At 34.0% G+C, this 72,089-nt stretch overlaps 5 protein-coding genes across 9 annotated transcripts; 2 read left to right on the top strand and 3 right to left on the bottom strand.

The window, feature by feature from the left end:
- Positions 1 to 17,553: 17,553 nt before the first annotated feature.
- On the bottom strand, positions 17,554 to 18,930 carry LOC133778895 (protein FAR-RED IMPAIRED RESPONSE 1-like). Its single transcript, XM_062218909.1, has one exon. The coding sequence runs from the start codon at positions 18,928 to 18,930 to the stop codon at positions 17,554 to 17,556; it is 1,377 nt and encodes a 458-aa protein (XP_062074893.1).
- A 17,594-nt stretch (positions 18,931 to 36,524) lies between these two features.
- On the bottom strand, positions 36,525 to 39,511 carry LOC133834543 (uncharacterized). 2 transcript variants are annotated; one of them, XM_062264191.1, is made up of 8 exons: positions 38,734 to 39,511; positions 38,303 to 38,638; positions 38,120 to 38,204; positions 37,810 to 37,902; positions 37,638 to 37,733; positions 37,416 to 37,556; positions 37,033 to 37,249; positions 36,525 to 36,930 (listed from the first exon to the last, which is right to left on the bottom strand). In XM_062264191.1, exons 2-7 carry the CDS (start codon positions 38,404 to 38,406, stop codon positions 37,127 to 37,129), a joined length of 642 nt encoding a protein of 213 aa, XP_062120175.1. In that variant the 5' UTR covers positions 38,407 to 38,638; positions 38,734 to 39,511; the 3' UTR covers positions 36,525 to 36,930; positions 37,033 to 37,126. The 2 variants fall into 2 exon arrangements, with proteins under 2 accessions (XP_062120175.1, XP_062120174.1); XM_062264190.1 differs by lacking the exons at positions 36,525 to 36,930; positions 37,033 to 37,249; positions 37,416 to 37,556; ... (1 more) ...; positions 37,810 to 37,902; positions 38,120 to 38,204 and having other exon boundaries at positions 38,417 to 38,638.
- Positions 39,512 to 41,876: 2,365 nt separating this feature from the next.
- Positions 41,877 to 47,412, bottom strand: LOC133834542 (probable plastid-lipid-associated protein 14, chloroplastic). The gene is made up of 14 exons (XM_062264189.1): positions 47,234 to 47,412; positions 46,445 to 46,764; positions 46,310 to 46,353; positions 46,153 to 46,231; positions 45,955 to 46,071; positions 45,618 to 45,800; positions 45,417 to 45,503; positions 44,639 to 44,745; positions 44,464 to 44,551; positions 44,228 to 44,308; positions 44,064 to 44,140; positions 43,575 to 43,710; positions 43,134 to 43,196; positions 41,877 to 42,703 (listed from the first exon to the last, which is right to left on the bottom strand). The coding sequence occupies exons 2-14, from the start codon at positions 46,751 to 46,753 to the stop codon at positions 42,053 to 42,055; spliced, it is 2,022 nt and encodes a 673-aa protein (XP_062120173.1). The 5' UTR covers positions 46,754 to 46,764; positions 47,234 to 47,412; the 3' UTR covers positions 41,877 to 42,052.
- A 530-nt stretch (positions 47,413 to 47,942) lies between these two features.
- On the top strand, positions 47,943 to 55,493 carry LOC133834541 (uncharacterized). 4 transcript variants are annotated; one of them, XM_062264185.1, is made up of 5 exons: positions 47,943 to 48,999; positions 51,110 to 52,034; positions 52,881 to 54,237; positions 54,341 to 54,424; positions 54,609 to 55,493. In XM_062264185.1, exons 1-5 carry the CDS (start codon positions 48,384 to 48,386, stop codon positions 55,359 to 55,361), a joined length of 3,735 nt encoding a protein of 1,244 aa, XP_062120169.1. In that variant the 5' UTR covers positions 47,943 to 48,383; the 3' UTR covers positions 55,362 to 55,493. The 4 variants fall into 4 exon arrangements, with proteins under 4 accessions (XP_062120169.1, XP_062120170.1, XP_062120172.1 ...); XM_062264186.1 differs by having other exon boundaries at positions 47,944 to 48,999; positions 54,636 to 55,493; XM_062264188.1 differs by having other exon boundaries at positions 48,828 to 49,004.
- A 7,024-nt stretch (positions 55,494 to 62,517) lies between these two features.
- Positions 62,518 to 66,180, top strand: LOC133834538 (rust resistance kinase Lr10-like). The gene is made up of 4 exons (XM_062264182.1): positions 62,518 to 63,392; positions 63,489 to 63,515; positions 63,618 to 63,659; positions 64,943 to 66,180. The coding sequence occupies exons 1-4, from the start codon at positions 62,621 to 62,623 to the stop codon at positions 66,064 to 66,066; spliced, it is 1,965 nt and encodes a 654-aa protein (XP_062120166.1). The 5' UTR covers positions 62,518 to 62,620; the 3' UTR covers positions 66,067 to 66,180.
- The last annotated feature ends 5,909 nt before the right edge of the window (positions 66,181 to 72,089 follow it).

The following is a 72,089-nucleotide window of genomic DNA, read 5'->3' as shown; positions in this document are numbered from 1 at the left end:
TTTTGACGATATTGATTGGGGTGTGACACGAAGACATGGGAGGTACTCTCTCCCCCAGACCTGCCAGGTTGAAATAAATAAGAATTGGCTATGTGTTGTAATTCAATATACAAAACACATGTCAAATCTAGTTTAAAAATTAACTCATAAATTAATATTGAACTTGTATTTACCTCCCAAGTTTTCTAGAGTCCTCCTATGTAGTGTGTATTATGTCTGCACAAGTCATCCATTTGTTGGTATGCGAAAGCCAACCCAGCACCACCCCAATTGAAATTAGGTATGTCTGCAATACATTGTAAAGAAGGAATGTAGTATAGGTCGACCATGTTGTTACGACGTGCAAACAGAGTTGATCCCAATAGTGCTAATATGAACACCCTAGCAAGTCTATCACAATCCGTTCCAGTATTCAAAGGCATGTTCTTATAAACAGAGTACAACCAACTAACTTCCACTCTACTTTTTTTGAGGAGTGCCAAAGGTTCTCCAACCAAGGTCCTCAACAAATTTGGGTTTCTATGCACCCTCTTGTTCATTTTCAGAACTTTCCCGTACACCGGTAGGCCAGAAATTGCACTAAAATCTGTAGGAGTTAACGTCATCTCCCCGAAATCTTCAAAAATGAATGTGTGTTGTATCCCACCATTTTGATGCCAGCTCTTGAATGAGTGGAATGTCATGTTGACCCAAACTCTTAAGTCTCCTTGTTTTGATGATTAACAAATATTTGATTATTATTTGTTACTAATGATTTGTTGATTTTGTAGCAAAAACCAAAGTGAATTATCACTTCAAAGTCAAACTTATGACCAAGGGCAAAATGGTCATTTTACCAAATTTTCCGGAAACGACCCGAAATGGACTTCAAGACTCAAAAAACTCAAGATAAAGGTTTAATTTCATTTCTTAGTCTTGTAAAGTGATTGCAAGTATACTTTAAGTCATAAGTATAAAATTTGGCTCACTCACGTACTAAAAAATGGTGATTTTTTAAAATGAGAAATAAATATCCTAAATTCACTTTTAAGAAAATACATCCCGATACAGTCGTAACGCAATTGGATTTTTTGAAATCGGATAAACGAGCTAAAAGTTATGAAGAATTGAAAAACGGGAAAATGGCACAATTCGGACTTTTGCTCTCTGTTTGCCATTCGGAATTCCGGATTGGCAACCGGAATTCCGGTTGCTTCCAGACCGGAATTCCGGTTCCCCATCCGGACTTCCGGTTCGCGGCAGACAGCTTCGAAAATTAACCCCTAACGGCTATAAACGGCTAGTTTTTTCCCAAACTCTATATAAACTCGTTTTTCACTCAAAGTGAGAGGTTGGCTGAGCATTTATTACATATTGTAGAGTCCAAGAACTTTACTTAGCTAATTGTTTAGTAGTATTATAGTATGTTTAGTGTTATCATTGTTACTTTGGATTTTTGGTTCAGACCGGGAGTTATTTGGACACTCATAGTAGTACTTATAGATTTTCTAAGTTTAACCTATAGTTTAAGAATATTAAGTATAACCTAAGGTTTGATTAATGTGTCTGATATTAAGGAATATATTATTATATTATAAGGTTTAGACATCAACCAATAGGATTTTAAGCACATGTTTTGAATGGTAATTAAGGATTTAGTATTTTTGAGGATTAAATTAAATAAGGGTAAAAGTTTGAATGTATAGGGTCAGTCAGCAGCTTTGAGCACGTTGAGGGCTTAGTCAAGGCTGTTTACTCCATTCAAACTCAGCTAAAAATGTGTAAATTCGTGTTTAAATATTCAGCGTATGCCGATATATCGCAGCTATAGGGGGCGATATGTCGCAGCACATAGATACGGAAAACACGAATCGATGCACGGTCGCCTCGGGAACAAAGGTCCAGGCGATATATCGCCTATAGGGGGCGATATATCGCCTCCACCAGCATGAATTCAAATACATTTGAATTCTTTTCCCTTCAGCCATTCAAACTCCTTCAACAGTCCAGCATCTTCTGAACGAGTCTTCAGCCTCTGCTGAACGATTATTCAAATGATTTTCACCTAAAAAGCCATTATTTTTATTCAAGTAAAATCAAGATATTTTCATTCCCAAACTCTATAAATAGGACCTAGTACCCAGCCATTATTCACCATTTGCTCTAAGTTCAGAGGCTGCTAGTGTTAAGTGAGTGAGAGAGTGTAAACACTTGGTTTGGGGAAAAACTATAAGCTTAAACATCATAAGCTTATCAAACACTTGGGAAGTAAGTGAGTGCTATAGTATTTCGGTGGATGTTAGATTGATCTTGCAATCTTTGAGGTAAACCCAAAACTCTAGTCCTTTCTGTATTCTATGTTATTTCTTTTCTCAAAACCTTCTACTCAGTCCCCTAACCTTATTCTTATTTTTGGTTAGGGAATCCAAGTTCTTAAGCACTTAAGTGGTGGTAAGCATATTTTCGTTTAATGGTTTAGTCTTCCTATTCTCTTTCATTTCATCTCCTTTCTTTAGACTCACCCTTGTTCATTGTGGTTTTAGGAGTGTTCCAAAAGTCCTAACTCAGTCCATTTTATCCCGGTAACTTTGGTAAGGAAAATAGGCTAGAATTAATATGTTATGTGCTTATGTTATCTATATGTTTATGTTATTAAAAGTGTTATGATATGTATATGTGTATGTAGGCTTGGGCATATGACCCATATGACTAACAAGACCCCAAATGGGTTATGGGCATATGACCTACTTAGCTAGTAGGACCCCATTAACCCCATGGGCATATGCTTGTTTAGTCTATGGGACCCCAAGTAATAATGGCCATTATAATAAGTGTATGTTATATGTATTATGTTAAGTCTTTATGTTTTCTTATGAAATTGTGTATATGACTATGTGTTAGGTTTTTCCTTGCTGGGCATTAGGCTCACTCCTTTCTGTTTATGTGCAGGAAAATAAGCTTAGAGGCGGTAAGATTCGTGACGCTTGGAGAATGTGTATCGATGATGAATGGAGTCAAGGGGCCGAGCGTTATCGATTCGAGGATGTAGTCTCATTTTATGTTTTTTATGGTTTTACATGTATTTTCCGCATTATTATGTAATGTCTTTTATTTTAAATCTTATTTTGTTTTAAAGACAATGGGATCCCAAAATCCTTCTTAGTATTCTGTTTCTTTATAAATAACTCTTATTTTCAAGTTACTCAATAAATTATGGTATTTTCGTAAAATGTAAGTTTTTTATGTATAGTTTCGATAATGGTCCAATTAGTCTAGATTAGTGGGTCATTACACATATACCAAACCAAATCCATTGATTTCAAAGAGCCTTCAAAGTTTAACTCATCCAAACACATATTCACACACTTGAGCCAAAATTTGTATTTATTTCTTCTAAGTGTGCTTGCTAATCACTCTAGGTTTCTCATTGTATTATCATACTTCTAGAGTGATTTTTGCTTGTAATATCAAACACATTCCCATATTGAGATTGAGGTGAGGTTGGCACCGGTTTTGTAAACAACCCAGTTAGAGTGAGATTGGCACTTCAACAATCCGAAAAAGAGGTTGATAGTCCTTGGTGGTGGAAAACTATTGTAAGAGGTTTGGAAATACCTTGGTGAAAAATTCCCGGTTGTAAGGGTTAGTCAAGCCCGCTAACTTGGCTCGATAGTTGAACTCAAAGCTAGGTCCATAGCTTTGAAGACCAAGGGCGTAGGTGGCTTAGTTCTACCGAACCTTGTAAAATTCGAGAGTTTGCGATTTCTTAACCTTCAACTCTTTACATTACAATTTTGATTATTTGCTACTTCTATTTGTTTGCCATATTATTTGCTTTTACTTGATAAATTTGATTTATTGCATAATTTGGCATATTAAGTTTTAAATCTACGAAATTAGTTTAAATTTCCAATTCACTGATAACTCTACAAAATAGAGTTATTTTACCACTTTTTATGTGCTAATTGTTGCTTAAATCTTGAGTTTTTAATTGATTTATTAAGTTTTTAATTAATTTTGAATTTATTAGTCTTATTTTTATTTTATATATTTTGATGTGTTTTTATAGTTATTTTGTTGTAAAATATTGTAGTTAATTAATTGAATTATTGTTGTTTAATTTGAGGTAAAAAAATGTTGTATTATTGAAATTAAATGTTAAATATAAGTTAAGTTATAATTAATATTTTCAATGAATTAAATTGATTTATTTTATAATGGAAAATATTTTATTATGATTTATTTTATATTTATTTTGTAGAGAAATTTATGGCACTTTGACTCTTGAAAAGAAAGCTAAAAAAGAAAGGAAAATTTGATATTTTTAAGGAAAAGAAAGAAGAGAAATGACATTTTTAAAAAATGCCATGATCAAGTCATGGGCCAAGCCCAATCCTTCCTTCCCAGCAAGGAGCTTCACTCAAGATCAATTCAGCATCTCCCCAACGTGCACAGCCACCTGTCCCAAGCTCCTTCACCATTCAGCATCACTTCCACTTCTCCACCAATGCAGCAGCTTCCCAACGCCTCCAGCCTTCACTCAGCCTCACGCCTGCACCAAACTGCCAGCAGCAAGGCCCATAAATCCCAGGCCCAACGCCTGGCACCATACCCACCAGCCGCCTGAACACAAGCCACAAAGCAGCCCCTTCATTTATCTTGAGCCCATAAATTGTCCAAAAGTACATTTGTCCCCTATGACAAAAATACCATTTTTTACCTCATTTTCTATACTTTTTACCCCAAAACATAATTATTACACCCTATAATTTATCCATATTGGCCATATTATAATTAATTCAATTAAATTAATCAATTTAATTAATTTGAATTGATTATTTTAATCATCATTTTTGGCTATAAATAAGGGATCTGTGGTGTCCATTCTTAGGGAGGTTACTCTACACAAAGTTTCTACACATTCAAAACCTCTCAACTCTCTTCATCTTCTTCTTCTTTTTTTTTTTTTTTTTTTTTCTATGTATTTTTAGAAGAAAAATTTGGGGGTTTTTCCTCCAAATTTTCCCATTTATGTTTGTAATTTTTAGTTTGTATTTGCTATTCTAGTTATGTGTTTCTAATCTTTTTAAGATTATTAAGGTGATGATGAAACATTATGTAACTAGATAGTATTTATTTTGTATGTTGATTTCCCATTTTGTGCAATAAAGTTTATGGAATTTTCTTCTTCAAATATCTTCTTTCATCTTAAATATCATGTATTTTGGATTGTTAGCACATATTTAAACTTTGTTCTTCATTAGTGCAAATACATAATATTCTTTGTGTAAGATGTGTCATTAAATTGTACACATCCATGCTTAGAACAAAAATATTATGTTTTGCCTTATAAATAATATTCATTGATTTATTTGTTATTTCATTAGATTGATTTACACTAAATGCTTTGAAATTATAATTTTGAAAAGTGAAGAAAAATCCTATCTTTTTATAAGAAATTTGTGTTTAAAATTATAAATCTTTTTGGAAAATGATAGTTTAAATTATTTTAACTATCACTAAAACTTGGGAATCAATATACTAATAAATATTATTAAACTTACATTTTGTGGATTCTAGTATCTTAATAATCTTTTCTTTTAACACTTATTGTCAAATCATTATTGGTTTATTTTCATTCTCTTAAATAGTTTTATTTTACAATCTTTTAGTTTATGTTCATAATATTAAAACTCATCAATCTTTGGAACTAGGTTAGAATTTATTACTTTTGATTTACAATAGTTTTCTTTTTGATTTTAGACAACTCCTTTGGGTTCGACCTCGTGCTTACACGAAAACTATTCTATAAATACGATTCGTGCGCTTGCGAGTATAAATATTTAAACATACCCGTTTTGGGTACATCATTCACCCCCCCTCTTGGAAACATATCTTGGGTTAACAATTGGTATCAGAGCAAGGGCTCATTTATTTGATTAGATTTCACAATCTAGAGCATGGCGTTTCCAAGTAATTCACAAAATAACATGTTAGAAGGTTTAAGCACAACTAGAGCACCATTCTTCAATGGAGTGGACTTTCCCTATTGGAAAATTAGGATGGAAACTTATCTTCAATCTATTGATTATGACTTGTGGCATATAGTGTCTAATGGTCCTTACATTCCTAAACATGTCATTAATGGTAAAGAAGTTATTAAGACATATGAGGCATATGACGAAGAAGATAAGAAAATGCTTTCTAAGAATGCTAAAGCTAAATATGCACTTATATGTGGTTTGGATAGAGATGTGTTCAAAAATATTGAACAAGCCTCTACCGCTCATGATATGTGGAAAATGCTTGAAGTCACTCATCAAGGAACAAATGCTATGAAGGAAACTAAAATTCAAATTTATTCTACTCAATATGAGAACTTTAAGATGAAAGCGGATGAAACTATTGCTAACATGTATACTCGTTTCACTACTATCACTAATGGTTTGAATTCTCTTGGCAAGGTACTTTCACAAAAGGAGATGGTGACCAAGATTTTGAGAAGTCTCACCAAAGCCTATCAAGGCAAAGTGATTGCCATTCAAGAAGCCAAGGATCTCTCAACACTTCCCTTGGAAGAACTAATTGGTTCACTCATGAACCATGAAATTTTCTTGAGTGCACAAGAAGAAGAGGAGGTTGAGAAGAAAAAGAAGACTATTGCATTCAAGTCTTCCTCATCCCGTGCCATTAGTGAGGATGATGAGGATAGCATGTGTAGTGACATGGAGGACTTGGCACTCTTCACAAAGAAGTACAAAAAGTTCATGAAATTCAAGAAGAACTTTGAGAAGAAGCCACATAGAGGAAATGACTCAAAGGAAAGGAAAAGCAAAGATGATCCACCGATTTGCTTTGAATGCAAGAAGCCCGGCCACATGAAGATGGATTGCCCAATGAGAAAGAAAAATAAATACAAAGGAAGGGCAATGTTGGCGGATTGGCTCAATAGTGATGAGGAGGACTCCGACAATGAGGAGAAGAATGAAGTAGCTAACATGTGCATGATGGCTCTTGATGATGGGGTAAGCATTTCTAGCCAAATTGATTATGATAGTGAAAATGATGATGATAACTTAGAAATACCATATGATGAGTGTCTAGTTCATTTAAGGATCTATTTAATGATTTTGGAAAATTGCTTGCTAAAAACCAAACTCTTAGAGAAAAGACCAACATGCTATTAAAAGAAATTGAGATTTTGAAATTAAATGAAAAAAGACTTTTAACTAAATCTCAATGTACTACTTGCTCCTCATATAAGAAAGAAAATGGAAAATTGCATGATAACATAAAAAGCCTTAAGAATGACATATATACTTTTACAAAAGGTAAAGAAGGCTATGAACTTATGCTAGGGAGTCAATCTTGTGGTTTTGGAAAAAGTGGTATTGGATATGATCCTAGTAGGAAACAAAAATTTTTGAGAAACTTCTTTGTAAAACCAACTAGCCTACCACACTTTACATGCACATATTGTAACCAAGATGGTCATACTATTTCATATTGTCATGTAAAGAGATATGCATATCTAGGCAAGACCAAATGGGTACCAAAGGGTTCCAAAACTAACAAGAAATGACCCAAAGTTGTTTGGGTACCAAAGGCCAACAAATGATTTTATTTTTGTAGGAATCAACAAGGAAGAGCAAAAGCTTGTGGTTCTTGGATAGTGGTTGTTCCAAGCATATGACCGGTGACCCATCAATATTTTCGAGTTTTAAGAGCAAGGAAAGTGGCTTTGTCACTTTTGGAGACAATTCAAAAGGAAAAATCTTGGGCATTGGTGATATCGGTAACATATACTCTCCATGTATTAAAAATGTGCTTCTTGTTGATAACCTTAAACATAATTTACTTAGTATTAGTCAACTATGTGATAAAGATTTTCGTGTTGTTTTTGAATCCTCAAAATGCTCCATTGAAAATGCTTCAACCAATGAAGTTATTTTTGTTGGAGAAAGGAAGGATAATGTTTATGTTATTGATGTTGATTCCTTTGATAGCAAAAATAAATGTTTAACCGTTATGAATGATAATTCTTGGTTGTGGCATAGAAGATTAGGACATGCTAGTATGGATTCTATTTCAAAGTTGGTTAGAAAAGATCTTGTTGTTGGTTTGCCATCTATTCCTTTTGTTAAAGATAAACTTTGTGATGCATGCCAATTTGGAAAACAAATTAAAACATCTTTTCATTCCAAGAAAGAGATTTCAACCTCTAGACCTTTGCAATTGCTTCATATTGATTTATTTGGTCCTTCAAGAATTGCTAGTCTAGGTGGTAAATACTATGCATTTGTGATTGCTGATGATTTTTCTAGATTTACATGGGTTATATTTTTAAAACTCAAAAATGATGTTTTGGAAAATCTAGTTAAATTTTGTAAGAGTGTGCAAAATGAAAAAGGGTATTCAATCACCTCCATTAGGAGTGATCATGGTGGAGAGTTTGACAATGATGCCTTAGAATTGTTTTGTGATGAACATGGTTTTAACCATAACTTTTCAGCTCCAAGAACTCCACAACAAAATGGAGTTGTCGAAAGGAAGAATAGAACAATTCAAGAAATGGCTAGGTCAATGCTCAATGAAATCTCATTACCTAAATATTTTTGGGCCGAGGCCGTTAATACTTCTTGATATATTTTGAACCGTGTTTTCATTAGGCCTAACATGAATAAAACCCCTTATGAGCTTTGGAAAGGGAGAAAACCCAACATTGGATATTTTAGAGTTTTTTGATGTAAATGCTATATTTTGAACACCAAGGACAACCTTGGAAAATTTGATGCAAAATCCGATGTTGGAATTTTTATAGGTTATTCAACACATAGTAAAGCTTATAGAATTTATAACAAAAGAACTAATGTTGTTGAAGAATCTATTCATGTTGCATTTGATGAGTCTAACCCTCCTACAAGCAAAAGTGTAGATGATGATGTTGTAGGTTTGGGAGAAGAGGTTCAAAAGCTTGACATTGGAGAATCATCTAACGCTCCATCACAAACTCCCAAAGAGGAACCACCCGAGGAAAAGGTAAATGAAAGCAAAGGTATGGATTCTAACCTCCCTCATGAGTGGAAGTTCAAAAGTGCTCATCCTATAGACCAAATTCTAGGTGATCCTTCACAAGGAGTCACAACTAGAAGCTCCCTTAGAAACTTATGTAATTTCATTGCTTTTATTTCTCAAATTGAACCAAAGAATTTTAAAGAGGTCGAGTTCGATGAATCTTGGCTTCTAGCTATGCAAGAAGAAATAAATCAATTTATTAGAAATGATGTTTGGGAGTTAGTTCCAAGACCGTCACACCAATCGGTGATTGGAACAAAATGGGTCTATAGAAATAAGGTAGATGAGCATGGGGTCATTGTGCGTAACAAGGCTAGATTAGTGGCCCAAGGTTACAATCAAGAAGAAGGAATTGATTATGAGGAGACCTTTGCCCCGGTAGCAAGACTTGAGTCCATAAGAAAGTTATTAGCTTTTGCATGCCACAAGAATTTTGTCTTGTATCAAATGGATGTTAAAAGTGCTTTCTTAAATGGATACATTATGGAAGAGGTTTATGTCTCTCAACCCCCCGGTTTTCAAGATCACAAACACCCTAACCATGTTTATAAATTAAAGAAAGCTTTATATGGTTTAAAGCAAGCTCCTAGAGCTTGGTATGATCGTTTAAGCACTTTTCTTATCTCAAATGATTTTTCAATGGGAAAAGCAGATAATACACTTTTTATTAAAAGAAAATCAAAAGACATTATTATAGTACAAATCTATGTTGATGATATTATTTTTGGTGCTACTAATGATGCTCTTTGTGAAGAATTTTCAAAGTGTATGCATAGTGAATTCGAGATGAGCATGATGGGAGAGCTCAACTTTTTCCTTGGACTTCAAATAAAGCAACAAAAGAATGGAATATTCATAAGTCAATCTAAGTACATCAAGGATCTACTTCAAAAGTTTGACTTGGCCAATGCAAAGTCCATGAAAACCCCTATGAGCACCTCCATAAAGATGGACAAGGATGAAAGTGGTAAGGATGTTGACATCACCAAGTATCGAGGTATGATTGGTTCATTATTATATTTAACCGCTAGTAGACCCGATATTTTGTTTAGTGTTGGTCTATGTGCTAGGTACCAATCATGTCCCAAGGAATCCCACTTAAGTGCCGTTAAGAGAATCTTTAGATACTTGATAGGTACAATGAATCTAGGGCTTTGGTATCCCAAGAACTCAAACTTTGAAATCATTAGTTACTCGGATGCGGACTTTGCCGGTTGTAAGTCAGATAGGAAAAGTACTAGTGGAACATGTCACTTTCTAGGAAACTCTTTAGTATCATGGTTTAGCAAGAAACAAAACTCGGTAGCCCTATCCACAACCGAAGCCGAATACATTGCCGCCGGTAGTTTTTGTGCTCAAATACTTTGGATGAAACAAACTCTTAAGGATTTTGATGTTGATTTTGAATGTACACCCATAAAGTGTGACAATACTAGTGCCATTAACCTCTCTAAGAATCCAATCTTGCATTCTAGAGCCAAGCATATTGATATAAGGCACCACTTCCTTAGAGACCATATCCAAAGAGGTGAAATTGTACTAGACTTTGTAAGCACTGAATTCCAATTAGCGGACATATTCACCAAGCCTCTTAGTGATGAGAGATTTAGTTTCATTAGAAGAGAGCTAGGAATGACCAACCTCAATGAAATATAAGGTTCACTAGCGACTTTAAATCATTGGTATCATATCTCTCTTTACTTATAAATTTATGCATATGTACTCTCAATATGATATTTACATGTTTCAAATGCATAAATAAATTAACTAAATGATATATGACCTTGTACTCCTTGAAAAATCAGATTATAGGTCATTTTGTGATTTTTAGGCATATTTTAGACATACTTTTTGAATTAGTACACACACAAATTTTTGCATTATTGATCATTATATAAATTTATATGTTTAAACATGTCTAAATGAGTGAAATTAGTATGCCTATAGGTTCTAAATGGTTGAAAAATAGTTTGAATGCATTTCATGCATTTTACATGTGCATTTTTAAAAGTTTTAAGCCTAAAAGAGGAATTTTGCCCAAAATGCTCAATTTTCATCATTTTTCGAAACCGTAACTTCCCACACCTCACATTTAACATTCTTGAGGTGTTGCAAAAAGAATTTTTCAATTTGGATAAATAAAACTCATTTTGGGTACGTTTCCAGTTTTCTTGACTGAAATCGAAAAATCTACCCAAAATCTTCAATTTTCAACATTTTTCTGATTTTCTTGTTTGAGCATCTTCATTTTATCATATTTAAGGTTCTGGAAAAATTTTCGGGTCATTCGGAGTAAAAACGAAGTTTTTAGACAACTTTTACGAAAAAGCTGCTGATATATGACCAACTGGAATTCCGGTTGGTTGGGCACATTCCATCCGGAATTCCGGATGAACCGGGAAGTTTAGTATTAAGGGTAAAAATAACTCTTTCAACCCATTTCTCTCATACAAAACACCCCACACATGATTTTACACTCATTATCTACCCAAATCTCTCAAAACTCACCCTTATTCTCTCTATTTTCATCATTTGGTAAAATAGATTTGGTCATCCACCATCATAGCATCTGCATCATATTCTTGTATATTTTTGGTTGACTTTGATGGTTATTTCAATCAATGGCTAGTTATGTTTTCTTTGATTTTTGCCATTTATTTTGTGAATTCCTTTGCCATCCTTTTTTATGAATCAAAAGGGGGAGAAGTGATAGGATTATTTTTTAATGTTTGGCAAAACCTCAATATCTAAGACTAACAATGTTATTTGAACTTAAGTGATATATTGAGGGGGAGTTTACAAAATCATGCAAGGTAAAACTAAAAGGTAAATTTCTTTTACCCTTGCACACATTAAGGGGGAGCTAATCTAATATTAATATTTAAAAATATTTCCTTTCCCTTTTAAAATAATCAAATATTTGATATCATCAAAAAGGGGGAGATTGTTGACCCAAACTCTTAAGTCTCCTTGTTTTGATGATTAACAAATATTTGATTATTATTTGTTACTAATGATTTGTTGATTTTGTAGCAAAAACCAAAGTGAATTAGCACTTCAAAGTCAAACTTATGACCAAGGGCAAAATGGTCATTTTACCAAATTTTCCGGAAACGACCCGAAATGGACTTCAAGACTCAAGAAACTCAAGATAAAGGTTTAATTTCATTTCTTAGTCTTGTAAAGTGATTGCAAGTATACTTTAAGTCATAAGTATAAAATTTGGCTCACTCACGTACTAAAAAATGGTGATTTTTTAAAATGAGAAATAAATATCCTAAATTCACTTTTAAGAAAATACATCCCGATACGGTCGTAACGCAATTAGAATTTTTGAAATCGGATAAACGAGCTAAAAGTTATGAAGAATTGAAAAACGGGAAAATGGCACAATTCGGACTTTTGCTCTCTGTTTGCCATTCGGAATTCCGGATTGGCAACCGGAATTCCGGTTTCTTCCAGACCGGAATTCCGGTTCCCCATCCGGACTTCCGGTTCGCGGCAGACAGCTTCGAAAATTAACCCCTAACGGCTATAAACGGCTAGTTTTTTCCCAAACTCTATATAAACTCGTTTTTCACTCAAAGTGAGAGGTTGGCTGAGCATTTATTACATATACCAAACCAAATCCATTGATTTCAAAGAGCCTTCAAAGTTTAACTCATCCAAACACATATTCACACACTTGAGCCAAAATTTGTATTTATTTCTTCTAAGTGTGCTTGCTAATCACTCTAGGTTTCTCATTGTATTATCATACTTCTAGAGTGATTTTTGCTTGTAATATCAAACACATTCCCATATTGAGATTGAGGTGAGGTTGGCACCGGTTTTGTAAACAACCCGGTTAGAGTGAGATTGGCACTTCAACAATCCGAAAAAGAGGTTGATAGTCCTTGGTGGTGGAAAACTATTGTAAGAGGTTTGGAAATACCTTGGTGAAAAATTCCCGGTTGTAAGGGTTAGTCAAGCCCGCTAACTTGGCTCGATAGTTGAACTCAAAGCTAGGTCCATAGCTTTGAAGACCAAGGGCGTAGGTGGCTTAGTTCTACCAAACCTTGTAAAATTCGAGAGTTTGCGATTTCTTAACCTTCAACTCTTTACATTACAATTTTGATTATTTGCTACTTCTATTTGTTTGCCATATTATTTGCTTTTACTTGATAAATTTGATTTATTGCATAATTTGGCATATTAAGTTTTAAATTTACGAAATTAGTTTAAATTTCCAATTCACCCCCCCTCTTGGAAACATATCTTGGGTTAACATGTCAATCTCAGACCGATTGATTCCATCAACTAGGGCATGCATTCCAGCAACTCTAATTCGGTCTCTAACTGGCGAGGGTAGGATATTATACCACTTCAACACAAGTAGAGAATTCCCTGCGCCTGTAATGTCCAGTAAATTTTTCTGGATTTATAACATATGTTAGTGGATTGATTGAATAACGTTAGTGGTTTTAAAACATTAAATATGCAACACTGTATCAATAAACGAAAATAAACATTAAATTGCCCCCTCAATCACAAAAACCCAGTTGAAATTATCAATATTTACCTTTTGTGATATGTGGGAATCCTCATTCAATCGCACTGTGGTCAAAGAATTCTTAGAGGGTGATTTTTTTTGCCACCGAATACCATGTTGCCCTTGTTGGACAGCTAATTCATGGCTGAGGACTTTTCTTGTCATGTAGGAATCTATTTTGCTTTGGTTGGTTGAGGAGTTACTTACGACTTCCTCATTTGTTCCATACCAGACTTTGTTCATGTCCTTTTCATCTTCCGTTTCGCATAAGCTGTGTCTGCGCTTCATTTGGTCTGGTATTTGCACAATGCGACATCAAAAATTAATAAAACAGGGGTACAATAATAAGTTTAACACCTATATTGTAAAATTCTTCAGTTGTGTAATAACTAATAAGAAAAAGCAGGGGTTTTGATTCAAAAAATTAAGTTTAAAACAATTACTGTTATCACTAAGAAAATCTAGAACCACGATCATAAATAAAAAAAAATTACGTTTTACTTAATGAAACATTATAACACAAATTATATAAAACCATAACGATGCTAAAAAATGCATTCAGTGCTTACATGGTTCGGTGGTCGGTTAGGAGGAGGCCGGTGTGAATAATAGGCTGAAGTGCACACCAATGGAGACTTGTGAACCTTAACAAGGGACGGTAAATCCGTGTCTCTTTTGAAATGGGAGTAAATTTTTTTCAAATATATTAAATTCACGTGACTACCTCACCAGTCGACCATGGCAAGCATTGATGAGGACTGTGAAGAGGGTCTCGATGTGTAGATGTTGATGATAGAGATGATAGGTCATTGACAACTTATTTGGCCCATTTATGATTGGGCTTCTGCAATAATTCCTGAAAGACTATAGTTTACAAACACACATTTTATTTAAAAATTTTATGGGCCTATTCTATTTTAAAATTTTGGTACCATGTTACGGGCCTGCTCCTATTTTCTGTTGATTAACATTTTTTTTAAACTTCAAACATGTAAACCAATGAACAAAACATAAATAAAAATGAATAAAGTTTTTTTCCCTTTCTTTGTTACCTGTTCATTTGCAGCACTTTCCCTCTTTTTTCTTCTGCGTCTTCTTCTTCTTTTTCTTCATTACCAGCCACCCACTTCAGCACATCTTGCTGGATAGAGCTGCAAGGCTGGGGGAGCAGCGGCGAGGACGGGCACGCAGCGACAAGGTCGGACCATTAAGTTGATGTTGTACAACGGTGAGGTTGGATGTGGCTGGGTTTAATTATTTTTCAACAAATCCCAGATCTAGCTTTATTGTTTGTTTCTGGTGAGCCTCTCTTCTTCTCATTCACTAATTCTCTTTCTCTAATATATGTTTTTTGTCAACTATTTCTGGCCTCCGACTTCGACTGCGACGGGGTTGGGTTTATGGGCTTCGATATCTCTGTTTTGCTGGTTTACTAATTTCTGCATATACTCCACTTGGTAGAGACTGATCTAGACAACATAAACCATGTATTGAAACAGAGATATGGCTACATAGGGTGATGGGTACGGGAATCAAAGTTAATTACTGTATGAATGAACAGTTGATATAATTTAGGTTTAACTCTGTTATCTACTTGAGTGAGAGAAAACTCTGTTATTGTCTTTCCCATCCTTTTTTAAAGAAAAATGCTAGATATCGAAGCCCGAAATTTAACCCGAGCCACATGGCATGATAGCTGGCATATTTTATTTATTTATTTAATAAAAAAATAAACACAAATCTACTGTATTATGATAGGACAACACATCACACTGTTCATTTTCTTTTTTAAATACTGAAACTTTTCTGTTTTACAAATAAGAAACCACTCACAGGTTTCTAGAAAAACCATTCCCCGTTTCTAATAAAAAGAGAAGAAAAAACTCACCTTAGTTATGAAAATAGGTTTCCATGACACAAGTTGAAGTGTATGAAGAGTATGGTGTGATATACTGTTATATTCTTGCATCATTTTTTTTCAGCCCAAGTTAGTAATCTTTCGCTCACTTTCTATATACTTTAATTAAATCTTTAAAAATCTAGTAACAGAGTGGCCTATAAGCCATTTCACCAAGAAAATGAGCAGACCCATTACTGAGTATTCAGATCAAACAACATCAATATTTAGATTTTATAAAGAAATCAAACAAAGATTCTAAAGAAAAAGAAATTTTCTTGACCGAAAATAGAAATACTATAGATCTATAGTATAAGTTTGAGATGAAGAGAATGAATCTAGATTTAATTTGAGTTTTGAGATGAAGAGATGCGTGAGCCAAGAATAAGTTTCTGAATCTTGAAGTGATATGCATTTATATACATACATATATATATATAAACAGGGTTCATATTTATAGCAGTGTTGAAAGCAGGTTTTTCTCATCAAAGAAGTCTTCTTCGAACAGCCCTGACGCCTCCACTAGCAATCCTTGATAGATCGACTCGAAATAATTCATCTCATAACCAATAAGAAGAAATCCAAACCCCCCTTAGCAACGCTCCCCACCTCGGCATTTGTTGCCAAACCTTGGTTAACAATGGTAGTGCGGAGAAGGACCTCAAGGATCTCAAGAGAAAAAAGACTATCTCAACCTTCCATGCCTTCCAAATCAAGCTTCACGACCTCCAATTCGTTGATTCTTGAATCATCTCTCAAATTGAATATCACAAAGACACGATCAAGGTTGTCTCCATTGGAAGCTTTTGGATTTATGGAGCAAGTAATTTGTCCAGACATACATGGTAATGGCTTGTAGTTTCAAACGAGGAACTTTGGTAAGATAGATGTAGTGAGCACTGAGCAAGATGGGTTTTGTTGGAAAAAAAACAAAAAAATATTTTGCTTATTTAATAATATTGTTTTAAAAAATATATCAATAAGAATAGAGAAAGTTATTTTTCATTTTTTTTTTAAAAAAGAAAAAGAAAAGCTGATTGTGTTTTAATAAGTGGAGCAGATCTAGGTGGCACTTGCCAAAAGATTACATATGGCCCGGGTTAATAATTCCACCGTGATGAATAGAAACTATATATTAAGTGTATAAAGGCTTGCTGCACTCTGGAGATGAATTAGTGCACTAACCATGGTTATATCTGACTTTATTATACTTAGGCCACTTTTAGAAGTTTGGACATAGTGAAAGGGGAAAAAAGGTAGTTCAAGTATGGCCTACTCTTATATTTGAACTACATTTATTTTTATTTTTGAGGACTTCTTTTGCAAACTACTTTAATTTTTTAGCAAAGTCAACTTTTGGAAGTAGACACATTGAAGCAATTTGTGTTTTATGAACAAGGCATGAATGGGCTAGCGGTGAAGGCTAGGTGGATGTGGTGTTGGCTTTAATTTGATTTTTATTTTTTCATTTCAAATATGATTGGTGTATTTTCTAGTTTTCAGTATACTACAGCATAATTATTGTAATTTTTTGATAAGATTCTGCCAATTTGATGTATTAAATTCAGTTAAAATTTAATCTTTTTTATTTGTAATTTTTGAATTTTTTTATGACATTTTGAATGGAGCAATGCCCGTTGCTATATGAACCTACAGAAACTGATATTTCCCGTCTTTGTATCATAGAGCTATGGACTGCCCGTTCATGTAGAGTTCAGAAAATAAATAATAAAAATATGTTTACCTATTATAAGGTTAAGGCTACTTAATATCAGCATAAGTACAGTTGCAAAATATAAATAACATGCAACCATTAAAGAGCCTGAGACTGTATTTTTATCATTAAAAGACCATGACAGACCTCCATATCGATAGAAATGCTGACCAAGTATTTCGCATATTAGTTTTGCTACAAATTTATAACATAGTGTTCAATATTAATTTCTAATATCACTCAACCAAACATTTTGTAATTACGGTGTGAATCTAACTTTGAGAAATCCTATTACTCCATCGATTTGAACCGTAGTCATATGGTTCTTCATCTACCACGCAATATGGTCACAAATCACTAAGCTTTGAAGTCAAACTCTCTTCCTTGACTGCCTCCCACTTCATCTTCTTCAAAATTGAATGTTTTGTTTTCTGTCCATTGATGACCGCCCTCTTCATGATTTGCATATTCGTCATCTTCTTCATTTTCGGAATCTTCGGAATAGACACACTGTTCCTTTCCCTTAAGTCTTTTGGGGCATGTTAACTTATTGTGACTAGCCTTCTTGCATAAACTACATTTCCTACCGACACTATTTCTTGTTCCTGCTATTCTCCCAGTCCCCTTAGATTTGGTGAATTCTGGGTCTTGCACAATGAACTGGGAATCCCTATGCATAGGGAGGTTGGACGTGCAACTATCTCCACCAATCACTAAAGCTTCTTTCAATGTTGTACAAATTCGATCAATTTCGAGTGTAGCAATACGATGTGCATAGTCGGTCCTACTCGCGAGGAAGGCAACCTCATTCATTCGATTACTTATTTGTCCAAACCTAGCCTTTTGGAGGGTGGTTTTATCAATATGAATACAACTATCATTCCAGATTGAACTCTCTCCCGACCGAGCTTCAATTGTCCACTGCGTCACAATAAGTGACTTTGGCATGTGTCCCATGTCTAGGTGCTTCATTACGACAAACATATGTTTACATGGTATCCCAAACGTAAGAAAATATTGGCATTCATAGACCAAAAAGTCATGAGCGAAAGTTGCATAGATTGCTCGGCTTGGTCCCCGACGAAACTTGTGTAGTTTCATCATTATAGCACCCTCCATGATGGTTTTTGTGAGTATAGTGTAGTGGCCTTCCTTTGACATTTGTCGTCTAACCTTAAAAAACATATTCCTTGTATATATCCTTGAAAGTTCTTCCTCCATAACTGGTAAGTTCGTCACTCCTAATTGTGGTGATGTGTGCAGTGACTCATAATCATCGGTTGCTTCACGATGCCTAACCCATGAAAGGGCCATGTCAAGGGCCCTAACAAATTCATATAGCTTCAACTTCTGGTTCAATTTTTTCTTCAGAACGACATTAATACCTTTGTTACATTGGGTGGTTGACATGCCACAGAAAAAGTTCCCTCTCAAGTACGTCTCTACCCATTTATGTCTTGTATTGTACAATTTAGCACCATACTTCTTTCCTTGCAACCCATACTGTATCATAACTTCACTGAATTTCTCCTCAAACTCGTCAACATAATAATACTTGAACACCAGCTTTGTTAGGCTTTCGCTGAAACTTGGGTCTTTCACCTTCTTAACAGCTTTGTTGTGCATATGCCAATAACAAAGGCAGTGGGTTGCATTTGGGATCAAAGTCTCTATTGCTGTTGCAATCGCCTCATCGCCATCGGTCACAACTGTTTTGGGTTGAGCCTCATCCATACATTCTAAAAAGGCTCATGTCGCCCACATGTAGCTGCTTGCAGACTCGTTTGTGAGAATTGCAAGGCCTAGTATGGTAGTCCTGAAATGGTTGTTGACTCCCACCCATACAAGTAACAGTTTGCCATAACTATTGGTCTTATATGTTGAGTCAAATGCGATTGCATGTCCATACATCTCATAGTCCAATCTTGACTTCCCATCTGCCCAAAACAAGTTCAAAAGTCATCTTTTGTTGTCGTACGAGAATATTCCATAAAATCTTGGGTCGTGATCAGCTTTATGCTCTAGATACCCGACAGCACGACCCGCGTCCGATCCTACAAACTGCACATTTGTTGCAGCAGACATACGATTGTACAGGTCTTTCACCGTGAACGATAATTTATGATAACCCCCCACCTTGTCGGCCATGTACGACATTATGTGGCATGTTCTAACACTTGCATCCTTCATTGACTTTGCTTGCTGAAGATCACCAGGTGACACAAACCTATTGGACCGTAGAAACTGCTTGTGGTCATCGATGGTGACCGGATGTGAGTGTTCTGTTAAGAACTCCTTGCAACTCCATTTACCACTACACTTAATCAGATTAACCCGGAATGCAACCTTATAATGGACTCTGGTAATTTTCTTCGGTTCCATTTTTTTATCCTGCCTATTTAAATTTGCCTCTAACCTAGACCCTTCCCTAGAGCACACCCACTCTCGCTCGCGAATCTGGCCAGCGCTATTCTTCCTCATGTGACCTTTTCGAATGCAAAATCCAATCACTCTTCCATATGCATATATAAATTCCTCTGCAAGGTCCAGTGTCTCAAAAACATGGCCTATTAGGGTGTTCTTACTCAATTCTAGTGGGTTTTCAAAGATTCTGTACTTTGAAAAAATTCCCTCTCCTTCCTCATCCAACACAGTTGGGTCCTCAGAATCTGCCAAATCCGGTCCTGCAAACGTTCGTGGTTCAAAATTATTTTCTCCATATAGTTGTTCTATTTCTTCCATTTCACTGATCTGCAATTCCCCATCCACATTCTCTTCTCCATTATAAAAAACTATTTCACTCCCTGCCCTGTTAAATATAACCAAAATAAAGGATTTCAGTGTTAAAGAGTGTATAAATAAATCAACTCCTACCATGAGTTTATCTCAGGAGGTATACTTTCACATAGGTATCAATATAAAAAAATCGTATCACATTTATAATTAGCAAGATTTATCATTTCTTTTCAACTAACTTCAGTCATATGCTAACATATTGTAACTCAGTATAAACTTTACCAATTTTTAAATTTTATGTTTACCTTTGGTTAATGTGAAACGTTCAACAACTCTAGAGGATTCCATTTTTTAAAGATAAATCATGCATTGAATTGTTTAATCAATTCCACATAAAAATTGGTAATGAGGTTAAAAATTATAATGAATATCAACGTTTTACACAATCTTGAAGAGTATATGGTGTGTGTAAAGGTTAACTACATTGTAATTTTATAGATAAGGTGGGAGGCATATAACCTGGGATGGAGTCCCTGAGAGCGATTTTCAAGGGCCCTCTTTTCGTCGATTAACTCCACATTGATTCACAGAAGACTTGGCCTGAATCCATGCAACATTGTTTGAATTATTAAAGTTGTTTTGGTTTTTTCTGGTATGAGGAAGACAAACACGAATCACTTGTGCCTTTGTTAATGTTTGGGTTAGAGTGAAGGATAAAACAATTAATGAACAATAAAAATATTTAATTTCGTTTAACTACTCCTATAGTCATTATGACCTGTGAAACATGACCAGTATATCCAAAAGAATATCATAATTTTCATTTATATTAAACCAACGTCTGAACATTTAATGTGAAAATAACTCAGATCTAGTACATCATCACCACCTGCCTAATTTTCCAATACTAAATCATGTCTACCCAATAGTAATCCGCCACATCAATTAAAATTTTATTACTAGTGTAATTGTGTTTGTGATCCTTTATTTTTATTATTTTTTAGGGGTGGTATTTATTTTGTGTGGGCTTTTAAATTTTTTTTTTTTAATAAAAATCACAAAAACTTTGTCAGTCAGAAAAAGTAAAGTAAGCTATTGTCAATCATAATTAATGCTTTGTTTTTATATAACACAAGGGGATTTGTTATCAATAATAAACAGTGTGAGTGCAAATAATTTTTTGGTGAGAAATGCGGTAGAATTTTATCGCGAGCCCATGTGGCAGTACACTTGCTAATATTAAAACGTGCCACACCTAAGAAAGTGTGACATTTAATAAGTTTAGTTTTAATTGAATCCAAATAAAAAAATTAAAACTACATATTATTTAATATTAAAAAAGTATACAACTGTAACAAACTTTAATATAAAAAAATAAATTTTGTTGTCTTCCTCCATGTCAAACTTTGGAAATTTAAAACAAGTTTAATAAACCCCCATTTTTTATTCCCTATTCATCCCCTCTCCCTGAGACGGTGATACCCTGTATTTCTCGCTTACTCATTTTCTTCTCTCACGGTAGACCACCACCATCACCTCTGTCATGCTAGCTCACGATGACCACTACAACCACCATTTTCACGCCATCGCCGATGAACCCCGAAAGCCACGACCACCACCACCTCTTCCGTCTCGCCACTACAATGGGTTTCACGCCACTTCTTCCACCATTGATGTCGATGTAGAGCTGAGTTGATGAAGATGATACGGGAACTGAACTTCTTTCACCAAGAGGAGGACAAAGCACCATGAGCCACACAAAAATTGTAAACGAAGACAAACACAGTCAGATAGTGGAAGAAAGCAAAGTTTAATTTTTTCTATATTAAAATAATATTTGTTCTTTTATTTTTTTATTATTTTTTTTAGTTTAAATCAATAAAAAATAAACTTAATAAATGTCAAACGTTTTAAGATGTGAGAATTTGTCTTTTTATAGCATTTGTCTTTTTTGGGAGCCTGCTTTGCATGCACAGTCAACTTTTGCAAAACATAGCTATAAGTGTGTGTATGTGTTAAAATTAATAAAGCTAGCCAGCAATTTTTTATTTACGTAAATTTTTTTAATAATAACATAATGTTTAAATTGCTAAGTGCATATCTAGAGGTGTGAATGTTCGGGGTCAAATTTGGACCCACTTTATTTTTGTCAAAAAATGTGAAGATAGAGAATTGAACCCATCCACCTCCTCTTTAACCATCAATGAACTTACCACCAAACTAAATAAATTTCTTTGTTTAAATTATAATTTTAGATATTTTTATATACATTTTAACAATATTTTACACAAAATTATATCAAAGATAATTATTAGAATTTTAATACATACTAATAAATGCTAAAAAATTTAACTCACAAATCTTAAAATAAATTAATATAATTATAAAAATATAAACATTGAGAAAATAAGACTTATTTTATCATTTTAATTGAATTGAAATTGACAAATAAAAATTTATCATGATTATTAATGTCAAAATATCAGGTTTTTTATCGTGTTGTGCTTTCGGGTTACTTTGTTCGTGCTTTCGTGTCCTGCCTTCGGGCTTATCATGCCATGCCGTGCTGAGGCCCATGTCATGCCGTGCCGTGCCAATTTTCAATTCGTGTCGTGCTTGGCCCAGGCCCATATTTTTTCGTGCCGTGTCGTGCTCGTGCCGGTTTCGTGTCGTACTAGAAAGCTCGGCCCGTATTTACAGCTCTATGTATATCTATATGGCTATGGGCCATTGTCGTATTTTATCTCTATAAAATGCTATTTGTTGGGCTTTTCTCAAATTATTTTATGTGGTATACAATTATACCACAAAATGAAAATTGATTAAATTTATTTTGAATAAAATATTAATTCCACAAAATTATCAATATAATTTTATTTGCTTCATAAACAATATTTTAAATATTATTTCACAAGTAATATTAATTTTCGAGATTAAAAATAATACTTTATTATTTTTAATTATTTCTTTTTAATACCCAAATTATACCTCTGTGTTATAAAGCTAATACGAGGACATTATGGACTTGTAGTTCTAAGCTCCAATAATTTAATTAATTTTACTAACTCTTAGTTCCATTAATCTACTGCATAATTATATTCCATAATTGTTGTTGTTAAATGAGCTAGTAGATTTGTAATTATTGTGAGACTATATGCCAATCATCATTAGACAAAATTTATTGTGTGTGTAAATATATAATTAAGTACGTATGTATGTATCTGTAATAGATTTCTTGACCTTATAATAAAATAAGATAATATAAGGCCATTAATATTGTTATAATTTTTGCCACGCGTCTATATTCTATAACATTAATTTGTTTTTGTGTTTGTGGGCATTTTTTTTAATTTGAAGGGTTTATACTTTTTTGGACCCTGTATTTTTTCCCATTACCTGTTTGGACCCTGTGTTTTGACAAATTACTTTTTGGACCCTATGTTTTGTAAAATGGTTAAAATAGAACCCTAAACCCGATTTTGGTCAATGTTTTCTCAACTAAAATCACAAATAATTTACCAAACTAACAATTCAGAACAAAAATAAAATCATTCTGCTTAAAAATTGTGTTGTTATATTCAATTTTTTCTTCATCAAAATTGAGTTTAGTGTTCTATTTTAACCATTTTACAAAACATAGGGTCCAAAAAGTAATTTGTCAAAACACAGGGTCCAAACAGATAATGGAAAAAAACACAGGGTCCAAAAAAGTATAAACCCTAATTTGAATAAAAAATGTTAACAAAGAAGGATATGGATATACACTTAGCAATTTAAACATTATCTTATTATTAAAAAAATTCGGTATATACAAAAAAAAATGGTAGCTAGCTTTATTAACTTTAACACATACACACACTTTGAATATGTAGGTAAATTTGTAGAGATCCAAGTATGGCCGAATTGCCACATGGCTAGTGAGCCGCAAAAGTTGACTTTGCATGCACTACCAAAAAATTATCTCCTCACTAGTTTGATAACAACCGAGTAGTATTATATAAAAACAAGACATTAATTACGAGTAAAACAAATTCATGTTATTTACGTTTTACCCCATATTTATCTTGGTGGTCTTAGTGGTCACATCTAATAAAAGAGTAAAATAAAGCCGTGTGGTCACTTCTAATAAAGATTGGTTTCTGTATTATTTGTCTGTTGTGGACTGCTCACTTGTGATTTCTTATATGTTAAAAATTGGGCATACTAATAATTTAAGTTTACTGATTACATGTTTTGTCCACTAGTTTCTCCAAGTCCAGCCCGCTTTCCCAGCTTGGATTCCTGCAGCCTCTCTGCTGAGTAGCTTTCGGCAGTGCACAGGTACCGAGAAGACTTTATTCAATGTTTTGGACATTGGACAGTCTAGATGCATATAATAATGTGTTCAGTTTTTTTTATTATTGTATTAGCCTTTATTTGACCATTCAAATCCCACCATAATAACAGAGTTTTCCTTCACTCACATAATAAAAGGTTCAGTTTCTTTTATTATTGTATTACACGATCATAATAGAGAATGCGGTCACCCACACAATAAAAAGTTCAGTTTTTTTTATTATTGTATTAGTCTTTATTTGACCATTCAAATCTCATTGTAAGAATAGAGTTTTCCTTCACCATATACCATACAACTCACTGGGACCCACAGAGAAGACTGTTCATCCACCATCCCACTTACTCTTATTTATTCTATAAATAACTAAAATTTTCTCCAATATTATCCCACTGCAATATGTTCAAAGTCCCCATGGAAATTAGAGAAAAGTTGGAGTGTACCTTATACCCCATCTACACACATCATTTCAATATGTAAGAATCTTCTAAATAAGAGATGAAGGAGACGTGGACGCTTGAAGAATTTCAATGCACAAAATGTTTCCGGCTTAACCATTTTCAAATTGGTAAAGTAAGATTTCCAACTATGTTACACATTTCTATTTCAATCCTAACGTCTGCTTTATACAGGCAAACCAATCGACCTATAGGGGTCACTAACAATTATGAAGGTTATTCAAGTAGATTTACTTTCCCACATTTGTTTAGCATCTAAACAAATAAACTTATATAGGTGGCCTCGGCCACACCGCTTCCCCAGCAGCACAAAAATTCACCTACCCGGCAAGCCTATAAGAATTAGTAGGTGGTGGTATAGGTTGTGTTGCTGCTGAAAATGATGACCTCTATGAAGGCCGCAGAGTATCCGCATCTCATCAGTCTTGTAATTTCAATAATATGTTTAATATGCAACCTTTAGTATCAAATAAGGTAATCTTTATATGTAGTATTTTATTTTATTTTTGTAAAAGTATTTCTATTAAGCATTACCTCCATGTATTATCATATGAGAATGCAAATTAATAGTTGTAGATGTTTTCTTATCTATGGATAAGAGGTATAAAATGTTTGTACAATGTAAACGTTTGTAATATTCAAAATTCCCAAAATAATGAATAAAAGTATATGGACAACAAGATTTTTGAACTTTATTTTAGATGATATAATTTGTTAGATTTTTTCCAAAACCTACAAGAGGTTCGATACCCTGTATATATATAGGCTGTCAATAGTCGGGGAAATGTCAGATACCCTTTATATTTCTTAAGCACTTCCTTAGCTACATGATTGAAACATATACAAATACACAGCTTTGATGATGGAATGGCACAAGTCCCGCCTCCGTATCAGGCGAGACATCATACAGGTGCTATAATTAACTGTAATTATTGGAATATTAGCCACAATAAACAATTAAATTTCCAAACTAAAATCTTAGAGTACTCCCATCCGGTGAGGTATATTACCAAAATCTGTAAAAAATAGTTAAAATCAAGAAATATGGGTATCCATTGGATGATGTAATTTAAAAATATTTTTAGATAAAGCTACAGTACAAAACTATATCGAATGCACACTATTCATCCTTCAACCCAATATTATAACATTAAAATATATAAGGATGTTATTAATAGTTATAAAAAATGTTTGAAATGAATAAAAAATGTTTGAAAATTTAATATTTAAATGATATAGAGAAAAAAAAAATAGAAAATCTGATGTATGGTACAATGTAAAATTAATAGGTAAAATAGAAAAATGTGTATCTTGTGGAGGTATTTTAAAGGATGAAGTAAAGCACCAGATGAGAGTGCTCTTACATACTAACTTAACCAAAAATCTTCGTCTCACTTTATAATTAATCATATATTAAAGATTACTAAAGATATAAGTATGGATATAGAAACATGTGTAACTGCTCTCATGCACTGTTCATTAATAGTACGAGAGTTTTCAGTACATGGGTGTACATATTAATAAGTTATTTTATATTTGTTATTCAGGCCCATGTGTGGTTGAAACACGTGTAAAAAATAAAATCCATACACCATCCCATCAGTGCTACTAATATACTATACTTCCAATTAAGTATCACTACCTACATTATCTTCTAATAAACCACTGAAGAAAACACACAGATGAAGGTGGAAGCAGTATCCCCGAATCCACATTTCCCACTTGTTGTTTAACTTCTCCTCATCACACTGTATGGAGTCGGACTCCTCCATCGATTCATGCAACAGGGAGGTGTTCCTAGAGGAACGAAGACTGCATCGGGGCTCGCCGGATCAAGAGGAGTTCGGACAAATGGACTTTAAAATTGCTCCGGATGATCCTATGGAAAGTGTGAAGGACCTAATGCAGCAGCTCCATGAAAAGGATTTCCAATTGTCATTGGAGAGGACTATCCGCCGTAACATGGAAAAAATCAACCTCAGTTTGAGGACAAAGATTGATGCTTTGGAGAAGAAGTTGCAGGAGAGGTCCTCCCACTTAAATATTCATACCGTTCAGGCCTCAATGGACTACAATGATGCCATATCCGACCAGGGGAAGGTAGCCGAGTCATCCTTCCCGGATATAATGCATGACATGGGGGGCGTTAAAAATATTCGATAGGGAAACATTCCACGTACTGGGGATCGACTTGTTCCAAGGCAGTAATTTAACAAAACTCCACAACTAACATCATATTGCTGGATGGTAGTAGGTTGGATGGCAATAGTGCAGTCCCAATTAGGTGCCGTATAAATGTAAAAAAATAAACTGATGGTAAGAAGTTATGGTCTTGTAAGTGGAACTATGATGTTTTTGATGCTTCTGTTCTTCAACCATGTAAACAGTATACCCTTTAATATAATGAACTTTGATTCTGTCAAAAAAATGTTGGTAACTAATGATTAAGTGAATGTAGAATAATATGGAGAAGTTGGTATTGATAATGATCTTCTCCTATGATTATTGGGATCCTATTTGTTGTTATAAACTAATTTGAGTAATTGATGCAAAAATAATAGTTGGAACACACGTGAGTAAAACAGAATAAGTTGAACGGCATTTAAGACTCCCATTGGCATGTCTCCTTATCGGTTGGTTTTTGGTAAGGCTTGCCATTTACCGGTGGAATTAGAACATCGAGCATACTGGGCAATGCGAAGGTTGAATATGGATTGGAATGCAGCTGAGAAAAATAGGCTAATGCAATTAAATGAACTTGAAGAGTATAGGAATGAAGCCTATGAGAATGCTAAGATTTACAAGGAACGCACCAAGAGATGGCATGATAAGAACTTGTCCCGAAAATAATTTCAACCCAGTCAGCAGGTATTATTGTTCAATTCACGGTTGAAACTTTTTCCAGGAAAATTGAAATCGAGATGGTCGGGTCCGTACACAGTAGTAATAGTGTTTCTGTATGGATTGTTGGAGTTAAAAAATCGAAATAATGAAACATTAAAGGTGAACGGTCAACGTGTGAAGCCATATTTGGGTGGTCTTATTGATCAAGCCAAGTCAATTATTTTGTTGAAGCCTCTCTGAAGAGGAGGTCAGCGTCCGGCTAAATGACGTTAACAACAGCGCCATTGGGAGGCATCCCAAGTTCATTTAAGTTTTTTTTAGTTTTTACGAAATTTTCGTTGAGACAATTTTTATTTTATTTATTAGTTTTTGGTTTATTTTATTTTATTGTAAATATTATGGTTTTGTCATCATGAAATACGTGAAAAAAAAGAAAGAGAGAAAAAAAATAAATAATAAAGAAAAAAAAAGAGAGGAAATTGTGGTTTCTGCGACCGCAGGAATCATCTTCTGCGGCCGCAGGATCAGAGAGTTGGGCAAAAATGGACGTAATCCTGCGACCGCAGAATTTGCATGTTGCGGCCGCAGGTCCAGAGCTGCATGCCAAATGAATCATATTCTGCGACCGCATGAATGGGGTCCTGCGGCCGCAGGATCCAGTATTTCTTTTAAAAAAAAGGGGAAATTGTGGTTTCTAGAGCAATCCTGCGACCGCAGGAATCATCTTCTGTGGCCGCAGGATCAGAGAGTTGGGCAAAATGGACATAATCCTGCGACCGCAGAATTTGCATGTTGCGGCCGCAAGTCCAGAGCTGCACGCCAAATGAATCATATTTTGCGATCGCAGGAATTGGGTCATGCGGCCGCAGGATCCAGTATTTCTTTAAAAATAATAATAATAATAATAATAATAATAATAATAATATTAGTATCAAATTTTGTTTCTATCTTTTCATTTTCATTGTCTCATTCTCCTAAATCTCCTTCTCTCCTTCTTTCCTTCTTTCAAATTTTTTTTTCAAGAGGCAATCTTAGGCCAACTCCAAGGTTTTGTAAGTATCACTCTCTTCTACTCATTTTCACTCTCTCTCCATTATCATCTACCATTGTAAGTCCCCTTCCTCTTTCTCCTTTTAATTTCTACATTGTGTTCTTAAGAAAAATTTTCATGCTAATCTCTTCAATCCGAAAATCTGTGTAGTGTTTGATAAATATATCTTATTTCTGGATTTTTAAGATATTATTGAAATAATTTTGCATGTGAGTGGATTTGCATGTGGATTGAGATTCTTTGATTTTGCAATTGGGAAATTTTGACCTAATTTTGGGTTCGAATTTTTCTTTGTGATTTTATGAAATTGAATTGACATTGGTGAAATTGAGAACTATAGTTGCTTATTTTTATGTTCAATTTCATTGGGTCTTCAATTTATTTGGAGAATTTTGTCATTTTCTTATTATAAGGGGTAAATTGGGGCTTTTGACATTTGAAGGAATTGATCATTGTTTGTGCTTGTTTTGAGTGGGGAATTTTATAAATTAAACATTGATATCACTTTTGCAATTGGTGCCCTTGAATAAATTGTTGGTGGAGTGTGCATTCTTTTGAGTAGTCCTGGTTCTTGAGTCATAATGTCTACCAGTAGAAAACGCACTAACACAGGAAAAGCTAAGAAACGTCAACCACCTCCCCCACCCATAGAGAATGAGGACGACCTAAATTTTGAGGATGTGCCTAGGTTTGTCAACCCAACAGCCAATTCTAGGTACGTTCAAGATAAGGAGCGTAGCCTCATTCGAGAGAGAGGGTTTGCTACCAATTGGAAAGATGAGTTTATTGTCCCTGAGGAGTATACATCAGTGATTAGAGCCCATAAGTGGGAGGTTTTCTGTGCACCTCCAATTGCTGCTATTATCCCTGTTGTTAGAGAATTTTATGCTAATGCTTTTCATCATGATTATACCTGGGAAGCAACTGTTTGGGGCAAAATTGTGAAATTTCACAGAAGTGATATCAATAAATTTTTCAAATTGCCTACCTTAGAACATGATGAATATATGGACTTACATGATCAACTTTGTGAGGAGAGTACTTGGGACACTATCTTGCAAGCCTTAACCCCGCCAGGTACTGGATGGACCTTCAATGGCACTCATCGAGTGGGGTTTCCCTTCAACTTATTGACTAGGGAGAAAAGAGTGTGGTTGTATTTTATTTGTTCAAATCTGACACCCACCGAAGCCTTTACCATTGTCACACCTAGTAAAGCCGTATTGTTGTATGCTGTTTTGCACAAGAAATCCATAGATGTTGGCAACATTATTGCTGCTAATTTAAATGAGTGTTGTGTCACTGGTTATGTAGGGCTTTATTTTCCTCGCCTCATCACTAGTTTGTGTTTGCAAGCAGGGGTCCCCATTAATGACTTAGAGGAGAAATTGTCCCCTCTAGTTTATGATCTGGTTAAGATTAACAAGATCAAAACTTTTTCATCTGATCCTAGTGCAGGTACTTCAAGGCAGGCTGCTCGTCCACCACCAAGACCTCAGAATGCCAACCAAAGGTTGGTGTAATGCCTCAGATTCCCTATTTTGGTTAATGGCTGGATTAGTAGGCCGGGAGGGCCATAACTGTTTAATTACGCCATTTAAATGTGTTTATGCATGTTTATGAGAATTATATTATCATATGATGTTAAATGCATGCATGTGAGTCCACATTTGTTTACAGGGGTATTCTGGTAATTTGGCCCGTTGAGGGTATAATTGAATATTTGTTTGTATGATAATGATATACTGTGAGACCATATTATAATGTGGATTGGTTCGAGTATTTCGACATGAGACGATCTTAGAACATGATTTATCGTTTTGGTCATAGCAGGTTTGAGCTCGGGGCTCGGGGTGAGTCTCGGGGTGATATTAAAGGTTATAGCGTTACTGGGGATTTTAGGGTAACGGGTTATGAAATATTGGTGTTTGAGGATATTGAGATTAGCGGGAATTGGGAAGCGTTAATTATGATTAACGGGTTAAGCTAGAAGTACCAATTTTTCCCTTGGGTTGATTTAAGAGGCTTTGGATGGTATAAGGGCATTTTGGTCATTTTAGGGGTGGATATACTTGTTTTAAATGGCTGAAGGCTGTAGAATAAAACAGAACAAAACAGAGGCACTCTTATCTTCCTTTCCCGTACATCACCCTCTTCATTTCTCCTTTGAGGTTTTGAGCTTTAGGTGTGGATTCAAGCTAGGGGAAACTTCAAGGCTGAGTTGGTAGACTTGGTTCTGCTTGTAAGGGAGGTTCAAACAGGTTTTAAGGTAAGTTTTGATCATTGAACTTAAGCTATGCTCTGTTTTCGTTTTAACTTTTCAGTCATGGGTTTTGTTGTGGAAAGTGTGAATCCAAGGGGGTTTTGGTGTTAGTTTGATTGGGGTTTGGTGTGAGTGAGATAAGGATGTTGTTTGGGGGTTCAATTATATGTTTGGAAGAGGTTTAGAGAGGGTTTGAAGGTCTGGTTTGAGAGGGGAAACGCAGGGTTGAAAATCTGGTTCGTGCGTGAGGCTTAGGCTGAACTGGGCTGGGTGCCGCGGCATAGCTTTTTCGTGCCGCGGCCCATGCGCGTCTGGCAGATGGGGGCCTCTTTGTTTGGGGGCGTGCCGCGGCACAACTTTTGGGGGCCGCAGCCCTTAAGGCCAAATTTGCTAAAAAGTGGTTTTTAGCTTAGGGATTCAAACCATAGGCCTCAGGGTTGGACCTAGTACCCGGTTGGGTCGTATTTGAGGTCTCGGGGGCTGTGATTTGGTTTGGGAACCCTCAGTTATCATTTTTATTGATGAATCCTATATTTTGGTTATGACCAGGTGACCGTCGAGGAATTTAAAGGTTAATCGTTCTCAGGGGTCGTTCATATAATTATTCTCACTCGAACCAGAGGTAAGAAAACGGTGTTTGAGTACAGTTGCACCCTGTATAGGTATATGACATGCGTGGTTTGATACTTGAGGCATGTTGGTTGATATATGTGGACATGGATTGCATATTAAATGCTGTTGAACGTTGTTTACCTGTTTGAGACACTGACTAGTCAGGGACCGACTCTAAAGTCGAGAATCATGCATTGAATGACTCTATAGCATTAATGCCAGACCGACCCTAGGGTCGAGGAACTTATAAGCGCTTGCCTGGCTTACAACCAGATGAATATAGCCAAGGTATATGACCCCGGTGACTGTTTGTCACATGGCTAAGGGACGTTGTCCATAGTTTCGACTCCAGAGTCGTGAGGAAGGTTATGTTGGTGACTAATCACCATACACCAGTCCTAAACAACTTATGAAAGATTCATTTCTCAGTTAAGCCCTGGTGATCCTATCGTCACATGGCTAGAGGGAGCGATGCTCATTTTGTGACTTTTGGCTATTGTCACCTATTTGTTGGACTGATAGTCCTGAATGGTTATTGTGATCGTTGTTGATATTATATCATGTTTTATCATGTTTTCTTGCTGGGCCTTGGCTCATGGGTGCTATGTGGTGCAGGTAAAGGAAAGGAAAAACTTGGCCAAACTTGAGTGGAGAGCTTGGGCGGTGTGATGTACATACAGAGCCGCTTGATCGCCACGGTCAAGGAGTTCTCAGAGGGACTAGGGGTTTACCCTATTTTTGCCGCTTAGGCCGGCGGGGATTGTATATTTGGAATTGTAGCAACTCTTTTGTAACATGAACTACTTGTAAACATTTTAAAAAGGCTCATGAGCAGTTTATTTACTTAATGAAAAGTGCCCTTTTCTTTTTACTGATTTTACACCTTAACCTGTTAATGACACTTAGATCACGTTTTTAACCAAAGGACTCGGGTAGCGGGTCAAATTTCTGGTTCACCGTTCACCGTAACTGTTCTGGGGTAACCAGGGCATTACAGTTGGACACTTTAGTGTCACAGTTTCAGTAGCACCACTTGTGGAGTGTCGGTGTGGCACAGAACCAATATGCCTACAACCAAGCTTTCACCACTCATTTTGGCATAGACACAAGTGGATTTCCACCATTTCCACCACCACCTAATTTCGCGTATCCTCCACCTGAGGGGGATGACGAGGCCGGCCCTTCAACCTGAGTCGAGTCAGGTAAGTTTCATTTCCTTAGCTTTTATTTAAACATTGGGGACAATGTTTTTGATAAGTTTGGGGAAGGGGGATTTAGTTATTTGTGTTAATAGTTAGTTGAGTCAAGTAACTGTTTCGTTTGATGTTTTGTGTTTTGTTAAATTGTTAATTGTGTTGTGTGTTAGAGTGTCTAGAGAGTCTGTCGAATCAAGATAACAATGATTAGCCGATGAGAATAAGTGAATGACTTGTAATATAATTCGAGAAAAATATGCTTGATTGTAAAAACAATCCGTGTGCTTGATTTGACCACTTTTTTGGATTACTTTAATTCATTGAATCACTAAATATTTGATCATGATTGGTAAATTCTTGCATTTAAATAAATTTACACTTGCTGAATTTTGAATGTAGAAAGAATGTATGAACAAATTCTAGAACTTGCTTGCTTACTATTTGAGGCGAAATCATAGACAATGCTTGTTTAGGAAAATGATTTAGGCGATTTTTTTGGAACGTTTGAGCCTTTCAAGCTATCCTTGATTAATTTATCCTTAGTTACCCTTTTCGAGCCTAAAAGTATAACTTTTTATTGTTAACCACTTATTTTGAGCCTAATTGAACACTTAATTATTTTTTTTCATTCCCTTGATCTATACCATGAGCATATAAACATATAAATGGGGATTGAATTGTAATGGGTGTTATTGTTTGATTTGGTTGTGATAATAGAAAAATAAAAGATTGAGAGGAAAATTCAGAAAAAAAAACATTGAAAATAAATTACACTTCTTATGTTTGTTCACATTGAAAGACATAAGTTTGGGGAAGTGTAGTTGAAAAAAAAAAGAGAAAAAAAAAAGATACAATTAGTGTGAATTCTTCTCAATCTTGGAAAATAAAGGGAAATTTGGGGTTGTTTGGATTACAAAGTGGATATCAGGTGTGGTTTGTTTGGATTATATGCTTATGGTATATATGAGCCTAAATGACTATTTTATCTACTGGTACCTAAGCCTCTCAATACAAGCTTTAAAAGACCTCTTGATTCTTGAACATGCATTGATTTATATTAGTGGAGAATAATAAGTTAGCAAGCATATGAAAATTTGGGATTTGATGGATTGATGGTGAGAGTTCAGCATGTGTAAATTATTTTAAATATGATTTATTTACTGTTCATGATTGAATAGACAAACAGATCAATGGGTTAAGGTAAGTTGAAGAAGTGGTTGGATTGAAAATCTAGATTACTTGTCAGTTATTGTTCGAAAATTATATATGCTTGTCATTCATTAATTTTGAGGCTTTAAAAATTGTGGGTATCTTGATTCATTTGTTTAGTGTTTTTGTTTGTTTGTTTAGTTTTCTTAAGTTTTGTTTTCTTTGCTCGAGGGCGAGCAAATGTTAAGTTTGGGGAAGTTTGATAAATGAGTTTTAGACTCATTTATCTATGTGTTTTTCAGGTAAAGTATTAGGTGTTTTGATTTGTTTTGTTCTATTTTACGTTTGTTTTTGTATGTTTTCAGGTGTCGAAGGACTTAGGTGTGGAAACATGGTGGAAAAATCGACAAAATGACAAAAAGTGGTGGAAAATGTGTTTCGGAGTACTTCCTGCGACCGCAGGAAGTGTGTCTTGCGACCACAGCTTCAGAGGAGTTTTGCATTTCTAGAGCATTCCTGCGACCGCAGGAATAGTGTCTTGCGACCGCAGGATGTGTCTGAAAAGGAGAAAAATGCAGATTTTTAATTAAGGGCGTTTTAGTCATTTCATGTTTAACAAAACACTAATTAGGTTTAAATGACGATAATTGAGAGGGAAGAAGGCACTCTTGGATATCTGGACTAAGAGAGGAGGCTAAGGAGGCTGTGGATTGATCATCTAAATTTTTTTTTCTTTTCTTTTTAATTTTAGTTTATGTTAATTTCATGTTTATGGATTTCTTAATGATAAACATGAACTAAATTTCTGTTTAGGTTTTCTAATTGACTCTCTTGAAACTCTATTATAATTTAATGCATTTATTTATTTCTTCTCCATCTGAAATCTATTCCGTTTGTGTTTATTGTTTATGTAATTGATTGATCACCTTTTACATATGAATTATGAATTTGAATCAAAATCTGAAAAGTGAGATTTGAATATGCTAAAATTGAATAGACATAGATTTCAATTTAAAACGAGAGTATCAAATTGGTTTATGTGATTTATGGCTGTATTCATTGCTTCTTATTGTTTGAATTGACCATAGAAATATAGGGGATTCACATTAGGTCCATTTTTCTATTTCTTAATTCGAATAGTTAACCCTTTTGTATGCCTATCATTTCAGTGAGAAGAATTTCAGTAATAATTAAATTAAAGAATAATAGAGTGGATAGTAGAGAAGATTAAGATTCCTAATTGTTTTACAGTGAATTTAATCCTTGTGTTCTTGTTATTATTTAATTTATGCCATTTTTATTTATTTCTGTTTTTTTTGTTTTCAAAATTCACAAATCCAGTTTTTATTAGTCAAATAGAAACTAAAAATTAATTATTTGGTAATTGATAAATCAGTCTTCGTGGGACGATACTCGTTCTTATCGAGATTTATTACAAATTGCGATTACGTATACTTGCGTAGCTTAATTTTCGCAACAATTTTCAGGTTAAGTGTTAGGGGTTTAGTTTTGTTTTGTTCTATTTTACGCTTGTTTTTATGTGTTTCAGGTGTCCAAGGGATTAGGTGACTTAGGTGTGGAAGCATGATGGAAATAACGACAAAAGAACAAAAGTTGGGGGAAAACGGTGTTTCAAGCTACTATCTGCACCTGCAGTAAAAGGATTTTGCGGCCTAGACTAAGAGAAAATGAGGCACTTTTGCAGACCTGGACTGAGAGAAGAGGAGTGGGATCATATTTTGGAGAAGAATTGTTATCAATATGAATATTTTGGAGTGGGATTATATTTACTTTATGATTAATTTTTTGTTTATGGATTTCTTAATGATGAACAACTACATTCTGTATTAGGAATTTTAATTGAATCACTGGAAACTATTTTATGAATTAAAGCAAAGTTTTATTTTATTTATTCCTCTATTCAAATCTTCTCAGTTTATGTTTCTTGTTTGAGAATTGATTGGCCATCAAATTTCATAACCTACACGATTTTTAATCAAAACTTACAAAGTGAGATTTGGATATGCTATAATTGACTGGACATAAAATTGATCATTCAACTTTCCGTATATGATTATTTATGTGGTTCTTCAGTTATTGTTCTTATTGCCTCCTAATGCTGAATTTCTCATAGAAATATGGAAAATGATTCTTAAGGTTGAGTTTTATATTTCGTAACTTGAATATAAATAGATTTGGTTAACTTGCCATCTTAATAAGAATAAAGAATAGAACAAGCATTGATGAATATTAGAGTGGATAGTGGATGAGATTGAATTCCCTAATTTATTTTTCTATCAAATTAATTTCTTGAAGTCTTTCTGTTAGTGTTTTCAATTTATGGTTCTAAGTTTCACTTGTAATTATTTTGTTCATGCATTACATTTTCCATTTTACAAATCAAACATTCCATTAACCAAATAGAAATTATAAATTAATTTTCTGGTAATTGATAAATCAGTCTGTGTGGATGATACCCGAATTTACCGGTTTTATTATGAATTACAATTACGTATACTTGCGTAACACAAAAACCTCGCAACATTTTCATTTTGTGCTTATTCCCTTTCAAACAAAGATTTAATATGACAGCTGTGATATTTCACATAGGAACCAAATTGAGGTCATTTTCTATGTTCTCCATTCAAGTTGGACAACTAACATTACGAATTTGTCAGGGACAACATGCACACAAGTTAAAATCTCTACAAATGTTAGTCTGTACAACTAAAAAATATCTTCACATGACTGTCCACCATCCATATATTGTGTTATGTGTTAGAAAGAAATATTCAACCGACTTGTAAAAATTTGAAGTAGAGAAAGAGCAAAATGGCCCGGTATCGGTCCCAAAAGATGAAGTACTTGTGCAACCAATTCCATCCTATACAGGCGGTCCCAAAAAATAACAACTGTCAAACACTCCCCTGTAAATGCACTTAAAATAACTTCCTATTTAATCCCCCCCTCATTCCCTAGTTCTTCGTCTTCTTCCACACATCGAAACCAAGCTGAACATTGCCCCAAATTTTGTTGTGCGTAGAAGTCACCAGCCCAAGAGCAATGCGAATCCTCTCATTCGCAGAATTAAACTAAAATGAAAATCAATCAATACATATTATAACTCAGTACATCCATATTAAGAAAACTTTTGTAATTAAGGACAAACAAGATTAAAAAGTTATTTAACATACCCCTCTTCGACATATATAAAAGACACTTACAACAGAGTGTTTGAAATAGACCTCGTGACGACCCTCAATCCGGTTAATGACGTGGATGCCACAGTCATATCCATTTGATTGTTGAAGAACTCCAACATTTGTCTGAACCTGAAAAACGGGTGAATGAAAAAGAAGGCCCCATTTTGTCGGCTATTTGGTCAGCAAGTAAGTAATCAAGCTTCTCCATCTGAAGATCAATTAACAAAATCATCAACTTCTAAATTCATGAATATATTACACTCCCACCTTAACTAGTTCTCTTCCAAATTTAACAATAAAACATTTCATTAAAATACCATTCTTATTTTGTAACTATTAACTTAATCCCACACCAAAATCTAAGTTACACTTACCACCATTTTCACAAGATCACTTCCAGTTGACGACCCATGTTTGTCCAGCATCGAGTCACATATTTCTACAATACCATCGCTGATGTGTACTATAAAAAGCAACCAGTGTTCTATTTTGTCATTGTGGATTGGAATAAAAATCTGCAACTCAGAAACATAACATTACTAATATTTAATATTAGTGCACAAGAGAACAATACAAAGTTTGTAAGGGGAACATACATGCTGACATTTCTTCAAATCACCAAAGTAAAACTTCCGCGTAGAATCATCACGACCATTGTCTGGAAATAAACTGTCAATGCTAATTCTAGATACCTGTGTTGTGATATAGTCAAATTTAGTATTTATCGGGCCCAAACAACCATACTAACCAATGAATAGACCAACCTACTGTCAATCTTGTATTCAAATACCAAGCTCTTCCGTCTTCTGCTGACACTAGCAGAGCTGCACGTGTGTTCACCTCGCAAACAACATTCAACACCTACATAAGTAAAAGAATATCAAAATAAATTATTAAACCAAAAAACATAACATACTTGAATTAAACATTCATGTGCTCCAACTGTTTCTCAAATCTAATTCTCTACTACTAAATGTATATTCAATTTTATGCATGAACCCGACTTTATACAAACAAATGCAAAATGAGTTTATTATAATATTTCAACAAATTAAAAAGGTTAAGTGTTAAACCTCACCTCACCCATCACCTTCTTACCCGGACCCAAGCTTCTAATCAAATCTCTATTGAGGAAATTAAAATCCGTTTCCACCAATATTTCACTGCATACAATCAAATTATTTGCTACTTACAATAATTTAGATATATAAACTGTCACTTATTCTCCATAATTATATAAATTTGACTCAAACGAACTTACTCAGGTACAACTGGGTCAAAAATAAATTCAACCAGTGACGCAATATCAGGATCGTCAAGTATCGGGGCACTTGCATTAAACGGACCAATCATTTTCATCTGCATCCCCCTTTAATAGTGCAGAGCTAAGTGGAAATGACTGAGAACTACTCTCACCCTACATATACATAATATTCGGTACTAAAGACAATAATATTGAACAATTCAAAAAAAAAATTAATATCATCGTTACCTTTCCAATATGGGAACTACCACCTAATGCACCTGCCCGACAATGGCTTGTTCCCTTAACGTCTGTAAATAATGTCATCGACTTTATTGTACCTACTCTAGCCTTCTGCATTATCCACAATAAAATATAAATATGTCTTCAAAATAATGCTTTGGTATATACAACAAAAATATAAGAACATTCAAATTCAAATTACTTACTTTCATCGACATCTCACGCTGCAGTAGAGTTTCTCCAAATTGGGATGACATCTTAAAAACTTTATCATCAAATTTTCCCCTCTTCATTCCCCCACAACTAGCCTCCGTCTTATGTATAACCTTTTCATTTTTCTTACATAAATTAGTAGAACTTACAGAACCAAATTTAATACCACTCAAACCAGAAGAAGAAGTGGGGTGATTCAACTCCCCGAATTGACTTTTACGCTTCGGTACTTCACCACCATGGATATCTCCAAACTTAGTTTCATACTTATTACCCCCTTCGACGAAACGAACTCGCTGGATATCCAAATCAAACCCTTTTCCTTCATCATAAATCATTTGGTTCACGAGTTTCTCATCATCAGAATTGCTGCCAAATCTTGTAACCATTTCACATTCATACATTCTTCGCTCATCATCTCTACGTTTCCTAAGATCAATTAATGTCTGCAAATCACCCATTATAATCCGTACACTATCCTTCACCTCCCGATACTCATTCCGTAGGCTTTCCACAGAGTTTAATATGCGATTAAGAAATAACTCTTCCATACTAAGTCTCCTGAATTTTATCAACTTAAATTTCAACTTTCCTTTATCAATTATGTCATCAAAGCATAACAAAATCAATAACCACTAATATATAACATTTGATAGTTTTAGACTTTCAAAGAACAACATCTCAACCATTCGATATCAGTTTTACCTCCAAAACTCTATGATACTCACCTTCACTAAATCTATGAATTTCCCAAGAAAAGTTAGATTAATAAACACAAGTTAATGGAAAACTGACACAGTAACAAAAATGACAGAAAATCCATTTAGATTAAATTGTCCTGATATGAATGAAAATGGGAAAGAACGAACATCTAAAATTTGACCTCATATTAATAATACTTAAAACTGCAATAGACACATGGTCCCTTAAAAATGAACAAAAACAGAAGCTTAATTATGCAAAACGTTGAACCATTGGGCAAACAACACACAGGTTAATTCTCAGTTTCTCTGTACCATAAGCCTCTCTCGCTCTCTCTCTCTCTCTATATATATATAAATTCTCCTGATAAGTTCCACAAAAGCTAAGCTATACTGTAAGTAACACACTTGCAAGCAAGAAAACTCAACTCAAATAGAAATAAAACCAAGAACAAAACAAACCCATACGACAAAGTAATTTTTTTTTGCATGTATAACACAAAAGGTCCACACTTTGCAGTGGGAAAAAATCATAGACAATATTAAGGTGACAGAGTGAGAAATGAGAGTTATATATATAAAACGCATATATATGTGAGCTTTGAAAAAACAAAGAAAAAAAGCAGATGTTACGAGTGAGATTGACAAGGTAGAAGCATGAGATATAAACCACATATATATCAGAAACTAATATATATAATATACATATCAGAAACTAAATCATATCATTTGATTTGGTATAAATCAAATAAACCATGGAATACCTTGTTTTCTTCGCCTCCCTCAACGAAAACCAGAAAAATTCTCTCTTCTCTTACTTACTGAAGAAGACGATGTTAGACCCGTTCATATCGCTCAATACCTGTATGGCTCAAGCTCAACCTCAATGGAATAAGAAGCTGAGAAGAAGAAAGTGCATTGAAAATTCATATCGCTCAATAGAAAAAGTCTGAAACTCAATACCTGTATAGCTCAAGCTGAGAAGAAGAAAATATCGCTCAATAGAAAAAGCCTGAAACTCAATACCTGTATAGCTCAAGCTGAGAAGAAGAAAATGGAGAATGAGACCAAACCCATTTCTCCAGAGAATGAAACAAAATCACTGCAAATTGTATCTGGGTTAACTTACGTTTTTGTCTCACGGCTGAACTTTGAAAAAACAAAGTACAATGAAGAAGAAAGCATAACAGGGGATGGGGACCACACCCACTTGAAACTCAATACCTGTATAGCTCAAGCTGAGAAGAAGAAAATGGAGAATGAGACCAAACCCATTTCTCCAGAGAATGAAACAAAATCACTGCAAATTGTATCTGGGTTAACTTACGTTTTTGTCTCACGGCTGAACTTTGAAAAAACAAAGTACAATGAAGAAGAAAGCATAACAGGGGATGGGGACCACACCCACTTGAAACTCAATACCTGTATAGCTCAAGCTGAGAAGAAGAAAATGGAGAATGAGACCAAACCCATTTCTCCAGAGAATGAAACAAAATCACTGCAAATTGTATCTGGGTTAACTTACGTTTTTGTCTCACAGCTGAACTTTGAAAAAACAAAGTACAATGAAGAAGAAAGCATAACAGGGGATGGGGACTACACCCACTTGCACTTGGTTCACTTACGTGTAGCATATATATCAAAGAAAAAAAAGCACAGATAGAAGCATGGACTAATTAATACAATCTGACTATATTGACTAATTGATACAAAATATTGACTAATTGATACAATAAAATCTGACTACAATCTGACTACAACAAAACTTAAACTAATATATAATAATAAACTAATATATATTAAATATATATTAAAAACCGTAATGATAACAATAATAATAATAAACTAATATATATTAAATATATATTAAAAACCGTAAGTGCGAGCGTTCCGTACGCCGGCACCAGAACTTCTCTATAATGTTATATATTATATATCTAATATATAATTATTAAATTAATATATATATCATATATATATATATATATAACTTAATGAATAAATATTATATTAAAAATAAAAAAAGCTGTAAAACTGAAAAAATAAAACATTGAATAGTATAAAAGTTAAAAATATCGTCTTAGTAAAAAAGTTAATATATATAGTATCAGTTTTGTCATTTTATGTAAATTTCTCTAAAAATATTTACTTCATATATAGGTGAATTGATGACAAAAAATGAGATTTTTTAAAATAATTAAAATGACTAGATTTATTGATATTGTTATTTATTTTAATTTTTAAGTAATAAAAAACCTACTCTTTTCTTTTCATTTTATTTTACCAAACAACAATAAATATCTATCATCTCCTATTTTTTTTTTATCTGTCCATCTTTAGTTACTTCCTTACTTCTTACCAAATAAATGGTTAATTCCTCATTTTTAAGGCATTGATGACGTTTATGGTGTGTTGAGGGTTTGAGGTAATGTATATACACGTCTCATATAACTGGTTTGTATTTGTGGAAATTTGACCATGATTAGATAGCAGCCATTGTAGGAAGCATTGTTAAGGAATGTGGAAAATAGTTCATCACCGTTTTCCTTTTCTAAACAATTACTTACACATGTTACATCCAAAGAATACACAAGAGATGAATATCAACAAATCATCTCAAGTTTTCATCAACACAAGATCTTGTGAACAGCAGAGCTGAACCATTCACTCCCCTCACCACTAAAAGCCTGGAATCCACATATGTCCCACAAACTAGCTTCGTTAAATCAAACATTTCCGGGGGGATCTGTAAACGAACTTCTTGAACTACATTTCCGGCTGCAGCGATGTCTTTGTTCAAAGGATCACCAAGATTCAACGTCACTTCAATGTCATTTGAAACAAGCTTGGCCACCGGAAGGCTTGTCGGTAACTCCTTAAACGGAACAGCTTTTCTCCATTTCCGACCAGAAAGTTTCTGAGCTAAGGAATCATGGGTATTTGGACTCCAGGAGAGGTTTCCCGTTGTTGTATTCTCTTCCTGGATATATAGCCGCCTACCTGCTGTTAATCTACATAGTGAATTCACTTGCATTTTCCCATTTACACCAGTCTTGTCATGGGGCCAATTCTGACCATTCATGACTGTGAAGTCAATCTCAGAGGCAAGCGAAAGGGTCGTGTTTGATTTTGATGTTCTCAATATTGTTAGGTTCACGTTACCAACAAGAACTCGTGCCGGTGGTTGTCGGAAGGTCAGACCTATGTGCTTACCAGTACAGTATAACAAACGCCACTTTCCTGGCACTAACTCCAGCCAATTCTGCAAATTTGGAATCAAATATGATTTAGAGCGTCTTTTGAGCTTTAAGTTCGTAAAGTATAATTTTATGCACAAGTCAGTAGCACAATCTTCTAGAAAAAACAATTCGAGTGTTACGAACAGATGAAACTTGCATATTTGATTAAAGAACTAGTGACTTTTTTCGTGAGAAAAAATGTTGTTCAGCATAAGTTCATGACTTGGCACAAAGGGTTGGACTAAAATGGACTCTGTAATTATTGCTATAGTAGTATTGTGTGATTGCTACGTATGCCAAGTTATTTGTTAACATTTCTCTTTTGTTGTTGTTATAAATAAAAAACAAACTAGCACTACAGAGTCCAGACACAATGATTGCAACGTGTCTGGGCTGATCATGTGAAAGAATGATAATGCAAAAGAGAGATAGGAGAATGCAAATTAAGTCTACCTTTGGCTTTGGATGAGGATTCAGCATCTCCATCAGTTCAATAAAATGGGCTAGTCTTCTGCGCTGTAGTAAGAAAAGTGAAATGAAACAAAATAGAGTTAGTACATCTACCACTTTTGCAATTAGGTGGTAATATAGAAAAATAAATTTACTTTTAAGAAGAAATTATCTAAAAATTCCCCTTAAAATTTTAACTTTTGGATGTAAGACTCCGCATTTTCCAAAACATCAGTAAGCCCTATACAATTTTTATGAAAAGTGGTATGAGCTTTTAAGTAGAAAACTAAAATCACTGCCCAACTGGACAATGGAAATGCTGGATAGGATAGACGAGCTAATCAGTGAAGGATATGATGAGGGACAAAAAACGTATCTCTCGAGTCTCAGCACATTGTACAAATAAATTCAATTAAATTGTAGAAAAGTAACAATCCTACATACCTGAGGCTGGCCGTAGATGTACTCCTCAGAAATACGCACTGCAGTAGAGCCAAGACCCCACCTGATAATATTCATGGATGGGACAACCTTCCATCTAGGTCCACATAGAAACGGGTGTCTAAGAGCATCTAAGCAACTGTGAAATATTAATTGAAAGTTACTATATGCATTAGTTATTGCACTACAATTAAATTTGCCTTATATTCTTGTCCGAGACACTAAATGTCTACATGTTAATTATATATAAACTTAAATAATCTGATGTCACATTCATAAATAATATAGAAACACATTAATCCCGGCATCATAACATTAATGTGATACATGCAAGTGGATAAATTTATATCTACACTTGAAAGAACATTTCAACTAAAATGGTAGTACACTTCTTATGTGAGAATTTTGAATGCTCAACTTTTAAGTAATAAACTTTTTCTACTCCTACATTACAGTGCAGTTTTCTGCCTCTATATAAAAGAAGAAGCCCACCTTATTCTATTAGAAGGCTCAGTTGCAAGCAATAAAGATAGAAGATTCCAACCGGCACCCCAGTTCCTATCAAGCATCTGCCAGACAGAAACAGAAACTTTTACATATAAATCCGAGGATGAGCATTTAAAGCAGAGTAAGCAATTATCAGCACACATGCTTACTTGGAGTCCAGCATTTCCAAAAGACGAATTCCTGTTGAGCAATTGCAATAAAAATTCACGTAGGCAAGATGGATCATTTCCCTGTGATTGCATATCAACAGAAGTTAGGATCATAATTACTTCAAACAATGAACATCTTACACAGGGAGCAAACTAATTTATGTCCCTTGGATTCAGTTAGCTTTTTGATAAGCGAGAAAATACACAGTTTGCAGAAATCTAGCTCAGTCATATACCTTTGTGAGGAAAGACTTGAACTTTGTGAATACTAAAGGATCCATGAGTTCTCGCAGCACCATTTTTGCCATCATGAATCCAACACATCTTTGCAACACAGATGAGAACAAAAATAGTGTTAAAACTATATCTCTAAATGTCCAACTTAAACATATTGTGTACTTTAATGAGTACCTCATGTCAAAAGCAATCATCATTTGTCGCCTCTTGATATTGTCGTCTGGAGTACCAGTGTTTGTACCATCCTCATAAAAGTCAGCGGCATTACCTAGTATCCCTACCTGAAAGTAAAAACTTGAAGTGATAAAGGAGGCAAGAAGAGAAGGGGATGGGGAGAAAAGAAAATTGCCAATGTCATTGCATAGCAGTATGGTATCAGAATTCATACTTCCTCATGTGCAATTTATTATAAAACTATTAACCTTTGAAGAAAATATATCAGCAAAATCAATACAGTGCATACATTAAAAATTGGCTGAGCTGTCCTGTGGCTGAACTAAATATATATTGTAGATTTCATGAGCACCAACGGTTTCACATCAGATAAATTATTTAAATACTTTGTGTTTGTTGAATATGCAACATTTAGGAAAAGTGACATTACCCATTGAAGGGCTCTAAGGTTCATCAGAATATAAACTTTCATGGCTCTTGAGTGGCATGCTTTTTGCACATTGTGGTTTCATTTCAAGCTTTCCCTTTAATTTTAAATCAGCATATCTACAATTCTTCTTAACTTTTTTTCTTAATTTTTGTGGTACTCTGTATATCTTTTGTTCCCCACCCTTTGGTAGCAGCATAGACAAGAGGTGAAAAAAGCTCCAAACTAGTAAAAAAAAAAGAAAGAAAAAGCTGGAATTCCGCTGGAAGTTGGTAATCCATTTATTAAAAAGATCATAAAGTATAGAAAAAAATGCATTCTTCAATTCTACAGTAAAAATATGGTGCTTACTTTAATATGTCTATCCACTGGGCATATGTGCACATTTTCCAGCTTCAATTCTGTATGGGCAAGTCCATGGCTGTGCAAGTAATTCACCTGAAGAGAAAAGAAGAAGAACAAATATTAAAGAGAGACACACATCCATAATTTCAACAATTCATTCATTTCTAGAGAACATATACCAGGCTTTCCAACTGAAAGAATACATACTCCAATTAAAAGATCTCTCATCAATATCCTTATAATTCGCAACTGCCGAGAAACTGCAGATCCTCCAATTTTGTCATCTCCTACCCTCCTAACAGATTCATCATCTAATGCAAGAGTAGCTTCTAAAGTTGGAAGCCAATCTGATTGTTGAAGCCAATGTCGTAAAGAAAAACTTCCCTGATACTGCAATGTAACAGGAAACAATAGATTCTCAGGTTTCCTTTTAATGAATCTTTGAATACACTTACTCACCATGCGTGCTTAATGAAAGTGTGAGTCGATATCACTTTTACATGATGAATTGAAAATTCTTTAAGTTTAACAGTAAATGACCTACCCCATGGACTAAGGTGAATGAGCCACGACCACTACTTGTGATTGAAGAGATGTAACCATGGACTTGCATTGAATATGAATGGTATAAAAGTCTACGACGAACTAACTTCTTCAAAACCTAGATACAGAAACAACACTAGTTATTGCAAAATCAACATTTAAGGCGCCACAACAAAAAATTAGTACAAATTCTACTGACCTCTATTGCTCTTTTACCCCTACGCTGAGCTTGAGCACTAATAAGACGTCGGAGAACAACTCTTGAACCATACAACGGGCTGCAATTCCAGTAAAATATGAATTGAGCTCAAATCTCATAGGAATGTGATTACCAAAGTAGAAGTAGATTGGCCTACCTACTAGAATTCTTCACTATGGCTTCAAAAACTACTTCGTCCGCCTACAAAAAAGCTAAAATCAATAAACTCCTGTATATTCAGTCCACATAACAAACCCTTTTACAAAACAATAAACTTAAGCATATATCATACCCGTGCACCAAGGCCGACACTGATATGGTTGACAATCTTGAAATCAGATATCTTGAACCTCACAACATGTCCCGGTTCTTCTTCTTCAACAGAAACAGATAAAGCAGTCTGACCATTTCCCTCTGATCTCACGGAAGTGGCATCTTCTCTTGACAATGTACACCGCACTTTGAAGCATGCTAAAGTATTATTCTTCCTAACGAATAGCATAGGACTCGGCCTATTGAGTCTTGTCAACAAAATCCGACTACCACAACAAAATTCAGAGCTTTCCAGACTTGGAAATGTACTATTTCTAGATAACGCCATTGATTAAAGCCCTATATAAAAGAAACAGATTAAGTAACCACAAAAATACATCACCAATTTTCAATAATTACTCATTCCAACATGATCACATAAGTAATTTAAGTTTACAGTTCAACTGATATAACCAAATAAATAAACAATTAAAAGTTGGAACTCATTAATGGGGTCTTGCTTCTTAAATTACTTATCCATTATAGAAATGAAATCAACATCCTCGTCAACACAAACACAACATTAAGCTCATGCTCTAACCATTCTTTCAGTATAAAAATCCCGATCCTCCGCGTGATCCCCAAGAAAATTAGGGGAAAACATTTGTCAAAAACCAATATTTTGAATAAAAAATGATTCCAGCTACCGAAAACTATTGAAAACAAGATCATAACTAAACCTTTCCCTCCAATTTTCCACCAATTTTCTCAATAACCAAGCGGTCAGCTAAATTCTTTTGAAAATAGTATAAAAAACTCGAGAACTTACCAGAAACGTGGTCAAAGATGAAGACACTGGAAAATGAAACTCAGCTACAAAGAATTAGAGGTACACCTATATTTATATGTGTGTGTACAGTATATATGTAGATACGTATAAACACAGACGAACGTGGAAGAGGATGCGTGCTTGCGAGTGTTGCGTGGAAGAAAACAGTGAAAACGCTTCGCCATGGGTTCCCCGCGCGTCCACGTCCGCCTCCTCAAATATCTCTCTTCCAAATCCCAATCATACGTACTCGGGGCCCACTTCTGATGTTTCAAAGTCCACGTGGCATTTCTGGATGAGGCCAATTAAATGATGAAATCCAAGCCGTAGATTCTGAATCAAACGGTTCTCATTGCACAAAGTCTTTAGACAATCGGGCCACGATGAAATTGAGATAGGGCTAGGCTGGGCCGGCCCAATTAGAGTTGAGGCAGGCCCAATAGATTTAAAGCATGTGCTTGCGATGTATATATTATCTACTCCAGATGGACCCCACTACGAGGTGGGGCGAATCTGACGGGTCTGGTTTCGAAGCTGGCAGCTCCTCTTTCCATTCCACCGTCGTTTTGACGCTTTTGGCTGAAGTGTCATGTATTCATTGCTCTTCGCGACGTGAATTTAGTTTTGTTCTTAATTTGCCTTAAACTGCCTAGGGTAATTTCGTCCCACTAATTTATTAACTTATCTCACCAAAAGGCCCAAATCCAAATCATACTCTAAAAAGCTTTGTTCCTCTGCTTCCACACACACTCTCTCGCTCTCGTCAAACATTATATGTTATTCCACATTTGTCCCTACCAGACTCCAAATCTCGTTTCTGCATCACCTTTTTCGATCCATTTCTTCTGTTCCGGCCGCCGGCGACTGTGTCTCTCCGGTTAGTTCTCTCTGCTGTTAGGGTTTTAGCAGTATTGCGCTGTATACTGCCATTGCGTTTGAATTAGGGTTTTGCCGTTATCTAGATTCGTTGGCTGAGTATCGCTCGGCGGTTGAAATTAGGGTTTCTTGTATTGGATATGGCGGCTCCACTTCTCGTTTGAAAATATTTCAAATTAGGTTTGGAATATAGCATTTATATTTGAGTTTTGGGGGTACTCGTTACTGTTTGGGACTCGGCATCAGCGTCTTTGAGTTTTTTTTTTCTTCAGTGATGCCGAGGAGTTCGAAGCACAAGTCAAGTAAGCATAGTTCGAAGGAGGTGAAGGAGTATTCGGATTCGGAGAAGGATTCGAGCTTCAAGGATCGGAAGGGGAAGGAAGAGAGTGGCGGAGTTAGGGTTTCGAAAGATACAATCTCGAGTGATAAGCGGAAGCTTGAATCGAAGGATGGAAAGGACTTGTATAGTGCTTCAGGAAACGGGGACTATTCGGATGAGTACAGTTCGTCAAAGCGGCGCAAGGAGAGGGCTGATGAAAGAGCAACTGATAGGTGGAATGGGGGTGATGATGATCACCGAGGCAGTGGCGAGGGTTCCAAGAAGTCGTCGAAAGCATCAGGGGATACGAAGAGTAAGAGGAGGGATGAAAATATGGGAATGTATGAAGAGGCTGAGGACTTGAAGAAGGGTAGTATTGGTGGGAAGGGTGAGGGAAGGCATAGGGATAGGGATTCTAGTCGAAAGGAGGGTAAGGATGGTGGGACAGAGAGAGACAGAGATAAGGAGAAGGAGAAGGACAGGGAAAGAAAAACTAAGGAAGGACGTTGTGAGAAACCTGTTGGTGGCGATGAACATCGTGCGGCGGTGAAGCAAGTAATCGAAAATACTGGTAAGGTAACTAAATGGTTTATATGTTTGTCTGTGCTATACGTATACTTTTTGGTTTTAGATGATTAAAGTGTTATATACCCAGTTAATATTTGTTTAAAGAGTATGGTTAGCATACTATCTATTCTGTATTTTAGAATTAATAGATTAATCCAGTTGGGAAACAATTTGATTTAAATTTTTATTTGCTATGAGTTCCCCACGAATATTAAGTTCTTGCAATTTTTATGCTTGGTAAATTACTTTACTCATTCTCTTAACGATATGTTAATTTCTTAAAGTTTACCAGTGAGGATTTATGCTTGGTTTTAAATATTTAGTGGCGATGCCATCTTATATTGAAATTTCTAACTGAGATTATTGTTTATTTTCAACCTGATTTATTTTATGCCTGGAGTCTCTCTCTCTCTCTCTCCCCCCTTGATAAGTTGCTTTCTTGACTTATTGCTTGTTTTACATCACCTACATTCTCTAACACATACCTTAAATGTTGGATTCCATGTTGTGAAAGGAGAATTCAAAATGAGCACATGGAATAGTTTTTCTGACAATAAAAAGTTGGAAACCAAGAATATTAAAATGTTATCTAAGGTACATGCTATAGTTCTATGCCCCCTTTTTCGTTAATGTATAAGTAATAACTAAGTTGTTAAATAGTTAAGGCTCTTATGGTGACAATAATAATCTAATATTAACGATGAAAAATAAACTTTTTGCAGTGTATTTATCAATACTGTATGATTTATGCACGCAATACCTCTGTATAGGTCAAACTTACATTAAAAGCAGAAATTTATTGTGTAATTTTTTTTATGGATGTTGTGATGTTAATTGAGTACAAGAATTAAAATTGAGTTCCTAAGGGAATATTATATATATATATTTATTTTATACCTATATGTTATAAATGATAATACTATGTTTTTTTCCTAGTCGACCCACTGCGTTCTATGTTTGTTGTTAATCACTGCCTTGTTAATATTAGCTAATTGATAATCTTAGTTTTATTTTGACCCGGGTGAGTTTTTATCAGTCTGTGAAGTTTATGCTAGCTGAAGTCAAGAAATACTACGGGTATGGTCAATGCTAACTAATGAAAAAGTGTCATGTTGGATAGAGTTTACATGGTTAATTTTTTTTTCGTTCTCAACTCTGCATCCAAATGTTCACATTTTATTACTGTACGAGATGTTGCAGTTTCTATGTCAGTCATGTACGCATGTTACACTTGAATATTGGAAGTCTTGACTCTTGAGTAGTCAATTAATTGATAGTATGCATCAACATTACAGAAATTAAAACCCATATTTTTGTTAGATATTTCTATTTCTTTTCCTAATGTAAGTGAGTCATATTTTTGCCATATACTTTTAAATTTCATTATGAAAGCAGGCTCTTGCTGTATTTTCCCAAATTCACTTTGGAACTCTGGTGTCTATTACTTATTATTTCTTCTATTCTAGTAAAGTCTTAACAAGTTTTTTTTCTTTCTATAATTCCATAATTTCATTATCCTTTTATTGTATGCGATGGTGTTTTCTCAGGCTTCTTTAAAAAGAAATGTGGTTCAGTAGGGTTTGCATTTAGGATGTCTGCTCTACACCTGTATAAAGCTTCTCTGCTTATTTATGACTGCCTTGTTAGTATTGTTATTGTCTACTTCTCTTTAAGTCCTTGCTACAAATTGGAACAGCCATATATTCTTTACTGGTCAATTCCCTTTTGTATGATCTTTTTTTTAAAGATATTTATTACTTTTCCCGGTGTAGATCTAAATTGATGTGAAGCATTACTATACTTATGGTGGTTTTCCCCCTCTCAAGGTCTTGCATTGACAAAACAATGTGCCCAAATCCTCTTTAATTCTTTAACCTCTTATTATTTTAAAGAGCTTTTTTAGTTTTTGTAGGTTGCATTGGTGCTAAATAGAAGTTAAATAACTTGCTTCAATTATTTACTTGGCTTTTGTTCTGTGGAAAAATTGAAAGAAATTTTTGTACCGTATATGACAGTTGTAGATATGGAGATGTGTGTATTAATATATATATATATATGTATACACATAATTATTTGTGTATTTTCTTTATTGTCCTAACAATGCTGTGTTACAGATTTGGATGCTCAAGGTGATTTGGGAAGTCCTGAACCAGATAACCTGCTTGAAAGAAGGAGGAAAAAACGAGATCCTTCTATTGATTATGAGAAGCATCAAGATGATATGGGAGACTTTAACAATAGAAGATTATCTTCCAGGGAGGATACTGGCAAGGATGGAAAACAAAGAGATGAGAAGCGCAAGGATGAGAGATACAAAGAGAAGTATCGAGAAGAAATTGTTGATAGAGACAGCAAGCATCGTGATGACAGACCAAAGGATGAGCGCCCTGCAAAAGATCATCTTAGTAGCAGATCTGAAGATAAGCATATGAAGGATGAAAAGGATACTGCAGAAATGCAAAATAAGAAATCTAAACTTCATGATGGGGAGCGCAAAGGAGAGAATGATCGAGATCGTGACCGTCATCGTGACTTAAATGTCAGAGATCGTGACCGACATCGTGAGCATGATCGTGACCGTGGTCGCGATCGTGATTATGATCGTGATCATGATTGGGAATGGGACCGAGATCGAGATGGGGACCGTGATCGAGAACGCAACCGTGATCGGGATCGGGAACGTGATAGAGACCGTGAGCGTGATCGAGACAGGGACTACGATCGAGATCATGACCATGATTTTGATCGGGACTATAGTAGCTCACTTCTTGATGACCGAGCTTCTAGATACAAAGATAGCAGCAGGGCAAAGAAAAGATCTCCAGATGATCGTGACGATATTAGTGACTTTCCATCCAGAGGTAGTAAAAATCGTTATTCTGATATGGAAAAGAAGGCTTTAAGTGGTGATCGAATAGAGTCAGATGCTAATAAGGGTAGATCTCATTCACGGCAAACTATGGTAGACACCATTACAAGCAGTGACAAGCGGAGGAAATCCCCCAGTTCCAGTCCACGTGTTGGCGTTGAGGAGTATAGGTACTTCTCTTTCTTTTACACTGGTATATTGTAAAATTGTGATAAGATTTGATAATTGAATAAAGTTACAAGTTATTTTTGGACAAGTGAATAAAGTAACAAGTCTATTTGAATAATCATAGAACAGCCCTTCTGCTTAAACGGATCCATTAGCAAAGAGTTAGTGCAGCTTTTGTATCATTACTGGTATAGTTGATGACATAGAAAGGCCTTACATTTTGTATGCTAGAATCATTCAACATTTAAGGGACTCCTCTTTTATTGAATCACCTTCTCCAGGAAAATTAATATGTTTTAAAGGCAGCATCTGAACAATCATCCTTCCAAGAGTAAGTAGTAGGTTCTTATGGACCAATTTATTTAAGTTTTGCAATCTTTATAAAAAAGTGGTTCTTTTAGTTGCGGTTTTTATCACCACTTGGTGTAGTTATTCCTTGTAGATTTGTATTCTGTAAATGCATGCAGAACATATCTAGATGTAAGACAACTGATATTATACTCGCTACCTTATATATATATATATATATATATTCTGGGAGAATGTCTTACCACGAATAATTGGTTATTTTCCTTGCATCTAATTTTATGGTAGATTCAGGTTAAATGCTTGTTTTGATTGTGGCTATTGAACCAAGGGATATTACTGTTGTATGTTACTAAGTTCTGGATTCTTCACTTCATTGGTACCCCAGCCTTTTATCTAGAATTATCTTTTATATATAAGCTCCAACATGAATTTCAGTTGTATTTGTGTCTAATGTTATAAGGAGGATAAATTTTCCTTATTCTTTCATGAAGCACTCATTTGGTTCCCCTAATAACTTTTCATCATTTTCCTTATTACAGGCATCTAAATTCTGAAGATTTGAAGTACAGGGATGCATTGACTGAACACAGGTCCAAAGCAATTCCTTCAAAAGATGTATCTGGTTTTTCTATCGGACTAGAAAAAGGCCCTAAATACAGATCCATGGAGAAATCCACTAAATTGGATGACACTCTGTTGGGAGAACTGTCAACTGAAAAGTCTTCTAGTTCTAAAGCTTCACCCTTGGGTTTGATGGAAAGATCTCCTTCATCTTCAAGTATTGACCGTAGGTACATGAATAGAACGGGTGCTAGGCGGAGTCTTGACATTGAAGAAACAGGGCGGAGAAACAGTGCCTCTATTGATAATAGAGATTTTGGTGCTTCTGATGATAGACTGAGTCGGGACTTACCATCAGAGAAGCCTTTGGCAGACGACTCCTCTCCTGTTGATTCCAACTTTTACAATAGGTCTACACAGGGTAACTCATCTTTGATTCCTTCACACTCTGCTTTCAGGACTGGAGTTGACAGCCCTTTTATGGGCTCTCTTGAAGATGATAGCAGGATTAATTCCAATGCACGTTATCGGAGGAGTGATCTCAACATGGGAAGAGGGCATAATAATGCATGGAGGGGTGTTTCAAACTGGAATTCACCACTACCGAATGGCTTTATGCCTTTCCAACCTGGGCCACCTCATGCAGGTTTTCAAGGGATGATGGCACAATTTCCTGGTCCTCTTTTTGGTGTTAGACCTTCATTGGAAATTAACCATGCTGGGATTCCATATCATATGCCAGATGCTGACAGATTTTCCAGTCCCATGCGTCCACTTGGTTGGCAGAATATAATGGATGGTTCAGGACCATCTCATTTGCATGGGTGGGATGGAAGTAATGGTGTCTTTAGAGACGAGCCTCACTTGTTTGGGGCAGCTGAGTGGGACCAGAACAGGCATCCAATGAATAGCAGGGGAAGGGAATCCAGTGTTGATGTGTGGAAAGGACAAAACGGAGATACAAAAAGAGACTTGCGTTCCCCATCTCACAAAGACGAGGCATCACTGGATGATGGCTTGGCCGTTCAGATTGGTCAGATGTCTAATCATGAAGATAATCGTGGCAATGGGATTCTGGGAAAGTTTTCTGAAACAAGATCTGGTGCAACTTCTTCTGCAGAAGAGTCAACTCCTAAGGTTATCCATGAAAAGAAACTTGGTCCTCCTAAATCTTCAAAGGAAAATGTTTATTGTTTGAGCCGTTACTATCTCTCCAAGCTTGACATTTCTGCAGAACTTGCACGACCAGAATTGTATAACCAATGTATGAGCTTAATTGATATTGATCAAAGTACAACTACTGATGAAGAGACCACTGTGCGTATAATGTCAAAGGTATGAGTTTTATTCACAAAATTTGATTTCTCTATTTTTAATTTTCATTTAATTCAGGCTTACTAATGATTGTTGTGTCTGCCGGTCCGTTCTTATGTCTCAGGACTATCTGAGAGCTGAAGTGAAATCGTCTGTTAATACATTGCGGAGTTCACATTTTTCTTCCATGAAGAAATCTGTCTTTCAGGTAACTATGATGGACAATTAGATTAAATTAGATATTGTATAGATTTTTTTTATTCTTTTTTGTATGTCGCATATCATATTGGGCTTGATCACGAATTTTCTGAAATTTACACGAAAAGATGCTCATATCTCTAGGGAATAAAGTTTTCAATAAGAAACTACTGTTTCTCTTCTGATTTGCGCAGTTGGTTGATGTTGTTCATGTCTTGCAGAGGGCTATGGATCTTTACAAGAAACAGAGAATGGAAGCAACAGGTGGGCCATTTTTGCCCAATAGAACATTGAATGTTGTATCAAAATCAGAATCAAATCAGAAGCAAGAGGTCCATACTGATGTAGAAATGGTGGAGGACTCAGTTCCAACTTTAGGTACAGAAATTGCAGATGCTTCAAATTCGAAGTTGGATGTAGAGAATGTTGAACCTGTTATCTCTGTTGCATCTGAGGTGAAATCAGAAGCGGTGGTTTCACCTCCTACTTGTGAGATGCAGAATCACAATCCTCTTACTTTTCCAAAGTTGGAAGTGCCCGTGGGAGAGGATGGTCAAGAGAATACAGAGGAGGAGCCACAGACCATTTTCAATGAAGTGAAAACAGAAGTGATATCTTCGTCTGAGCAGCAGGTGACTCCTCCTGGGGATTCAACTGCAGCAGCAGCAGCAGCAGATGGAGCCTTGTCACCTGACAATGCATCACTGCCAGCCGCATCTATATCGGCTGAGGGTGAAAACATGGATGAAAATAGCAGGGCCAACGGGGGCCAATCTGTTGACAACGAAGAGGAAGGTGGTATGGCTTTGGGTGATGGGATGAGTGGTCCTGTGTCTGTTCCAGGTGAATCATCTCCCAAGGATTGTGAGGCTGTGATGTCTGGGTCAAATGAGTCTGAGTCGGTTAATTTAAGTCGGATACATCATTCACCTGAAAGTACACATTGAGACAATTTCTATATCCATCATGTTCTTTTTAATTGCCCTTTTGGTAAGCTAGTTTTGCCATTTCATATCTTGTTGCCTTCTCGTTTTCAGCAAAGGAAATAAAACTATAGTATATGCCTTTTTTGATTCCCATTGTATTTGTGTTATGTTGTGCTGTGCTGTGTTGCCCGTGCTCTTTTTGTGTTAACATCTTTCGCTTTGTTGCCTGATCTTCTTCCCATGCTGTGTGGTGTCTTTCTTTTTAAATGGTGTGTTTGCATGACCTGTTGCTGTGTGTGTTTTCTTTTTCTTTAGTATTGAGAGCATGGTCTTGCTTCGAAACGTTTTGCACGAGCAGTTGGTCTGGTTGTGTGTTTATTTGTTATTTTTTTATTGTGTTTTCGCACGTGGATCATGTGTTTGCTTTTCATGTTAGATTTTCATCTCATAAAAGTAATATTTTGCCTAGTTCATCTCTGAAAAAGCCCTTTTCTTCCTGCGTCTTAGTACCTGTCATTTTTGTTCGAGTATAACTGGGTGTTAGTGTGGTGAATTCATTGAAATTTTGGATTGGTTTGTGAACATATATTAGGATTTTATTTTAGGATACAATGGTGTGGTTTATAAACTTTTGACATTTATGCTTGTCAATAATAATGTTCGAGTACTTTTTTTCTTCCCTAAAAAATAAATCGTATTTTTGAATTTTGAATGTGATATTTGAAAATGTTTGGTTTCCTTTTTTAAATGGAAAATTTTTGGTTTTTATAAAAGGATTTTTTTGTTTGATCTTCTTCCTTCTAAGATTTATTATTAAAATGACGGCACTTCACCAGATCTGGGTTAATTGTACAAGTGTTTGTTTTACTATTTTTTTTTCTTTTAATAAATGCCATAAACAAAAAAATCTGTCAAATCACCCCAATTGTTTACTCATACCGTAGGTTATTAACATATAAAATCTATAATATGCTCTCACACCCTAAATCACTCACTAAATGAAAACTTACCAACAGCTATGAATTGTGAAGATTGAACCGTCAAATTCACTTTTTTTTTTCTTTGCTGTGCGTGATCCTTTCTCAAGAAAAGGGATTTATTAAACACAAACATACAAAGGATAAAGCTCCAACAAGATTACGTACAGCATAGCTGCAAGGCATGTGTATTTCTTGAACTTCTCATAGGTTGATTAGAGTCACTGTGTTTCGAAAATTCAAATGGACTCGTTGAAGGAGAAAGCTCTGCTTGAAAGCTTTGACCACTTAACCGTGCTGGTAATCATGGGAATAGTCCTTTTGTTGAGAGACCATGGATAATATTATTATCCTTTTTCCAGATTAAGTCGACGATGACAGAAGCACTGAGAAAGGGCTCATGAAAATCAAGGTGGGAGGTCTATTACAAGGATCCTTGAAGTATAATAGCCAATGTTTCCAGCTGATGAAAGGGACATTACCCATTCTCAAATTGTTTTGATTCCTAGATCAACAAAGTGAAAGGGCATTCCTAGAAAAGATGTCACGTTGTTTCCAAATGATAATCACCAAAAACAGAGCTGTTGTCCACAATTCTAACAATTCTTTGGTCTTTCTCTGGTAGGCAAAACATCTGAAATGTTTTTCACCAGAAGAATTTACTAAAGTTTGTGAATTCTACTTTTCCATTTCATCTCCCAACAATCCAGTTCGAAACTTTGTTAAATTCTAGTGCGAGTCAATAAGCTTTCTCTGTCCAAAGGTGGAATAGGGATATTGAATATTCTAAGCCTTTTGGGAGGTGACATATTAATCTTTTCCCAAAAATTCTCATATGTTTAGATTTATGATTGTATCACTTAAAAAAAATCAATTATAAATGTCTACAACGAAAATTTAAATTCTACGCCTTAATTATGTGAAACTGTGAAGTATTTTATACCACATTGTATAAAACTACTTAGGCATTGTATTAAACTAATCGTAACATTTCCATACTTGGTGAATCTCTTATTCTAAGAGTTTCAATTATATCCCTCTAAATGTAGAACTTACCAAATCTCTTGTAAAATATTTGGTGGATGGATCTGCTAAGTTCTCACTAGTTTTCACATATGAGATTAAAATAATTCAATCTCGAATCAATTGTCTCATATAGTCATGCCTTAGACTTATATGTCCCATTATAAATATCATTATATGCTCTATCTTATGTGACCTGACTATTATAATGTATCAAGATCGTTGATACCTTAATCACATTAATATGGCTATCCAACATGAGATTCCTTAGCCATTCAACCTCTCTACCGGTGTGGCTTAAGCTATCAACTCAACCTCCACGGTTGAGTGAGAAATACATGTTTTTTCTTAGAATCCCGAGAAACCACACCCCCCACTATGAAGAGATTGTCTCCCACACTTGATATCCAACTTGCATCACAATATCATTTAAGTATCTTAAGAATCTTTAAGTAATAGAGGCTAAGTTCTTTAGTTCTCTTGAGATACCCTAAAATTCTCTCAATAGTCTTCCGATGCCAAATGCTTCGATTACTAGTAACCTATTTAGTTTATTAACCGCATATGCAATATTCGCTCTTGTACAATGAGTTGCGTACATTAGACTACTTATTACACTTGTATACTTAAGTTGAGCCACTGCTTTACTATTATTCTTTTCAAACTTTTGACTTGAATCAAATGACATAATTGCGTGTTTGATTTTGAGATTACTAAGTTTGTCAAATATTTTCTCAATATAGTGATATTGACTTAAAGCATAACCCTCACAATTTCTTCTAACTTAAATACCTAGAATAGTATCAACCTATCCAAGGTCATTCATTTGAAAAATAGAAAAATAAAATCTTTTTGTTTTTATTAAGCCTTTCATATCATTACTTAAAATCAACATATAGACACGTTACTGTACTCGTTTGGTGTGAATGAATCAACTTTGGAGTGGAATGACAAATGCCATTGGAATGTTTGGTTTGCAATTTATGCATTGGAATACTAATTCCAATGATATAAGAATTCCACCACTTAGTGGGAACAAGTTTCCACTTTAAAACCAGTTGAATACTAAAGTAGCTTAAAAAATAAAGTAAATTGTCTTCATTAATCTTATTTAAAAAAAATTATCAACCGACAAATAAAGTTATCAAATAACATTAGATTAAATCAAAATTGGAAATCATGCCATAAAATTATTTAAAATACTTAAAATAATAATTAAATGAATTTTAATGTGAAAATAATATATTATAAGAATAAAGATATTTTGGTTATTTTAACATTTATTTTATTCCATTGATTGATGATTTCAAAGTTCAACCACACAATAGAATATAATTATTGTTACTATTCTAATTGCCATTCTATTCCATCCAACCAACCAAACGCCATTTAAGATGAGTTAGTTATCTTAAGTTCTAGAGTATAAATACTTATCCGTATTGTTGTGTCTAAATAGATCTGAAATAATGATTTGATTAAATTTTTCATGCCATTATTTTGGTACTTGCTTTAAACTATATAATAATTTAACAAGCCTACGCACTATATGTTCACCCCTTTGTAAAATAATCTACTAGTTGTTTCATACAAACCTCCTCATTGTAATCTACAAGAATGCCGTTTTAATATCCATTTTGTCCTAAACCCATACTTATTATTTTTCATTACATTACGTGTATTCCTTCAAAATCAATAATTGCATTATCATGGATCGATCTTCCATGCACAATAGCTCTTTGTACATCTGCAATCACCTCAACTAAGTCTATTCACCAAACATTTTGAGATGATTTTATATATCGCATTACAAACGCTTATAGGTATAAACACCTCAATTCTTTGGGGCTTGCCAACTTTTAGAATGAGAGCTATCAACGTTTCATTCAATTGGTCATAGTTATATATGAGAATGTATGACATTTAAAATATAGATTGATGTTGCATTTTTTAGGATCATCAAACAATTATACATGAGAATGTAAGGTTCATTCCAATTTGCCATTTCTACAATAGAAGTGACCACAAAATTTGAATAGTTTCAAGAGAAACCAAATGAAAATAAAGTTTAGAAGCCAGAAATTTAAAAAACGTAGCTCTTATTATTAACACCTCAATGGCCTACAAGAATGAACAATGGTACTTTTACATGGCGGGTGTTGGTGTTCTTATGATATGATTGGTTCAAAAGGTTTGACTATCAAATTTTAAAAATATTGTTAGCCCTCTATTAGGATAAATCCTTATTTTGATTCCCTTCATCTTCCATAACCACAATCATTGAGGAAGGAACTTCAGTACAAAAAAAGAAAGACAAAGGGAGAAATAAGGTCACATTGTCTTAGCCTTCTATTAGGATAAATCATTCCTTTTGGTTTACCATTAATCAAACAAGCAAAGGAAACATATGAGATACAACATCGATCAATTTGAGAGCCTATCTAATAATATCATAACCCAATTTAATCATCACAACTTTAACAAACTTTCACTCAATACAGTCATAGGCCTTCTACATATCCAATATCAAGGCTTTTTTATAATCCTGTTCCAAAACTTATTATTTTTCATTATATGCATTCCTTCAAAACCAATAATTGTATTGTCTTGGTTCAATCTTCCATGCCAAACATTTAGAGATGATGTTATATATCGCTATACAAAAAGACTTATAGGAATCAACTCCTCAACTACTGTTTTGGACTTGTCAATTTTTTGAACAAGAACTATCAATGTTTCATTCCATTTGTCAGTTGTGCAACCAGCCATCAGTAAGGACTTTTAAGCGCATTCTAATTATCTCTTTTTGCACTTTTCTCTTTTTTTTTTGTTGGTAAAATAGACCAGGGACACCTTTTAGGATCGTTTGTTTCAAGGGACAAGCACATGTGATTGACTAATTGTGTCCAATCTTATAATTGGCCCTTCACTAATTTTGTTCTATAAAACGAGGACTATTTTAACCCACCAAGAAGGTGGGTTAATATAGTTATTAGTTATTTTTTTATAGTATATAATATATAAATATTTTAAATATGTTAAGTTATGTATATCACAATGTCTTGTAATTTTCTCTTTTTCTATTATTAATTTTGTTTAAGGTATATATTAATTGCATTAAATTTTAAATATAATAATTTTTTAATTTCCAAACTAATAAATTTATGTTATCATTTTTTATCAAATATTATATTATTTATAAATTTATTATTACTGAAAATTATTTAATTTAATTTTTAAAATATTTAATAAATAAAACATGTGATATTAAATATTTATATAATTTATTTTTAATTATGAGTATTAAATATTATTTGACATTATTTTTTATTATTAAAATAATTTTTCATTTAAAAAAATTATAAGTTTATTAAAAATATATTTGACACTTTTTTTAGTCAATTACTACACCAAACATGGTAGTACAAATATAATTTAGTCTAGTACAGTACAAATATAATTTAGTCTAGTACAGTACAAATATAATTTAGTCTAGTACAGTACAATCTACTTCTAATTCATATTTCAATACAATACAATCCAATTCCGCATAATTAACATAACCATAATAAAATAAAACCTCATAGTAACTTTTGGCTTGTTCTTAGTAATGATTTCTTTAATCAACTCATCAAAAGGATTGGTAGAAGAAAATAAATCAAAAAAAGATCCCGTTATAACACCTTCTTTCTTTTATATATATATATATATATAGAGGATAATTTTCGTATATGGGCTTCACTTTAAGCCTTACCGGTAGGGCTTTCCTGTTTCTCGACCTCTGAACAATTTTCGGCGCGATTTTTTTTATGACTATGTATATTGTAGCTATTTAGAGCATCCTGCAAATTTTCATAAAATTCCGAATAGTTTACAGTACCTAAAACTAGGTTCAAACATGTTGCTTTCCACGCGCATAAAAAAAATTAGTCACGCGTGCAACAATATGTTTGAACCTAATTTTCGGTACTGCAAACTATTCATAATTTTTTGAAAATTTGCAGATGCCCTAAATAGCTACAATATACACTGTCATAAAAAAATTGCACTGAAAACTGCTCACGGGTCGAGAACACTAAAAGCTCCATGAGTAGGACTTAAAGTGAAACCATTGTAAGAGAATTCCCCTATATATATATATATATTTATTTGTATCTCACACAAAGTTTTGTAAAAAATGCCCAAAATGTTATTCTTTTTTTTTTTCTTTCACAAACCTTAGGACAAAAATTCTTACTTTTGTCGCTGTATTTTAACCATAAGGCACTAAGCACTCCCAATAGATAATGTAAAATATAGACAAATTATCCTAAAAAGTCACTCTATCAGCTGCTTCATTATACATAAATATTTACCTCAACTAACTACAGCACATGCTATGCCTCAAAACATTTTTTATTCCTTTATCACTCATTTTCTCTTCCTCTCTCTCCTTTCTTACGAGTCATCTTTTTATTATTTTATATTCAAAATAAATAAAATTTATTAAAGTAAAATAATATTTAAATTATTCAAAAAAAATATAAAGAAACTGTGTATATGGTATAATATAAGAATTTGGAGTAAAATACATTGTGAGGATGGGAGGTATATAAAGATGACTGATTGGTTTATAAATTAATTTGTTTCTATTTTTGATGTGAGGTATATATTTTTGTCGGTAATGTCGTATGAATTGTGTTTGATTTTATTATAAATTATTTGTTTTGTTTTTCGTTTGAAATTAATGAGTCATGCATTCTCTTTTTGGACATTTTTAATTTATATTATGATATAAGTTAAAAAATTTAAATTTGTTTATGATTTGATTTAATTTATCAATAAAGGATAGTGTTATTTATTTATTTATTTTTAAAAACTACCATTTTCTTTACTATTGTCTTGCTTTGACTAGTATTCTTAAAAAAGTTTGCAAAGAAAGAAATTTCTGAGAAACTGACAAGGTGAGGATGGTCCCATATCATTGATTTCGATTGGAGTGACATATAATTAAATTAATCATGTCCGTAAACGTATTCTACTCTCTTTGACTATTCTTATATTGGTAAATGTATCAATCAACATTTATGTACAGAAAATTGATAATTGAGGGGTGAGATCTTTTCGTGTTGACTGATATAGTCACTAGCCTATAGTCTCTAGTCTGTAGTGTATTTGAATGGAACTTGTCTTAATGGTCAATAGTAAGGAAATTGGCATTAATTTTTTTTTTTATGATAAATAAAATTTTGATTGAATCATTTCAGTTAGTGTAGGAAAACCTTGTTTTTTATTCTGTACCAAATGGAATCCTTCTTCTCCACAAGATTTTCCATGGCTGCCCTTCTTTATTTTATGATCATCCCTTTCTTATTGTTCCTTAAAACTACCCATGCAGATTCAAATCCTCATTGTTCACCATCTTCTTGTGGTGATATCATCAACATAAACACTCCTTTCCGACTTAAGACCGATCCAAAACACTGTGGCTACTCCACTTTTGAGCTTTCTTGCGAGAACAATCTTACTGTATTACACTTGGAGTCTGTCAAATACTTACACATAGATCCTGTCAAATACTTTGTGCGGTCAATCAATTATGCCAACTACACAATTCGAGTTGTGGACTCCAATGTTGACAGGAACAATTGCTCCACCTTTCCATCTCGAACATATTCCGATCGCTACAAGTACTTTACAAAGATTATAGCAATCTTGAAATGTGAGAATCCAGTTGTGAATTCCCCTGATTATATAGACACTGCTCCTTGCAATATTGGTGGTAGTTTAGCCTCCCAATATTCCAAAACCAAAACTACTGATCATGTTTCTTCTTCTTATTATTATGTGGTCGATGGTGGTTTTAACGTTTCTGATTTGGCGAGCGGGTGCCGCTCGGAGCTGACTACTTTAATATCGAATCAGACAGTGGTGAGTGGGAGGAATACTTCTTATGTGGACATTCACAACCAGCTTGTTTATGGCTTTGAGCTTTCATGGTTGAGAACAAATTTCTATAACGGAACATATTACTGCTACATGGATTATTCCAACGAGATGCAATGTAGGCTTTATTGTAAGTAGTTCTTCTTCGCTTACTATTGAGTATTGAATCAACTACTCCAACTTTCTTCTGATCAGCTAATGTTGAAGTTATTTTGGATGGTTACAGGGTGGACGAGAGCTAAAAAAATTCTATGTAACAATTCTTTCTTATAAAACACCATTCGTTATACAATTGTTTCAGTAGTGTTTTATAACTTTATATTTTATTTTTTGATCACATCTTGTCTTTGTGCAGGGAATTTTTACGAAGTAATACCCTATTCAATTTGTGGCCTCGGTACGTAATAAGACCTTTCACTTTTAGAAATCTGTGTACTGGAAAGTTTATTTAATTAATAGGCTATCTTAACTAATTTAAAGAGAATTAACAATTAAAAAATATGATTTATTTATAGAACATTTAAAGCATATTTCAATTAAGATTTTGTTTTTTTGGTGGATAAAACTGGGTATATAACTATATAGGGGGACTCTAAGGTACACACCCCATTTGTTGATGTACCCGCCCGCCGTACACCCACTCTTAGTGACTTTAAAACTTTCGGAAATTCTAGATAATTTAAGATGTCGAAAATAAAGTTTCAAAAACCTTATTTTACACGCGTATAAAAAAAATAGCCACGTGTGCAAAATTCTATTTGAATCCAGATTTCGACACCTTAAATTATTTAGAATTTATTAAAAATTTACAGGATGTCCTAATAACTATAATATATACTATCATCAAGTTAGAATTAATTTATGTATACGAGTGCATAAAAAAAACACGACTTCTTTATTTATATATATATGGAAGACTTCTCAATAGTTACTACTCATACATGTGTACTAATAATTATGATGATGTGACAATATAGTGACTTGGTATAACAAGTCACCAACAAGTAAATATTTTTTTATACATTAATTTTGAATTTATTTATTTTTTGTCATAATTAATGTCGTTTCCAAAAATGAGAGACACTAGCTATGTTTTGAAATTGACATGCATTTGAAAAATGAAAAATTTACAATATTATATTTTCATAATAAATACCTGTTTTTCATCGGGTAACCCTTCCAAAAATTTTAAAAAATAAAAATTTATTTTTAGAAATATTAATTAACAATTATAAATATAGACCATTGATTTTAATCCAATGATTAATATTAAAGTAACCATCCATGAGTAGTAACCATTAAGAGTACACCCATATATATATAATATAAAAGTTAGGTTTACCCTAACCTAATAGAGGCAAATAGTGGTGCAAGTTACCCGCCTCTTCTGTAGATCTCTTCCGATTGCTCTTGCTCTCAATGTCAAGAGAATCTCTTCCCAAAATGAAAATACTACTTTTAAACATAAAAAACTGTTTCAATTTTTTAGTCTTCCAATCTTCGGTCCTCTAGATTTCTTTTCATAAACTTAGTTCCTCTAGGTTTCCTTTCATAAACTTAGTTATAACTAAAATAATATAAATCTTTAAGTACTTTTTGTATACATGATAAATTCTTAGGTGAAATCAACTTGATGCATAATTGTGCACTAAATTCAATGTTTATTTTGGTAAATTGCAGTAGCACTTGCAGGACTAAAATTTATATTGGGGACTCCATTTGTAGTTGCCTTTATAATCTATAAATGGCGAAGACGTCATTTATCAATGTATAATTCTATTGAGGAGTTTCTTCATAGTCAGAATAATCTCACTCCTATAAGATACTCATATAGAGAGATAAAAAAGATGACCCAAAATTTCAAGAACAAATTAGGTGAAGGAGGTTATGGCTCTGTATTCAAAGGAAAACTTCGTAGTGGTCGTATTGTTGCAGTTAAGATATTGAGTAAATCCAAAGGAAATGGGCAAGACTTCATCAATGAAATTGCTACAATTGGCAGAATTCATCATGTTAATGTCGTTCATTTGATAGGATTTTGTGTCCACTCCTCAAAGCATGCTCTTGTGTATGATTTCATGGCTAACGGATCTTTGGAAAAATACATTTTTTCTCAAGAAGGAACTACCTCCTTAAGTTGCGAGCAAATATTTGAAATTTCACTTGGTGTCGCACGTGGAATTGAGTATATGCACCAAGGATGTTGCATGCAAATTTTACACTTTGATATCAAACCTCACAACATTCTTTTGGATGAAAATTTTATTCCAAAAGTTTCTGATTTTGGGTTAGCAAGATTATGTTCATTGGATAATAATAATGTGTCCCTAACTGCAGCAAGAGGAACCTTAGGATATATAGCTCCTGAGCTATTTTACAAAAATATTGGAGGAGTTTCTAATAAAGCTGATGTGTATAGTTTTGGAATGTTGTTGATGGAAATGGCAAGTAAAAGAAAGAATATAGTCGCAGTTGCAGGAAATACTAGTCAAATTTACTCTCCTTCATGGGCGCATGATCAATTAAGTCAAGAAAAAAATGTCGACGTCGCAACAGCAGATATAGATGGGGAAGATTCAATAATTATAAAGAAAATGATTATAGTGGCATTATGGTGTATACAAATAAAGCCAAGTGATCGCCCTACAATGAACAAAGTCATAGAATTGCTTGAAGGAGAAATTGAATGTCTACATATGCCTCCTAAACCTTCTCTATATGAATTGGAGAAGCCTATTGATCATGTTCAATTTACATTGTATTCAGTGGACTCAATAATACCATCATTAACACTACAAAGATAATTTTGAACCTACATCCCATCAATTGGCATTTACAGTCTCTGTACTTTTTTTTATATATAAAATTATTGCTTTTCATCTTTGTTATATCAAAATATTATTGTCATTTGTGATTTATTTATTTATTTATTTTTGTGTGTAATTATACTTTGTTTTTATAGCTCTCATCACTAGCAGGATTGAGATCAATTTTTATATGAATATTATTTGACATATATAAAATTCTATGTTTAAACATAATTTTCATGAATTTCATATATTCATCATAAATGATATATCTCTCACTACAACAAAATATAGATTAAGTGGCATTTACAATTGTCATTAGTTTTAGTAACATTATTTATAACTTTAGTGATAATTGTGACAAATTTAAGATGTTCCCTTACGACTAAAAGTGTAGTGACACTTGAAATGCACTATTATTTTTTTTAGTAACAATTGGAATATGTCACTTAATAATAAATTACTTACTATTACAATTTGGACATCAGCCATCGGACATGAGATGTCAGTTCTTCTTAAACCGACTTAACACATGTTCATAAGTCGGTTTACAAAAAACCGACCTATCATGTATGTCCAAGATAAGCATGGGATGTCGGTTGCGCGAGAATTGGCCTACTATGTGGACATGGTAGGTCGGTTCTGTGTGAATCGACCTCCCATGCTTGTAGAAGACATAATAGGTTGGTTCATGCAAAACCGACCTACCATGTTGTCATGGTATGTCAGTTTTGTGTGGACCGACCTACCATGTCCTACCTTGCTGACATGGTAGATCGCTACTATGTGAACCGACTTATCATGTCTCATTATAAGAATTTTAAAATATATTAAATTATTTAAACTGTATATATATATATATATATCTATATGTAAGCTATTAATGTATGAAATGATTGTAAGAAATTTATATTTATTAATATTACATTATAATATTTTGAAGTATAAATAAATAAATGAATTAAATTAAATTAATATATTTTAAAATTTTAATAATGTAAAAACAAATTAGAATATCTTTAACAATATATTTGTGTAATGACACAGAATCGAACTAACATGTCTTTTAAAAAATTATTTAAGACACTACTCTTTTATCAAATTTTTATTTATTTATTTTAAATTGTAAATATTATTAAATTAAAATATTTTTTATTTATAAAATATAATTATAATGTAATATTAACAAATATAAATTTTACATTATTTGAATTTTAAATATATTAATTTATTTAAACAATACATATATATATAATTATTTCAGTATGAAATAAGTATAAAACAATATACTTATTAATATTACATATATTATAATTTTTTAAATATAAATAAATTAATAAATTATTTAAATTAAAACAAATTAATTTAATTTTTTATAAACAAGAAAATAATTTAATTTAATAGTATTTATAATTTAAAATACAAAAACTTTATGAAATAATTTAAAATATCTCTTTAATAATTTTTTAGATGATATGGTAGGTCAATTGTGTAGAACCGACCTACCATGTCATTATAAAAATACATTATTAAAGATACTCTAATTTGTTTTATATTATTGAAATTTTAAAATATATTAATTTATTTAAACAATACATATATATATAATTTAATTGGGTATGAAATAAGTATAAAAAATATATACTTATTAATATTACATATATTATAATTTTTGAAACATAAATAAATTAATAACTTATTTGTAATTAAAAAAATTTATTTCATTTTTATAAACAAGAAAATACTTTAATTTAATAATATTTATAATTTAAAATAAAAAAATTTATAAAATAATTTAGGATATCTCTTTAATAATTTTTGAAATGACATGATAGGTCAGTTGTGTGGGAAATGACTTCTCATGTGACATGGTAGGTCGGTTGTATAGGAACAGACCTACCATGTCATTATAACAATATATTATTAAAGATTTGTTTTTAGATTATTATAATTTTAACATATATTAATTTATTTAAACAATACATATACATAATTTATCTGGGTATGAAATCAGTATTAAAAAAATATACTTATTAATATTATATATATTATAATTTTTGAAATATAAATAAATAAATAAATTATTAATAATTATAAATTTTAATTTAATTTTTATAAATAAGAAAATATTTTTATTTAATAGTATTTGTAATTTAAAATAAAAAACTTATTAAACAATTTAGAGTATCTTTTTAATAATTTTTTTAAATAACATGGTAGGTTGGTTGTGAGGAAAATGACTTCTCATATGACATGGTAGGTCAGTTGTGTGGGAACAGACCTACTATGTAATTATAAATATATATTATTAAAGATGCTCTATTTTTTTTAGATTATTGGAATTTTAAAATATATTAATTTATTTAAACAATACATATATATAATTTATTTGGGTGTGAAATAAGTATTAAAAAATATATATATATATACTTATTAATATTACATATATTATCATTTTTAAAATATTAATTAAATAATTATTTGGAATCAAAAAAATTTAATTTAGTTTTTATAAATAAGAAAATATTTTAATTTAGAAATGATATATTTATAAATATTAGAAAAGAAATAAATTAAATAAATTGGAGGTTTATAATTTTAAATTTTAACATCATATGTCACTTTTATAATAGACTTTTCATGTTGCATTATACGTCAGTTCTAGAACAGACTTATCATGTAAGCATTTTTTGTAGGATGTATATATACAACGTATATCATCAATACAAGGCAACCATTTTTTGGCTTATTCTTTTCATGGTACCAGAGCCACACACTGATCCACAACAATGGCCGGCAATGACATGCCACTGTCACAAACCATATCAACGGCCGGCGCCGAAACGCCGCCGTAACCACCACCACCTAAAATCGATAAAATCGAAATAAATTCCCTTTTTTCCTTGGTCCTCAAGATCGTCCTGGTGACTTCATCACTCCCGCCTGCTTTACCGGTGAGAATTATGACGATTAGGCAGGCAAAATCGAAACCGCTCTTCAAGCGCGACGTAAATTTGGTTTTCTTGATGGCACAGTCACCTCACCGGAGCCTCCTTGTACGCAAGCTGATTGGATAACTATTCATGCTATGCTCGTTTCATGGTTTGTGAACACCATTGCTCCCGAGGTAAAAAGTACTCTCTCAAAATACAAAGATGCGAAACGTTTGTGGGATACTCTCAAAGCGAGATTTGCTCTTGTTAATGGTCTGCGTATTCTAGAATTAAAAACTGCCCTTGGTAGCTGCCGACAAACTAAAGCTATGACGATTGCCACCTATTACGAAAAACTGACCGCTTTGTGGGAAGAATTGCATACCCACGAACCTTTGATTACTTGCTCTTGTTGTACAAGATGTACTGCTGGCCGAGACCATGAAATCCGCCGTAAAAAAGATATGCTTCACCAATTTTTAATGGGATTATACAGTGAGTATTATGGTCGATTGCGATCGAGTATTCTTGCTCAAGAACCGCTGCCTTCTCTTAATTGTGCTTACCAATTAGCGATTCAAGATAAACGGGTTAGAATGGGATCGAATGTACCTGATGAGAAGCCAGAAGCAGTCGGTTTTGCTATTCGTCCCGTTGGGCAAGGATGGGGCAGATCTGAGAAGCCTGATAAATCGCATCTTTCTTGCACCCACTGTAAGACAACCGGTCATGAAATGACCACTTGCTTCGAGAAAATTGGCTATCCCGATTGGTGGAAGGATCGTATGAAGAATGATGGTGGGGCAAGCCGAGGGAAATCGTCATCTTCCTTTGTTCCGGCTGGCCGTGGTCGAGGGGGACCGGGGGGGGGGGGGGGGGGCAGCGGCGTTCGTGCTAATGCAACAGCCATTGAAACTCTTGGTGCACCTTCTTCTCGAGTGTTTTCTGCAAATCAATGGAAGGCACTTGCAAGTGTGTTCGGTAATATGACTGTTTCTAATGATCGTTTGAGTGGTAATTTTAATGGTGATTTGTGTTATATTATTTTATAATATAATGTAATATTATATTATATTATAATATAATGTTTTAGATTAAATAAATGTGACAAAGAGTGTCACATATTGTAACATATAATAGAGAGTTACAATATTTAGATATATGAGATATATTCAAATAATGTAACATATTTGGTGTTACAAATTTGTAACTTCCAAATATTACCCTTTATTGTGTAAATTTGTTGTTACACAATATTGAGATGAATTTCATAAAGCCATATGTGATATGACTGTTAGAGATATGATTTTAACCCTAATAATGTGTTTTGGGAGTTACAAAATCATTTGGGAGGGTTTGGAACCGTTTGGAAAAACAACACATTTTTAAGTGCTGAAATTGGTCGGTGGCCACGGCCACTGAATGTTGGTGGCCGCGGCCTGTGGGACAGAGACCAGTGGCTGCGGCCACAGGCCAAAAACTGACCAATTTTTCAGTTTTTTCAATCTTTGTTGAACGGCTCAAAAAACTCAAATAACTCCCAAATCTCATTTTTAATTCCATATTAATCCAATTAAACATTGGTAACAGCCATGGGGGTTGGTGGAATTTGAAATTCAAAGGGTGTCTCTAAACTCTATAAATAGGAGCCTATAGCTCACTTGTAAGACACAACATTTCTATCCATTAGAGGACTTGGCTAGAAACACCTTGAGGCTTGATAATTCCAGAAAGCATTTCCAATATCTGTGAGAGATCCCTTAGTGCTTGAGTTAGGGGGAAAAAAGCTTTTGGACAAAGGTTTCAAACCTTGTTCAAGTTGGTGATCCCTAACACTCTTCACTTTGGTAGTGTGAGTGATAGTTGTTTATCTTTTGTATCTTGTTCCTTTCTTTCATTCTATTGCTTTTCATCTTTATATTGATCTTCTCTATTTACTTGTATTTCTTGTTCAAGAGTTGTAATCTTTTCTTTTCTTTTGTTTCAAATAGTTTACTTTATTTGTAACCTTTTGCTTAGAGTTGTATTTTACTATTCTCTTCTCCTTCATCATCTTCTTCATTTTCTTTGTTTATTTGTAATTTTCAGTTATAGAGTTGTAACTCTTTTTAATCAATCATTATTTATTTGTAATATATTGCATAGAGTTGTAATTTATTATTATTTCCATTGAGGCAAAATATATATTTTCTTAACAATTTGTGGATTATTGACACCGGTGCATCCAATCATATAACTGGCAATATTTCTCTCTTGTTTGATGTGAAAAATATCTTGTGTCCCGTCGGCCTTCCTGGCGGCAAGAAGGTTGTAGTAACCAAGGAGGGTTCAGTAAGATTGTTGGCTGCTATAACTCTTCAACATGTTCTTTATGCCCCTCAAATTAAATTGCAACTTACTTGTCGTGTCGCAATTGTGTGACGATTTGAATAGTGTTGTCATATTTAACTCTTATATGTGTGCTATACAGGACCAAACGAGGGAGCTGATTGGAACAGGAAGTAAGCATGATGGACTCTACTACTTCAAGGAACCGAGCTCAATTCAGGCAGCCATAGTTGATGGAGAGACCTCTTCTTTGGCACTCTGGCATAATAGAATGGGGCATCCTTCCGAGAAAGTAGTAAAATTGCTTCCTCTCATTCGTAATTTTATGGGTAGTTTGAATAAAGCATGTGAAGTGTGTTTTCGTGCCAAACATCCTAGAGATAGATTTCCTTTGAGTGAAAATAAAGCTATTCGCATTTTTGAATTAATTCATGTTGATTTGTGGGGTTCTTATAGACATAAATCCTCTTGTGGTGCTTGATATTTTTTAACTATTGTGGATGATTTTTCTAGAGGTGTGTGGGTTTATTTGATGAATGATAAAACATAGGTTTTTCGAATGTTTTTATCCTTTGTCGCCATGGTTGAACGACAATTTTCTCAAGCTGTCAAAATAGTACGGAGTGATAATGGAACAAAATTAATTGTTTGCTTGATTATTTTTCTACTTCTGGCATTTTGTTTCAAACTTCATGTGTCGGAACTCCTCAACAAAATGGAAGAGTCGAGAGAAAACACAAACACCTCTTAAACGTTGCA

The sequence above is a fragment of the Humulus lupulus genome, chromosome 5, assembly GCF_963169125.1.
Source record: "Humulus lupulus chromosome 5, drHumLupu1.1, whole genome shotgun sequence".
In the NCBI taxonomy this organism is placed as follows: Eukaryota; Viridiplantae; Streptophyta; class Magnoliopsida; order Rosales; family Cannabaceae; genus Humulus; species Humulus lupulus.
This window is presented reverse-complemented; position numbering and strand designations above follow the sequence as displayed.

Excerpts from the sequence above, each read along its gene's own strand:
- LOC133778895 (XM_062218909.1), bottom strand. The coding sequence starts at position 18,930 with ATGGATGAGGCTCAACCCAAAACAGTTGTGACCGATGGCGATGAGGCG.
- LOC133834538 (XM_062264182.1), top strand. The coding sequence starts at position 62,621 with ATGGAATCCTTCTTCTCCACAAGATTTTCCATGGCTGCCCTTCTTTAT. Across the intron at positions 63,516-63,617 it reads GAGAGCTAAAAAAATTCTAT|GGAATTTTTACGAAGTAATA; the intron begins GTAACAATTCTT and ends GTCTTTGTGCAG. Across the intron at positions 63,660-64,942 it reads CTATTCAATTTGTGGCCTCG|TAGCACTTGCAGGACTAAAA; the intron begins GTACGTAATAAG and ends GGTAAATTGCAG.
- LOC133834541 (XM_062264185.1), top strand. The coding sequence starts at position 48,384 with ATGCCGAGGAGTTCGAAGCACAAGTCAAGTAAGCATAGTTCGAAGGAG. Across the intron at positions 49,000-51,109 it reads GCAAGTAATCGAAAATACTG|ATTTGGATGCTCAAGGTGAT; the intron begins GTAAGGTAACTA and ends GCTGTGTTACAG. Across the intron at positions 52,035-52,880 it reads GTTGGCGTTGAGGAGTATAG|GCATCTAAATTCTGAAGATT; the intron begins GTACTTCTCTTT and ends TCCTTATTACAG.
- LOC133834543 (XM_062264190.1), bottom strand. The coding sequence starts at position 39,291 with ATGGAAGAGTTATTTCTTAATCGCATATTAAACTCTGTGGAAAGCCTA. Across the intron at positions 38,639-38,733 it reads AGCGTGAGATGTCGATGAAA|AAGGCTAGAGTAGGTACAAT; the intron begins GTAAGTAATTTG and ends TGGATAATGCAG.
- LOC133834542 (XM_062264189.1), bottom strand. The coding sequence starts at position 46,753 with ATGGCGTTATCTAGAAATAGTACATTTCCAAGTCTGGAAAGCTCTGAA. Across the intron at positions 44,746-45,416 it reads CAGTGGATAGACATATTAAA|GTAGGGATACTAGGTAATGC; the intron begins GTAAGCACCATA and ends TTTTACTTTCAG. Across the intron at positions 44,309-44,463 it reads TCAAGTCTTTCCTCACAAAG|GGAAATGATCCATCTTGCCT; the intron begins GTATATGACTGA and ends ATGCAATCACAG.